This window comes from Marmota marmota, unplaced genomic scaffold, assembly GCF_001458135.2.
Source record: "Marmota marmota marmota unplaced genomic scaffold, marMar, whole genome shotgun sequence".
Taxonomy (NCBI): Eukaryota; Metazoa; Chordata; class Mammalia; order Rodentia; family Sciuridae; genus Marmota; species Marmota marmota.
Window position 1 is genome coordinate 6,344,554 of NW_026000206.1, and position 71,415 is coordinate 6,415,968.

The 71,415-nt window shown below is 53.0% G+C and overlaps 2 long non-coding RNA genes across 2 annotated transcripts; both read right to left on the reverse strand.

The window, feature by feature from the left end:
• Positions 1-21,628: 21,628 nt before the first annotated feature.
• LOC125612731 lies at positions 21,629-25,902 on the reverse strand. The gene is made up of 2 exons (XR_007343204.1): positions 25,614-25,902; positions 21,629-21,827 (listed from the first exon to the last, which is right to left on the reverse strand). It is a non-coding gene; the product is annotated as an uncharacterized LOC125612731 (long non-coding RNA).
• A 7,488-nt stretch (positions 25,903-33,390) lies between these two features.
• Positions 33,391-49,444, reverse strand: LOC125612730. Its single transcript, XR_007343203.1, has 3 exons — positions 49,282-49,444; positions 34,303-34,466; positions 33,391-34,019 (listed from the first exon to the last, which is right to left on the reverse strand). It is a non-coding gene; the product is annotated as an uncharacterized LOC125612730 (long non-coding RNA).
• Positions 49,445-71,415: the final 21,971 nt, after the last annotated feature.

Here is a 71,415-nt window from a genome sequence, read left to right on the forward strand (position 1 = left end):
GGTCACAAGGTTGGGTCCAGGAGGCACCCAGAGATTTGGGGACTCATCAGACCTGGGGGTGCTAACACTTTGGTTAACCTCCCTCCAGCCATCCCCATGTGACTCGGATTTAAATCCACCACATGAAAGGTAGAATGTCTGCGCAACCCCAGTTTTCTGACACAATCCCTATGTCATAGAGCTGAGCAGTGACGTTAACGATGCTCAAATGAGAAACATTCCCTCCTTCTTTCTGCTAAGTCCTAGCATGTGAGCTCACTCACAGATCAGCTCCGTGGCTCAACCGCGTGATCCAGCTTGGGGTTTGCAAAGTTCCATCTCTGAACACCGAGGGTTTTGTGCCCGTTGAAAAGACCATGGAGGGGGTCTGCTTCAAAAGGATTTTCAGAATAAACCATCGAAACAGCCTCTTCCCAAATGACTTTTGAATTCCTTCCTACTCATCCAATGCATCTGATTTCCCTCCAGGCACAATAGCTTCAGGGATTAAGGGACAAGCCAGAGACCAACCCTGAATGCTATCTCCTGGAGCCAGGGGCCAAGTCCAGAGGCCTGACCACATCTGGCATCCTGGCCAATCCTGGTCATACTGTAAGCCCTCCACTACCTGAGAGCCAGAGCCACCGACATGATGGCATGACAGTTCCTTACCATTATTCATCCCCTGCTTTCACGGGGCGTGGCACCCAGTGGCACTCAGCACTCAGGCCCTATGACCTTTACTTATGGCTCCTTGAACACCTGTTGCCCACCTCCATGTGACAGGGCCCTGCTTTGCTCCCACCAATGCAGGAAGCCCTCAGAGACAAGAGCCCCTGGGAGCCCCTCGGAGCTGGCTTTTATCAGAACCCCTTCCCTAGAGTGTGAGCCCGCCATGCGCACCAAGTAGCTCAGCAGCATCATCACCTCCAACCCAAGACACCATTGAGCAGGAATATCAAATATCAGGTAGTCAAAGCCGTCTTGTTATGGCCTCTGAGCTTGTCCCTGGGAGGGACTTGCTGTCCTTACTAATAGCATCTTGACCAGTTCCACAATGGCTCATTATCATGGGTCATGCTTGGGACTGTCCCTGAAATGTCCAGATATGAAACCAGTGAAAAGGACAAGGAAGGGCAAATCCTAACTGTATCCACGTCCTTGATCTTCATCTGAACTTCATCCAAGCGACGGAGAGATGAGGACCTCCTTTTGTGGCCACAACCCAAGCCACTGCACGCTCCAAGAGAGACCAGGACCCCCATCATTCCTCTTGGCCCTAAAGCGCATGACCCCAGATCACGCCAGCCATGTTTACCTGTCTCATCCCAGGAAGTCTGCCAATGCCCCTTCCCAGAACTTCCCAGGCACTTCCAACCTGGGTTCCCTGCTTCTTTAGATCCACTCCCTCTGCAGAGCTTCTACTTTCCTGAAAAGCATTTGCCAATGTCAAGATGCAGCCGCAAGAAGTCGCCTGACACAGACCCGCTGATGGGATGCTGTGATCTGCAGGATTTATCTGCCTTCAGCCCCCAGCAAGGAGCTCCCCACCCTCCACACCACCCGGCTTTAACGGCTTTAACGTTCTCCTTAGAGTTCATCAAATGAAAACCCCAGTTTTGAGGTGGAAACCCTCTTAGGAGGTTAATAGTGAGTAGACGGAGCAATAAATGTAATGATTTAATGCTTCAAGGGTGGCTAAACAGGCTGCTGTTTACCAAAGTCTTAGTAGATAATTACTAACAGATAATTACGGAAAGCTGCTGGATCACAGCTGCCCCAGCCATGGCCACAGCCCAAGCTGAGTAAATGAGTTGATTCCACAGAGAAATTCCACACGAGTCGCCTTCTGGAGAAGGCACAAATTTGCACCGTGACTCTTCTTGCTCCTTCCCTGGTGAGGCTGTTCCTGCCACCCCGAGAAGGCCTCTGGGGGTGACCTGCCTCCCTAGAGATGCACCTCAACCATCACAAGCCAGGTCTCAAACAGCCTATTGCCCTCCTTTGTCTAAAATTGGCAGACGCGGGGCTCTGGGACATGGCTCAGAGGCAAGGCTCTGGGTCCGGTGTTGATGGAGGGTGCACAGGGACTCCTGTGGCTCCACTCTGTGGTGGGGGCTGGACGTGCACCTGAATCCTGAGTTGGCAAACAGGCAGCCCTTGGGGAACGCCATACACCTGGCCAGAAAGTTAGTGCCAGCAGCTGTGAAAAGAAAGGGGCCAGGTGTGTGACTCGTCCAATCTGTGGACCTCCAGGGCCAGCCCTGCCCCCACCCTGAGAGGCCACTGCATCTCCCAACCAGTGGCCCCTCCTGCTCCACACACCCCGTCCCAGGGAGAAGTCAAACTCAGAAAGCACTGTCGAGACTTGCAGATATTACTGAAATTGTCACTGGGAGGCAGGAGAGGAGGAGGGAGCTCTACCTATCTCACAGCAGAACGTTAAGGCCCTTTTCTAACACCTCTGTGCTTCCCGGAGCCTCCCCACTGCGGCTGCCTCTCTCCCTCCCGGGCCTCGGAGCCCCATTGCCCATCTGGATCAGGGCCTCCCCTGCCTGTCCCCTGCCTGTCCCCTGCCTGGCTGGTGTTCATTGCCATCAGGGCTGTCCCCACCCCAGGACCGGGTCCCCCCTGTAGGGGAAGAGGTTCTTCACGACTGTCCAGGCCACGGCACCAACTGCATGCTGTGGTCCTCTGCTGCAGGAAGGGGAGCTCCCTACTCCCAAGGCCACCCAGGCTGTGACAGCGTCTCCAGTTTCCCCTACACTGAGCCCAAAGTGGACCCTCCCCCTCGGAGAGTGCAGCACTGTCTCCGTTTTGACCTCAGAAGCTAACGATGCTCCTTCAGACTGAATACGAGCCCTTCAGTCCCTCCTCACATGCCGGGGGCTGGAAGGCACCCTCCTGCCAAGGTGTTCCCCACTGCGCTGGCACCAGCCTGCTCTGCCCTGCTCCAGGAGGGGCCAGGGTGGGTGGTGGGACCCCACATGGCCTAGCAGCAAGAACCCTCCCCTCCCGGTTCTGCTCTGCCCACCCCTCCCCACTTCTGTCCCACCATGAAGGGAGGACACTGGCTCTCCTAGGTGGTCTAGATGCCAGCAACTGACACCTACTCGCCTCAGCTCACAAAAGTGGACGTTAACCAGGGGCATGGGAAATATGGAGGAGCCACAGAGCCAGGGCAGGAAGTGAGGTATGGGAAACAGGGACCAGGACAGGCCAGCTGCCTTTTCCAACCCCACCCTCGCCCCCCAGGGCTGTGCCTTTCTCATCTCTGCTTCTTTGGTGTTGGTCTCTCCAATCTTCCCTCCCCTGCCACCCTCTTGTGCCTCCATGGAGGTCCAGGGCCTCCATCCAACCAACCAATGTCTCTGGTCTCCATTCCAATCCTGCAGAGGGTTCTGATTGGCTCCCTCTGGGTCACTCCTCCTCTCTCATCCAATCAGCTGTGACCAAGAGGGGTGGGACCCAGAGTTCACTGGCTTCAGAGCCCTCCCCTGGGGTGGGGGTGGGTGAGCACCCCCAGGCATGTGCCATCTGTGCTGCTGCCAGACCCCCACCTCTCCCGCCCTGCTGCATACGTTCAGCCCACCCGAGGGGCTCGTCCCTTCCTCTAGAATCTTGTTATCTTCCAAGAGTGCCCCCCTCACCAGCCAAAGGGATCTTGTCATCCCAATGCTGGCTTTGGGTATAAATGCTCCTCCCCCACCCTGTGACATTTAAAGCTTGGATGCGTGTCTCTGCTGAGTCCCCACCTGAGCCCCCAACCACGGGCCTAACCCAGACAGCATGAGGTGTTGGGGCCAATCCCAGGGTCTGGTGCCTGGAATTTGACCAGCTGGACACTAGACCTCATTCCTACCTCTACTGCCCACCCCTGCCAGCCCCTCCTGCCACAGCCCGGTCCTCTGACATCCACGCCTGCCGCAGTCTGGCTGGGCACAATCAGGAGCCACTTGTCAAAAGAAACTAACTTTATTTTTAGAACCACACACGCCAAACAAAACAGCCTCTCAGGAAAAACCCTCAGAGCCTCAACTGCCACCACCGGCTTTCCACAAGCCTCTCTCTCCCACACAAGCTTCTCTCCACCTCCCACAATCCTCCTGCTCTTGAGGCCAATTGGCTGGGTCACGTGGGTGGAGCCAAAAAAGTCCCCCAATGAGCAGCTCCGTGGTCTGAAAGGGCAGGGAAACAGCCCAATGAGCATCACCGCAGAGGAGCCAATCAGCTAGATGTTGCTGGGGCCGCTGTGAGCCAATCATCAGCCGGCAGCTGGAAGTTTGCTGGGGCCCCTTCGGCTGTGGCTCTCAACACACGCCCCTGGCGCCCACCAGACTCCCAGGACAGGCTGTTCACCAGTGGCTGCCCTAGGCCCATCCACTAGCAGGTGCCCCCGTTCTACCCTCTCACAGGCCCAGAGACAGCCCACTGCCTGGTGCTCCCTCAGGAACCTTCCTGAAGGACAGGAAAGGACACATTTCCACTCGAGCCATTCTGGCCCAAAACACTGCTGAACGGAAGTCTTGGGCCAGAGCCGTCCTGCGTGACAAACTGAGAATGAGTGTCCCCTCTAGGGACCAGAGTCAACAACGCTCCGCAGGCCCCGAGGGACCCAAGGGATCCGCAGGACTGAGAAGACAGGTGTCCTTCGCGCCAGTCTCCCAGTGCTGGAGCCTCCACAGGTGTGTCCCAGCACAGCAGGCGGGCAGCCTGGTCCAGGCCCGCAAGGCGCATTCCAAGGTTTACACAAACGTTTTCAGGACTACATAATTTTTTAACTGTATTACTAATTCAGCTCCTGAGTGGAAAACTCCAGCTTGATTTTCTGACTTTGTTGTTTTCAAGAGGCCAGAGAAGACTTCCTGCCTCTGAAGTCGAAGAGCCAGTCATTGCTCAGCCCCTCCCAGGGTGCTCCAGGGCGCCCCAGGGCGACCGCAGGCTTCCCGCCCAGGAGGCAGGTGGTGGGAGCTAGGCCCTGACTACATTTTCCAGAAGTGGCTGCTTTTCAGCCACCTGTGCCAGAGGGCTGTGATGTCATGAGAGTTGTCAGAAGGTAACCAGTGGATCTTCAGAGGAAGCCACATGGGGGCCATACCACGGGACAGAGGGCTGGGCTCACTGCATGCTCCCTTCTCCCCACACAGGCTCTCCAACCTCACCGCGTCCTGGAGACACAGTATATCACAGACACCTCTGGGCCCTGGGTAGCACTCTGGGCCCCCCAGTCACAATGCAGTAGACGTGCTGAGTGACCTCACGCTGGTCACTACCACCCACCTCGCCTGCGTCATGCATGTCCCCCGGCCCATGGGAGCCTGCCCTGGCAAGCAGCACAGTGGAAGTGTCCAGCCCAGAAGCAGGCCCCTGGCAGCGTGGTTGGAAGCCAGTGGCCTCAAGCATGGCGGCCACCTCAGTGGCCTCTTTACCTTTGGGTTCACTTCTCCCCTTTTCCAGTCTCTGCTCCTTCCCACTTGCTCACCCCACTCCTGGTCAGCCCCCACTCTGCTGCCTACAGCCAGGCCTACACACTCAGAGCCCTCCTCCTGCCCACCCCAGGGCCTCACTCTGCCGCCCAGAGCTGCATCTCAGCCAAGCAAGTGGCCCTGAGCCAACAACCCCAGCCCTTCCGCTGCCAGAGCCTGTGGCTCAGCTGCCCACTGTGTTGATCTTCAGGCCATGAAGGCTCAGGGAGGCCAGAGCTGGGCCTCATCTCTGGGCCCAGAGGTCCTGTCACTGGGTCACCAATAGGCAGCATGTTCCCTGCCTCAAGGGCCTGGGAGTGCCCCAGCGGGGAATGTCGGATCCGTGTCTGCCTTTTACCCAGGGTCCCACTGGGTCCTGGGACGGCTCCCCGCAAGGCTGGGGAGGGGGAGGGATGTTCTCCCAGGGCCACATCTAAGGCCTGGAGTCAGACTGGGCCAAGCCCAAACCCAAACACTTCCCTCAACCCCTTCCAGAAGAGTCCATCGCAAAGAAAAAGCGGCCCCTCCAGTGACTCAGGAGTTTGGAGCTCACGAGTCCCTGAGCAGGAGGTGAGGGCTGCGGGGAGCCCGTCAGGGTCCTGAGCCCTGGGACCTATGGCTCTGCCAGACAATTCCTTATTCCCTCCAGACCTTGGTTTGCCCAACAGTGAAATGAGGCAAGATCTCCAGAGGCCACTCCAACCATTGTTTCCCTCACCATGACCCCAGAGCATCAGGTCTGAGAGACAGAGAACATCCCACGGAGGTCTTCTTGGGTCCAGTACCCTTGTGTGAGCCTATGCACAGGAGGCCCCTCTTAGAGACCAACTTGGCTTTTCTAAAGGCCCTGAGAAGGCCTGCAATACAGCACCCCATTTAGTGGGTGGAGCCCAGAGTTTCCCTAACTCATATGACCACAAGAAACCCCTTTTCCAGAGGACAACTGTGACTTCTAAAACATGTCCTGAGAACTGGGGATCCAGCCATTTGATCCGCTGTTATCTGGGTTCCCCTGAGGCTCTGTCTCCCTGGGATGCAGGGTGAGAAGAATCAACTATGTAAACAAAGCCCCAACAAAGAAACAGGTGCATGCAGATGTTGTGTCCAGAACAGCCCTCAGAGGAACAAAGCGGGGAAACACGGAGACCTTGAACAGCAGGCTCCTGCCCCAGCTGGCCCCAGTTTATCCAGTGGTGAAGTCAGAGGGTTGGGAAGAACTGCAGGGCCAGCCAAGCCCTGGAAATTCTTTCACAGACCACAACTCCAGGGGCTAGAGATGGACATGTGCAACCTAGCTTGTCCAAGATGGGTCTTATCTTCCTGACCCAAACCTGCTCCTCCTCAGGGGTCCCCATGTCACTTTTCCACCTCCCCAGTGGCCCCAGACAGATATAAGAGCACCATCACCCTCCCACCCACTGCCCTGGCCAACCTCCAAATCCATGAATTCCACCTGTTAAACGGCCTGTCGCCCTTGGACACCGGACACCAGGCAGGTACTGAGTGTCTGCCGTGTGCATACGTGCTGCCTTTTGTCACCGGCTCAGAGCACTACCAAAGCCTTGGTGCTTCACCTGCCACCTCTCTCCTCCCCACCCCATCAAAGCCTCGTTCCAGGTGCAGATCCCCGTGTCCTGCTAACCAAGGCCATGTCAGATTCCTCTGAGGTACACACAGTCCCATGAGATCTGGCCAGGGCCGCATCCTTCTCAGACACTCATTCTCCCCTTGATGCTGGAAACTGAGGATGATGTCTGCATGGAGCCGAGGTGAGGATCAGCAGGAGGAGACCCCTTGGTCTGGGTGAACACTGCCCACAGAGCCTCTTGTCCCCCACCTCATCCTTCCCACCACAGCACTTCATTTGCATAGGCCCCACCCACCCCACCTGCCACCAGAGAAATCCAGCCATCAGAGCTGCCCCCACCGTGAGCTCCTCCCAGGCCCTCTCTTCAAACAAGCCCCAGGACCCTGGCCCTGGTGAGACAAAAAGACCCCCTTCCTAGGGCTGGGGTCTTCCCACCCGAGGACAATACCCTACCCCTGGGGCTGGACTTCAGGCCAGGCTGCCACTAGGGGTGTTCAGGTAAGTGCTTCCCATAGCCCAGAGAGGTTCCTGAGCTTAGCATCTGTTAACATCCCAGGCATCACAGATGAATGCATGAGAGAAGAGCTCCAAGAGGCAGCCTCCCCCAGGGCCACCTCCTCTCAGGAGGAGGATGCAAGACGGTCCACTGGGCATGGGAGCGGGGCAGGGCAGGGGCAGCAGCAAGCAGGACTGGAATCCCACTGACCTCCAAGGGCCTTCCCAAGGCCTACCCTCAACCACTGTGAAAAGCACAGAAGAGCCTATTATTTCCAGAAAATGATGGTACAGACTCCTGTTCCTGCCCCTTCTGCCTCAGACAGCGTGAGGAACTATGCATAGGAACACCAGAAAACCACTCCCAGCCTTCACCATGCAAGCCACACCCCCACCATGCAGGCCACACCCCCACCATGAAGACCACATCCCACCATGAAGACCACACCCCCCACCATGCAGACCACACCCCCACCATGAAGACCACACACCCCCACCATGCAGACCACACCCCTACTATGCAGACCATGCACCTACCATGAAGACCACATCCTCACCTGAAGACCATGCCCCCACCATGCAGACCACATCCCCACCATGAAGACCACACCCTCACCATGCAGACCACTCCCCATGATGCAGACCACAGACCACTTCCAACCAGCCAGCCAGCTCCTCTTCCTTTGCTGGTGGCTCCTTTGTGGCCCACGTGGCCTGCCCATCTGTTTCTGGACCTGTAGACTATGACCACTGGCAACCCAGAGTGAGTGCAACTGCAGGTACAACCTGCATTGTCCTGAGCAAATGGCTGGGCAGATGGTAGATCACCCTTGGGGCATTAAATATGCCTACACCTCTTCCTGAGAGGGCCTGGGGTCCTGAGTGGGCACAGGAATGGGCAGACACAGCAACCACACTGATCCTTCAGGGCCTGGAAGAACAACTGTGTTTAATTCTGGGGAAGGGGCTTGTCAGGGGATTGCTATGTAAGACCCTCATCTAGAATGTGTATCTGTCAGGAACACATCCAGCTGCAGCTTTGGGCTGGGATGTAGCTCGGTGATAGAGCGCTTGCTTAGCATACTTGAGGCCCTGGATTCAATCCCAGTACCACCACCACCAAAAAGAAAGAAAACGACTGCTCATTTAGCTGCCAGTAACAGAAAACCCAACTAATAGTGGCTGAAGAAACAGGAATTTTATTTTCTCATGTTAACAAGGGTCTGAAGGGAAGTGGCCCTTGACATTTGTTTAGTGACCTGTTCACGGCCACAGACAGCGAATGCAGGTCTGTGAACCAACAGCACAAATAAAGCAAGAAGGAGAGGCAGCCAGCTGAGCTGCAGGGCAGGCGGCCTCCCGGACGTGTGGAATCAAACAAGGACTGGATTATGTCTCCTTTTTTATTTTTATGGATAACCAGTTATTCAACCATTTGTTGAGAGACTATCTTTCCTACACTGAATTATCTTTTTATCCTTGTTGAAAGTCAATTGACAATATATCTCTGGCCTGCATCTGGATTCTCTGTTCTATTGGCCTTTATATCTATTCTGCAGCAATACCATCCATTTCTTGTTGCTTTATAATAAAGCTTAAAATTAGGTAATGCAGTTCCCAAAATTTTTTAAAAATTATCTTGGTTATTCTCATATTTTTCATTTCCATATAATTTCAAAAAATAAAGAGTCCATTTGTTAATATTTGTGGAAATCTTGCTGGGTTGTTGAGATTGCATTGAATCTATAGATCAATTTGGGGAGAACCGACGTTTTGACAATATTGAATTTTTCAATCCACCAACTTGATAGTCTCCATTTATTTAGGTCATTGAAAACGTCTCACAGCGATGTCCTAGAAGGTACAAGCCGTAAGCCCTGGGTGGCTTCCACGCGGTGTCAAGTCTGCAAGTATAGAAGGCAAGCTGTGGGGCGCACCCCCCTCCACCTGCAGTCCCAAAGTGGAGCCACTACAAGGAACCCCTACTAGGCAGTACCTATGGGGCCATGGATATAGGGCCACCTCAACACCATAGAACTGTAGTCACCAGCATGCAGACCCAGCCTGGGAGAGCTGCGGGCATGAGACTCAACCTAAGAGACCTGGAGTGTGGGCTGAGCGGGAGGATGGTGACCTGAGGCCTTAGGGACCCACCCCACCCTGGGGACCACTCTCCTGCTTCGAGAGGTGATGCTTTCCCTGTGAGGTTTGGACTTACTTGGGATCATCTGCCTCTTCTTTGTCTATTTCTCCCTTTTGGACAGGATGTCAGTCCTCCCTCTCCCCTGCCCTGTATGTGGAAGTGGGTGACTTCTTGGTCTCCCCTTTTCCCAGCTGGATTCAGGATGAATCTCACCAGTTTCTGATTCACATTAGACCACTGATTTGTGGGTTGATGCTGAAACAAGACTTTGGGGACTATTGGGAGACAATGAGCATGTTTTATGTGAGAAGGACATGAATTTGGGGGGCCCAGAGATGAAATGTGATGGTTGGAATGTCTCATCCCAAACTCACATTGAAATTTAATTGTCATTGAGACAGCGAGGCGAGACCTTCAGGAGGTGAGTGGGTTGTGAGACTCCATTTCATGGATGTGTTGTGTGGGGCAGGCCACTCAGAAAACATACCAAGTCCCAGTTTTGTCCAAATTGAAGAATCTTTAGCCGGCTGGCCTGCAACTGCTGTCTACAGGACCCATAACTGTCTCTGCAAGGAACAGCCCCGAGCCTGAGTATTTTAGATATTTAAATGCAAAACCACATCTGGGTTGATGTAGCTGCAAGCAAGCTGGTACAGAAGCTGATTTGGGCAGTTAGCAAGACAATGCAATGGGTACATTGATATTTCCCACAGGACTCTCCAGGTTGGCATAGCAGCAAGCAAGCAGAAGGGAAGTGGGTCAAAATGACCCTAGCTCAGTACAAGTTAGAGAATGATTACTAACATCTAGACAATCCATCTTTGACAAGGTACATTGCCCAAGAAAAATGGAAACCAAAGAGAACAATTTTACATTGTGTAAGAACTGCTGTTTTGTGTTGCCAAGTATGCTGTGCTGGGTAATTATTAATGAGTACAGAGGTGAGGTGGGGCTCTCCCATGGGAGAAGCATTTCTTACATAATATGGAGTCTTGGGGTAAAATGGAGTCTGTTTGTGTCATTGCCCATACAGCCTGGCCCATAACAGATGGATTGAGGGGAGTGGGTTAGTTACTGTGGGAGTGGGTTAGTTACTGTGGGAGTCCTTCTTTGCTCATGTACTTGCTTCCACCCTCTGTCACCTGATGAGATCCTCTCCAGAGGCCCCTGCCATGCTCTTGGATTCCCAGCATCCAGAACCGCAAGCCAAATAAATGTCTGTTCCCTTCTTACCCAGTCTGTGGTTACAGCAGCAGAAAGCAGGCTGATACCCTTCCTCCCCTCGGGCCAGCAGGGGGCATGCCTGTGCTCTGGTTTCTCCCCAGCTCCGTGACTGCCCACCCTCCCCTCCTGCTCCACAGCCCTGTCCTGCACCAGTGCGGCAAGTTGAGTTTGCACAGTGGTGATATGCCATGACAGGGACCGCCTCCTGGACACCTCCCAGCTTACAAGGGAGAGGGGCTCAGAGCAGCCAGGGCTTTCTTCATCTTGAAAAGCTTGCAGCCGGACGATTCATCAAGGGAACTTGTTCTCTTTAATCCTCTGGTAATTGCAGAAGGAAGGTGACCTTTTCTGCCAGGCCGTGTCAGGAGCCTAGTCTCACATCCATTTCAATTCCAAAATTATTGGGGCTACAAGAAAGTACCTCGGGTTCTAAAAAAATTTCAAAATGCAGGTACATCGATCCAATCTGAAGACCAAGGCTGGGGACTTGCAAACTTGGAATCTAGATCAAAATAAATATATATTGCTTCATAATAGAAAGAAGATCCTCATCCTGCAATGTCTCCATATCTCTTGGCCTTAGAATGGACTCATGTCCCTGTCACACAGCTTCTCCCACATGTCCAAACGCAAGACAATTTGAAGGGAATAAAAACATTCACTAATGCTGAGCGTGGTGGCACACGACTGTAATTCCAGCAGCTAGGGAGGCTGAGGTAGGAGGATCACAATTTCAAAGCCAGCCTCAGCGACTTATTTTTTAAAAGGGATCAGTGGTGAAGAGCCCCTGGGTTCAATCCCCAATACCAAAAAGAAAAAAAGAAAAAAAATGTTCACTAGTATCTTCCGGTCCTCCAGTCCCTGGCTTTACCTAGATGGGAAGGGAGTGAGTTCAATTACCACAGCTGTTTTCTCAAAAGACGCTTCTGACTCAGAATCACTGTAGGGCTGGTTTGAAACTTGACAAAAGATTGAACAAAAGAGAAGCCCAGTGAAAGACAGGAAATGCCCCTGGCTCAAGGAGATGCTCAATAAATATTTGTTAAATAAAGTCAAGGAATAAATAAATGAGTGAATGAACAGAAGGCTCACCTTACAGATGTCCCCATGAACTTTCCAAGCGGGGGCAGGAATGGGCTCAGAGAGTCTGCAATACCCACCCCTGAAACAGGGTGCAGGCTCAGTGGGGCTATATAAATGTGTGTGGTTTTTATATCCTCAATCAAGCTCACAACCCAGCAAAAGTGAAGAATTACTTCCTGAAGGCCTTCAAACATGATAAATGAAGAACATAAATAATACTAATTCACTGGCCAAATTCTGGCTTCTAGGGATGGGGCAGGGTCTGACTGTCAGGACAGCCTTGCCGTGCATGAGGAAGGTCTCTGATCTCAGAGCCTCACAACAGAGCTTCATTTGCCATGTCCCCAAGTGCACAATTAACCTCCCCCAGACAGCAGACCCTAATGAAGCAAGCGGATTACGGATCCATTAGAGCCTGGCAGAGAGGGCCATTAATCCTCACAGAGCCACCAGGGAGGACCCCAGAGGGAGCCTGGGGTTTTCCTGAGGAAGGGACTGAGCCTGCAGATGGTCGTTAATTCCCTTCAGACCACTCCTGTCCCCAGCGGCCATCTCCTCCTGGAGGAGTAGGGCGGGGACAGGCAGCCACTCCTCTGTCTCCTGCTGCAGGCCAAAGCTGAGCAGGGAGCAGGACAGGAACAAGGTGCACTGCGAGGCCTCCACCCACCCTGCTCATCCCCAAGGGAGGCGGCTTGTTTCTGGGGTCCATGAACTTTTCTTAGTTCCATTTCAATTCCAAAATTATTGAGGCTACAAGTACCTTGGGTTCTAAAAAAATTTCAAAATACAGGTGCATCAATTGAATCTAAAGACCAAATTAAATTTAAATAAAGCACATGGACCATGGATACTCAAATGTCTTGGACATCTTGCCCTAGATGTCCAATAGGGCAAAGGTGCCCAGCCTCACCTCCTCCCACTTAACAAGCCCACCAGAGCCTCCGCTGAGACAGCAAGACAGGCGCCCTGGGATGCTTCCCTGGACTAGGATTGTCAGGGAACCGTCCACACGCCCTGGCTGGACTCTCCAAGGCAGAGCTGTTCAGAACGAGGGTGTGTTCTGGGGCCCTGGCGGTCAGCAGTGTCCCCTGCTGAAACTGACCTGTTGGCACCGCTGAAATTGAATCTGCGGGGCAGGGGAAGACAAACTCAGCCTGTACGGCTTTCTCAGGCTGTGTCTCAGCTGGAGGCCCGACCGTGGAAGTCCTCTTCCAAACTCACTTACCCACCACAAAGACCAAAAGCCCCAGGTCCTTGTAGCTGCTGGCTGAGGGCACCCTCAGTTCCTGGCCATGTGGCCTCCGCATAGGGCAGCCCACAACAGGAATGTCGACTCCCCTCAAAGCAAACCAGAAGAGAGCACAGCAAGATGCAAGTCAAGAGTTGTTTGCTCCCTAATTAATTCTCAGAGCAACGCCCAAAGCGTCACCTGAGCACACACCCAAGGGGGAGGGATTGCACAGACAGGAACACCTGCAGGTGGGGATTTTCAGGGACCAATTCACAGGCCGCCTGCCTACCCTCAAACTCAATAACTCCGCTTACTCCAAGATTATCTCCAAAAGAAATAATCAGGAGAGAGCAAAACCTTACAGACCACATTGCTTATGAAATTTGTGTACAATCTGAACCCAGTTGAACTGGCTGGTTCAACTGCTGCACATCCAGCCCCTAAAACAGGATTTAGGTGAATATTTAAGTATGTGAGAAAACACTCCTGACACAACATTAGGTTTAAAGAGCAGAACTCAAAATCATTGCCATAAAATTCTAATATTCAAATTGAGAAGAAATTGAAATGACCGCCTTCTTTCCAGTGTTTTGGAACCTTGCATGATTTTCATTTCCCTCTTTATACTCCCTTGTCTTAATGATTTTCTATAATAAATACACTTTGCTCTTACTATCAGGAAAGGAAGGAGAACACCTTCGAGGATTCCCATTCCCTGAATGGTGACCGTGGTTAGCCCTCCCTACATACCTACGGGGCAGAATAAAGTGAAAGATGGGGCCAAGGCCAGCCCCTTATGGGACTGGGCAGTTAAGTGTGCCCTGAGGTGAGCGGAGAAAAGAGGATCAGTCTTCAGGCCACGGATACCCTGCCTCTGTGCACAGACATCTGGTAAGAGGACATGTTTGGGGGTAACTAAGGAAAAGGCGCCTGTCTCTCTGGACAGACACGACCCCAATCCAAGATGCATGGCTTGGCCAGCGACGTGTGACACCCCAGCCCCATAGTAGCCAGCACTTCCTTCCACACACCCTGCACAGCCAGCCCATGTGCCCACTGTGCTCTCAGGGTCTGAAAGGCAGCATGGAGTCTCTTGGAGCCCCTGGGAGGCTGTGCTGTGACACTGCACTGCTGAGGGCCACAGAGCAGCTGAGCGGACCTGGGCCTGACGTGCTACAGGAACACAAAACCCTTCCTCATGGTACACACCTGCAGGGCCACTCTTGGCAAGCCGTGTGCCTGCTGCTGTGGCCTACAGAGCCCAGTGCCCCGCAGTGAGCCACAGTGAGGCCCAGTTCTGTGCTCCCAGGGAGAAGTGGGATTCCCACCACGGGCCAGCGCTGGGCAGGTCATGCAGCACTACAGCCAATCCAGTGGGGGAGAGGATTACTCTTCCGGTTGACAGATGAGGAGACTGAGACGTAGAGAAGGAAGCCAGCCAAGGAACCACTGGCCAGGAATGACTCAGACAATCAGTCTGTGAACCTGTGCCTGCACCACAGTGTCCCCTCGAGCAGGCCACTGAGGCTTGTGAAGGTCCTGCTGCATGACATCTCTTAGTCGGACAGTGGCCAAGCTGACCCAGGATTTGGTCCCTTCTGAAGGAAGGTCTGAGGGTGGGGGTACATCAACAACACGGACCTTCAAAGAACACAGTTCCCACTTTGCAGTCTCCTTATGTCCCCAATAAAGGAAGCCAAAATTGCACACAGCACCAGGTGAGGTCAGAGCCACCCAGCCCTGGGTCTGTGTGTAAGACGGACATGTTTGAGGTAACTAAGGAAAAGGCGCCCATCTCTCTGGACAGATGCCGATCAGCAATGGGCTGAACTTCTGAGAAGCAGAGGGTTTAGAGCTGCCTGGGCCCCCACCCCACCCCATCTCTTCCCTGCACAGGTCCTGACTAGCTGTGTGACACCGGGTGCTCGGGGTCACACAGCTAGTCAGGACTCAACTGATCCTGTCATCCAGCGGAGCTGACAGAGGTGGGGGCAGGGTGTGTGCACTTGTCACACTGCAGGGGCTCGGGTTCTGCCCAGCCCGCAGAGCTCAGGCAGTGGGACCCCCTCTGGCCCTCACTGACTCCCCCACTCTCTGCTTCGTTTCTCCATCTGTAAAATTGTTCAGGTTCAACTAGATGCTGCTCCACACCATGGTTCCCTTCGAGTCTGAAAGGTAGTTGGCTCGGGACCCAATTAGGATAAATCAATTTCAGACAATGCTCGTCCTCCCTGGGGCCCCATTCTGCCCCTCCGGCTCCCATTTGCAGTCACCGTCGAGGGTAACCACTTACTGAATTACCAAGAGAAGGCCATCAGATCAAAAAGAGGAAATGGCAGAAACCAATCTGAACAAAATGAATTTGAGCTCCAAACGCAATTCCATCCCCTCCCAGCGGCGGCTTTTATTACTCTTTATTCAAGCAGCCCGGTGCCGCCGGGCATGAGGACAGCAGCTGGCTTCTGCTCTCGGTAGAGAATAATGGGGTCCCAAATGCAGAGTGACCCCAGGAGGATGGCGCACCCACTATACGCCATGATGGGGACACACGTTCAAGGGCCTCCCTCCCCAACCCTGCACTCTGCTTCCCACCTTGAACGTCCTCCACCACAGGGCGTCTTTTCAAAATTCACATTTGGTAATTGTAAGGAACACTAGCCACTCCCCAAACCTGAAGCCTCACTATGGGCTCCTCAAAAAGCTCACCCCATTTCACAGTCTTGGAGGTGGACGCTGTGGTCACCCCCACCACCACTGTACAGATGGACAGAGCGAGCTTCCGCAGGGCTGAGTAACTGCTCAAGACCCAGAGCCTGCTGGGAGAGACGGGATTGAACAGACAGTGCAGCCTGTGCCCCTAACCCTGGGACCCTGTGCCTTCTGGGGAGAAGGGCGTGGCTAACTCTCTGGGTCAGTCATGGGTCTTCTAGAAGGGCCCTGTGAAAAATGAAGCTGTGTATTTTAAGAAGTGAGGTTTGACTGTGGGTGAAATATGAGATGGTGCCAGGGAACCTTTAGGACGATGGTGATACTTTATGTGGGAAGATGTCCTGGCCTTCAGAAGTGCCTGCTGGATCATGTAGCAAGGTGGAAACCTAAAGTCTGGGATTCAACGTGAAATTATTCAGGAGTCAGAAAGCAAATAGGGCCAAGGTCTTGCTAATTGTCCCATCCGTGATGGCTGCGTCTCAACTTGAATGGATTAAGGAATACCTGGAAAGCATCACTTGGGGTGTCTCTGAGGGTGTTTCCAGAGGAGGTCAGCGTGTGAGTCAGTGGACTAGGTGAGGAGACCCGTCCTGGATGTGGTCAGCACCATCCAGACTGCCGGGTCTGTAGAGGACCAGTAGGGAAGGTGGGCTGGTCTGTCTGAGAGCTGGGCCATGCCGGCCTCCTCCTTGGACGTCAGGCTTGCTGGCCTCTGGACTGCAGGGCTTACGCCAGCGGCCCCCACTCTGGGTCCTCATGCCTTTGACCTTGAACGGAGAGTTACACTGTTGGCCTTCCTGGTTCTGAGGCCTTGGGACTTGAGCTGAGGCAGGCTACTGGCTTCCCAGGTCTCCAGCCTGCAGGTGACCTGCCTGGGACTTCCCAGCTGTGACATCACATTTGCAAACTCCCCTGGTGAGCCCTTATCATAGGCCTGTGTACATATCCTGCCTGCTCTGCCTCTCCAGAGCGCTGACGCTCACGGCCGCGGGTGTGCCTGGAAACGTTCACGTTGCACATTTCAAACACACACAAGGCATCGGGGAAATGCAAATCAAAACGATAATGAGACCCTCCATGTCACACCCAGTAGGTTGGCTACTATCAAGACACAGAAAACAGCAAGAGGTGGTGAGGATGTAGGGGATTTGCAACCCTTGGGCACTGTTGGGGGAACATAAGATGTGCCACCACTGTGAAAAACAGTGTGCAGTTCCTCAAAAAGTCAAAATCCAGTGTCATCTGAACCAGCAACTCCAGGATCAGAGCAGGGTGTCAAAGTGCTGAGTCCGCTCACATCCACAGTGGCAGAATCCACAGTCGCCAGGACGGAAGCTACCAAGTGTCCATCCACAGATACCTAGGTAGACCAAATGTGTCTGTCCATACAACAGAATATTACTTGGCCTTTAAAAGGAAGCCGAATGTGACCCATGCAGCCAAACAGATGGGCGCTGAGGACATTTAGCTAAGTGAGGCAGCCAGTCCCCGAAGGCCCATGCCGTGCGACCCACTCAACTGGAGGGTCCAGAGCAGCCCGTAGCTGTGAGAAATGAATGGAGATGGAAAGTGGATTGGAGGGTGGCGGCCAGGCTGGAGGACGGGGGTGGGAGTTGTTTGATGGGAACAGAGTTTCGGTTTTGCAAGCTGGAAAAGTTCTGGGAACTTTCTGTGTTGGTTGCAAAACAATGTGACCCACTCGGCACCATGGGACCACACACTCGGGACAGCCAAGGCAGACGAGTGCCCATTGTCAGTGTTCTGCCGAGTTTTTAAAAAGGGAAACACAGCGACAAAAGTGACCCGCAGGGCAGACGGGTGAGCCCACGTGAAAGTCCTCCAAAAGCTGCTTCCAACTCAGAGAGATCACACGCAGAGCCCGGGGTTGTGCAGAGACGGAAGCTGGTGGTGGATGTCTCTAGGGAGTGAGGTTGGGGAGCGGGGAGGTGGGGAACTCACACCTTCTATTTTTATTTCCTTTTGTGCTGTTCAAACTTTTAAAACCAGAAAAGCCACCTCTACACATTACTTTGGGAGAAAAAAAAAAAAAAAGAGCTTTTGTTTTGTTTTTTATGCAGTCGCATTCCGGGGACGGGAGTCATCGCCTTCCCCAATAGGTTAGCAATGGCTGTGGGATTGATGTGCCCCTGGCCCTGGCCCTGGAGAAAGGGGCAGCTGGAGAGGGGGACAGGGGACCACATGGGTACTGGGTCTGGACAGGAAGCCATCTGAGTCTCATTGGAACCTGGAACTGCTTGTGCAAGGAAAGGGCTCTGGGTCAGGGGACAGAAGCATGGATCCCCTGGAGAAGCCCTTCTCAGCAAAACTGAGGCACAGAGAGGACTAGGACTCATTGGACAGGAGTGGCAAGCTCAAGCACAAAAGGAAATACAGCAGGTATGACCCTGAAAAGCCCAAGGGTCCTGCTGCAGGCACAGCTAAATCCAGGTGCTCACATGATGTGTGGAGTCCACTTTCACCCTGCTATCCCCTAGGTAGGCTTTATTTTCAAGCCAATTTCCTCCAACATATAGAAGAGATGATCCCTAACATTGTAGGCTTAGAGTCTACCAGCCCAGCAACCTGCACAGACCAACAATGAGTCCTACCAACAAAATTCCAAGATTGGGTTTTGCTGGTGGGGTGGATTCATTCATATTCCTCATCTAATCGCTATGATTTGAGGGAGGTGGAGGAGAAGGCATCACAATCCCTGGGGCTGCGAGCAAAGGAACAATAGTTGCACCAAAGGAAATGAAGAAGCTATTCCCAAAGAAGGGTCATGGCTGCTGCTGGTGGTCCCTCCTCAGTGGGGGTGCCCGCGTGCCACCAGCAGGGGCGGAGGGGTCGGCACTGCATGGAGACTATCTCATGCACGGCCTTTGCCACAAACCAAGCTGAGAGCAGGTGCATAGAGAAGTTGGCAGGTTGTCACCTGGGTCTGACATCACACATGTCCTGAGGCTCAAAAGGAACCAGGAAGAAATGTGGTTCATGGCCACAGGGTCTGAATTCCTTCCTGGCCCTGATTCTCTCTGGCCATGTGTCCTTAGAAGGTAAGCCTCTGTGCTCAGCCTCAGTTTCCTCCCCTGGATCAACAGAGTCTCCCTGTGGAATTGCCACAGGTGACATCAGAGCAGGCCTGTGGGGCCGGCCCACCTGGGCACACGCTGGGCCCCTTAGTGTTTCTAAGAGGCCACCTACCAGCAGCTGCTGCCCTCCCGGAAGCTCCTGTGGGTATGAGGACCATAGCATCCTCAGGAAAGCTCTCCCCCTTTCTTCAGTGGTCGACAGATTTGAGCAAAAAGGAATGAAATCGACGCTGACACCTGGGCTTTCTGCAAACGCCCCACATTCTGGACTGAGCTGTGATGAGAACCGAGGACCAAGATCAGCTGAGATCAGCACAGGCCCCCCCCACCGACCCCTGGAGTGACGGGGCTGCAGCAAGGAGTGGGAGGGAGGAGGCGCAGCACCACTGGGGGCTCTGCCAGGGGCTCCCAGGAGCAGGTCTGACTCGGGGCTTTGTTGCTGCCGAATGCCAGACTGATGGCTCCCAAAGTGGGTGCCGCAGGACCCACAGGATGTGGGACACCAGCCGGTGGGCGGTCCACTCTGAATGATTTCAACTTTGGAGAAAATGTGGCATAAAAATGTTCAGAAAGCCTCCTTTCATGCAAATTTTAAACTCATGCACACTTCCCCCATGAAAACGTTCAAAATGTGTCAAGAATTGCGTCTTGGCCCGCTGCTGTCTGCATGAGCTGGGGGGGTGCTGGTCTGCCACGGCAGCTTGGTCGCAGCCGGTGCCGAACCAGCCGGCCTGTCTGGGCTGCGGGAAATAGGTCTTGAATTATTCAAATCATGAAGGAACCCGTGGCATAAAGAGCAGATCCTGGGCAGAGCTGTCACCCCTTAATCTGGAAACAAGCAGCTCTGTCACACAGCTCTTAGCAGGTACCCGGCGCTCCAGGGAACATCCCGTGCTGTGATGGGTCAGCAGGGTCAGCCATCCATGGCTCGCAGCCACGTCCAGCCCGCACCTGTTTTTGTAAATAAAGCCTTGTGGGAAGACTGTCTTCAGTCTTGTCCTGGCCACCTTGACATAACAGCCAGGCTGGCGAGCTGCAGAGAGCGCTGGGCCTGCAGGGACCCAAGGACAAAAAGTAGGCCTCCTGTCTTATGTGAAGTCAACACGCGCCTCCACTGAAGGCCTCCTGGGGCCTAAAGAGCACGGTTGCAGGGCAGCGGGAATCTCTCTCTCCAAGAGGAATTAGGTGACGAACCTCACAGAGCCTGGCCCACCGGGTCCTGTGATCCAATCTGGACATCCCAGAACAGGGGTCAGGACTAAGGGGATGCCCCCGCAAGCTGGTGACGCCCACCCCCCAGCTTCCCCACCGTGAGCTCCAGGACACCTCAGCGTGTGTCCCTCCCTCTTTGGCCCCACCGGCCGAGGCCAGCAGGGAAACAAGCCCTGCTTGTACATGACGAGAAGCCGTGCCTCGGGGAGCAAGCCAAGCGGGGGGCTCGTCCCTCCTGCCTGGGGGTGTGCAAAACTGAACCGATCCCGTCAGCACCGTAAGCACAGCCGTCACTGCTCCTGTACAGAAGCAGACCAGGGAGCAGAGCCGACACCAGCTGTGTGCACGCAGCATGGTCCCCCTCCCAGTCCCCGTGCAGAGTTGGCCCAGGACTCGTGGGCAGTGGAAGCAGCTGCTCCCCTCTGGTGTGAGACCTCAGGCTTGTCCTGGTGCCTCACGGCCACTCCCACCACACCCTGCTGTGACCGCTGCCAGTCTCCAGCCATCCACACCCCAGCTCTGGCAGGGACAGCAGGGCAGGAACCCCCACCTGCACCAGGCACAGGGTCAGGAAGGGCCAGTCTGCCCGGGGTGCTTTTCAGCCTGACTGAGGGGGACCACAGAGGGAAGAAGAAGCACTGACAGGGGCCGGGAGGACCCCTGAGAAGGTCCCCTGGAGAGATGGCTGGGCCCCTGCTGACAGGAGACCTCCAGGGGGCAGGAGGGGCAGAGGGCAGGGAGCAGGAAAGCCCGGAACAGGGCTAAGGAATATTTTTCCCTCAACGTCTGCCTGTGGGAGAACCCAGCCCTGCAGCTCCGAGGGGCCAGGCGGCCACAAAGGCCCCAGGTGGCAGGAGGGGCTGCCAGCAGCCCAGTAACTCTGGAAGCCCTGCAAGGGGCCGCAGCAGGAGCTCACAGGAAGGGAGAGTCGTGACAACAGCACGTGTCCACACAGGTGTGCACAGTGTGCCGGCTGCGTGCAGAACACCAGGCCCGCAGTGCCCTTTCCTCCACACAACATCCCTAGGAAGTGGCTGTGACACGTAGCCCTGGTTTCCCAAGAAGCTGAAGTTCAGAGAACGGTAAGGAAGTTGCCAAAGTCCACATGGTGAGGAAGTGGCAGGGCCAGGGCTCAAATCCAGGCTCATGACTACGCTCCCACAACCTCTTCCTGGGAGGAGAGAGAAGATTCCGGCCCATGGGCCATGAGCTGTGCTCAGGCAGCTGCCGAGTCACTTCCTCCCAGGCCCCGGCCGCAGGCTGCTTTAGCCACGGGGATGTCCCACGCCAGCCTGGGGGCCCAGCAGGCTCCAGTGACAGTGCACCTCTATCCCCTCGTGGCGCACATAGTAGGCATTCAGCAAATAGCTGTGGGCTGAGCCAGCAGCACAGGACTGGAGCTCGCTCCGTGGTAACCAGCTTTTCTCTTTAATCCACATTGAAAGGCAAAACGAAGCTCTCCAAACATGTGCATGATTACAATCCATCTTGAAATCGAAATGTGCTTCCCAAATTACCCACCCTGTCTGCTTCCAAAGAACTTGGGCTCAGGGTTGATGGGAGAGCACCCGCCCAGACTGTGGGCAGCGTGGGCTTCATCCCCAGGCTGCAAAGAAAAGAAAGAAGACGTTTTAGACCCTCATAGACTTGAGCTAATACCTTTGTAATACCTCAAACCCTGACAATCTGCGTGAGAGGAGCCCCTAGGATGCTGGGAACGGCTGCAGCCAACCCCGACGCCTCTCCCAGCCCCAGGGATAGGGCCACAATCAGAGAAGTGTGTCCCTCCTCCAGGCTGGTGGAGCTGGCCTTGGGCCCTGGCCACTTGGGGCTCCCTGTGAGTCGATCATTCTTTCACAAGCCCAGGAATTGATGTGATAAATCTCGTGACTATTGATGGCCGTGCCACTTGGGTGTGAGTTATTGACCAGGGGTTAAACATCTTATTCCAGATGATCTAACTCACATGTTAAGAGAAGACAGAAGCTAAGGGCCCAAGACATCCCAGGACAAGGCAGAGGCCCTGCAGGGGGCTGCAGAGCCTGCCACCAGGTCACCCTTGTCCCTAGAGGATGGGCTCATGGGTTTTGTTTTCAGAAAGCAAAAGGTCATGTATTGCCAGGGACCTGTAGCTGCCCCCTCTGGATGGGGCCACTCAATCCAGATGTGGGGGTGGCAGAAATGCCCCCCCTCCTCAGAGGGCCAGGAGGTGGCTGTGAAGCAGGGTGGGTGATCCAGCACTGACCCTGGCCTACAGGTGTGGCAGGCCTGGGGTTGGGGTTGGGGCATGAACATCAGGCCAGGGTACCAGGCAGTTAGAGCTGTCCCTTTGTTCATCTCGCAGGGTAGAGGCATCTGTTAAATGGCTGTCACCTCCCCTTGGTGACCACCGTTGGTGGCTCTGGTCACACCTATTCCTCCAGATCTTACAGGCACCTCTAGGGCCAGAACTGTGGTCCAAATCTCTATCTCCTGTGCCCATCCCAGAACCCAGCCTGGAGAAGGTGCTCAGAGAAGGTGGCTGATGGGACCATCATTGGTTTGTGATTAGCAGGTTCTGTCCTCAGAGGCGTCTGGTGCAAAGCCAGAAAGTAAAGACTTCAGTGGGCTTAGAGGTGGGCTCTGCAGCCAGGTGTTCAGGCTCACCTACTTCAGAGCAAGGGGGCCTGGGTTCAAGTTCTATCTAACTCTACCGCTTACTGGCCATGTGATCGACAGCCACAGAACATGTATGAGCGCCACCGAGTCCTGCCTCCCCATTATGATCCATTCATATAATTTAAACAATTTAACGAAGTCATTTAACCTGAGTCTCAGCTTCCTTCTCTGTAACTGGGAACAGTAATGAAACCAAGTGACATTCAAGATCTCAGAGGGCATTAATTAAAGGCACTGTTTTCCCACACCAATACATCCTCTGCAGAGACCCCAGGCATGCCCAAAGTGCTCCCAGGATCGCTGCACCTTCTAAGTCACAGATGCACAGGAGGCCCCAGGCTGCCTTTGGAATACTTAGGAGTGCATTTCCTGGGGGACAGCTCCCATTCCCAGCAATGACAGACCTCCTGCCCCCCCCATGGGCCACAGGGGCTCGGGGCTCTGCCTTTGGGGCTTGCTCCCTCCCTGGCCCACCGTCAGGACATCATGGCTGTCCTGTGGGATTCGTCCTGCTGACCAAATCCTCTGGTGGTGCACACAGCACCAGGCACAGGACAAACATTCCCATAGAAGACAACCCTGGGGGAGTGGGCACGTGACCACCCTCTTTCTGCAGATGAGGAAACTGAGCCATAGATAGTGACATGACTCACCCGGGGCCAAGGCAGCCGCTGTCCTGACCTTTCTTTCCAAAGGACTATGCTACTGACTACTGAGGACTAAAGAGGATCGGCTTCACGGGGGCCTGAAGGTCAAGTCCACATCTGTCCAGGGTCTGTCCAGTGTGACAAGGGCAGCCCCAGAGCCTCCCTCGAGGCATCCAGAGGAGACTGGGCTGGTGTAGAAAATGGCCCAGGGTTCTGGCAGTGAGAGGCTCAGGGTCGAGAGGGAACAAGCACCCATGGAAGTCCACCACCTCAAGAGGCCAGAGCTCGCAAATGAAAACACAGACGCCAGTTAAACGTGCAGCAGCACACACACAGGTGTGATCGTAGGTGTGCCACATGGGTGTGTGGGACACGGTGATGCTGAGATAAGGTGTGCTTCACCTGCAGTGGGAGTTTCACCGAGGGCCTGCTGTGCTACCTGATGGCCCTCCCCGTCAGCCCGCCACTCCCAGCAGTCCTGTTGGAAGTTCAGGGTGGGGACTGGGGCCCCAGCTTTCCCCTGTTCCCACTCAAGGACCCAGTGACCACATACAAACCTAGAAAGAGACCAGTAGGGTTCAAAGTGGCAACTTTCTCAAAATCAATGGCATCCCCAGATCGGTCCACATTTGGCCTGGAGAATTGGCTCCCCGTCCCCTACTCTGTCTCTCCTGTCCTCAGCTGTGTGACCAGTGCAAACCCCTCAATGTCTGACTTTTTTCCTTTCCTGTGACTTTGGGCTAATGATAAACCTTCCCACTTTCTCCCAGAACTGCTGGGAGGCTCAACAGCCACAGAACATGTATGAGCGCCACCGAGTCCTGCCTCCCCATTATGATCCATTCATATAATTTAAACAATGATAAACGGGAGGTTGAATTGACCGTGTGACCCCGAGCCTAGCTTTCTGCAAGGGCGCAGAGTTAATGCAAGCGCTGTGCTCAAGAGGTGGTTTAAAAACCCAGAGAAGCCGGAGCAAATTTGATTTAGGTGCCTAATTCCATTTGAAACGACTTTGGCAATAAGTAAACTGCTTTCCTTGGTTCTTTTAAATCAGCACATTTCAGCAGCAAAGTCACATCTTGGAATCAGCAGTCCCCTCTGCCTCATAGGGCTGGCACAGGTGTGCCCATACAGAAGGGGCTCAGGGGCCTGGCCCAGCGCCAGCCAGCCGTGCCTCCACAAGCACGAGGATCTGCTGCCACCCAGGAGCAGCTGGAACAGCCTCACCTGGGCAGGCCCAGCGGCCGCTCTGCCTTGCTCGGATCGTCCGTGGTTGTGTAGATGCCCGAGGCAGCTCTCAGGGTTGCCTCGGTGAGTCTACCTGGAGTGGACTGCGGGGTGATAGTCTACCTGGGTGACTGCGGGGAGGATTTGGAAGGGAGGCCTCAGCCTCAGCTGGATTCCAGCACTGGAATCAGAATGGAGGGTCTCCACCCAAGACCTGGAGCAGGTGCCGGTGCTTCCTGGGGTCAGGGGTGCTGCTGGAGTCTGCGGCATGGGGCCGATTGCCCACTTACTATAGATGAGCTACTGAGTGGCAGGTCCCTCAGGGGCTCCATTCCTCACCTGGGGCTCCGTTCCTCACCTGGGGCTCCGTTCCTCACCTGCACAGTACAAATAACGGAGGTGGTCAGGCCTAGGGCTGCTGCAGGATGGTCTCACAGCATCTGTCCATGGGCTGCCGAGCACACAGCCCAGGGCCTCGCCACCGCGAACTCCACACAGCAAGAGCAGATGCTCTCAGCAGCCATCAGGGCCATCAGGAGCTCCGAGAAGCTGTACACACAAGCACACGCACAGACTCACTGACACGAATGCACACCCTGATACGCAAGGACTCACAAACACACACACATGACATTCATACGGAAGACACATTGACACTCACACACACAAATATATACACACTCTGACCTATAAAAACATACACACTGACACACACCTTGTCATACACCCACACACAAATACACTGATACCATGGTCTCAGATACACACGTGTACACACAGACCAGATGCACACAAACATACACACACACTGACGTGTACACACCAACACAGACACCTGACTCCATAGGCTCCCACACCTGACAAGCAAAGCAGGACTCAGACACAGTGGTTGGACATAGCCACTGAGCCAAGGTCACCAGTTCATGTAGACACTTGCCCCCTGCCAGACCTCGCTCCATCTGTCACCATGCCAAGATGAGTCCCAGGATCTGGAGAGGGCGGTTTGACCCTTCTCCACACTTAGTAATAAAACAGAGCTGAGCGGGCTGTGGTCTGGGTTTTTAGGCCTCCTCAAACTGTCCCCGGCTTTGTGGAAACCACCCCATGCAGAGCCGTCTGCTCCTGGGACGTGACCCCTTCCCAGAACCTCAGCCCCGTCTGCCCCGGGCTGGTCTTCCCCTGGAAATGTCTCAAAAGCTCCATGGCTGGCCTTCAATGGCACCTGGTCTCCAGAAGCTTGTCCAGAGGCTCCTCCGGAGGCTCCCCGCCCTGGGCTGTCTGATCCCAACAACTAGAGGCCTTTGCTGGAGAAAAGGCTGCCCTGGGTCCTCCAGGTGGGAGCACAACCCTTCCTGGGTCCACCGCCAAGCTGCCCCAGGTCCAGCTCAGCAGGCCACTCCTAGCTGGCCACTGCAGCTGCTGCCCAGCAGCTCCCTGGAAGCCAGGCCCACAGCTCCTGGGCCTCCCGGCTCTTGGTCTGTGGGCTGGGGCTGGGACTGAGCCGTGGGAGTGCAGGTTAGCAAGCCCCGGTGAGCCCGAGAAGCACCATAAGAAAGGAGTGAACCCAGGGCCTCCTGACCCTCCCCAAACACCCAACAGCAAACACAGCAGGTGGGCACCTGAGAGTCTGCATTGCATCCAGGCCCCAGTGGTACCACCTCCACATCTCAGTGGGAATTGCCGCAAGCTGCAAAGGGGTGTACCTGTGGAGGGAGCCGGAAGTGTACCCCACGATGCAATGGTCTGGAAGAGCTCCCCCCTCCCCTGCCTTCCCAGCCAGCATCCCACAGGCCCCTCCAAAGGGAGCCGGAAGCCCAGGGCATTTTCCTCACCCCTTGCCCCAACCCCTGCATCTAACTGGCACCAAGTCCCGGGGCTCATTCGTTCCAGTGACTATTCCTGTATAACACACCCTGAAACTTGGTGTCCTGAGCCTGTATTCTGATAGTCATGGGCTGTCGGTGAAGGCCAGGAATCCAGGCAGGGCTCAGCAGGGACAATTGTCCCTACTGTGTCTGGGGCCCCAGCTGGGGAGACCCGAGGACTGGGGTCTAGACTTGTTGGGAGACATCTTCACTCACCCATCCGAGTGGATGCTCAGTGGGGACCTTGCCAGGCCGTTGGATGGGACATAGGACATCACACATGGCCAAGGCCTCCTGACGTGCCCGACACCTCCTCCCAGCGAGGCAGCTCAGCCTGCGTGGCCTTCTCTAAATGGATGCCCAGAACTCCAAAGGTGAGCACCCCAGAAGAAGCAGACCAGCCTCAGAGGGTTCACACTGCTGCGTGCTGTCATTAGACATTTGGCCCCAATCCAAAGAAGGGGCCGTCAATACCGCTTGCTGATAAGAAATGTCAAAGACATGTTTGAAAACCAGCCCCCCTTGTAGCAGTGGCTCCAGAAGGGCACGGCTCCTGTCCAGCAGGACACTTAGGCCTGGTCTTCGCCAACAGGCTGAGAAGCGATCCCCTTGGAGATTTTGAAACACCCTGTGGCCCTGCCCGTCCAGGTGTCCTTCACCAAGTGGGTGGTCCCAACACAGGCAGGTCCAGGAGCTCCCTGCCAGGCCTCCCTTGGCAGCTCACCATGGAGCAGGGTGGCAGAGTCACCTGGAGGGCAGCATTGTTTCTCCTGGCCTGCACATGTCCCCTCTCCGCTCCAGCCACAGTGCACCCCAAGTCCTCCACTCTCCTTCCTGATGCGCTGCCATTCATAAGCTACTTTCTCTACCTGAATTGTCCCTTTTTTATATATATAAGCTTCATAGAAAGGACTGGGGCTATAGAGTAGCTTGCCTCACATGCACAAGGCCCTGGGTTCAATCCTCAGCACCACAAAAAAGAAAAAAAAAAAACATAGAAAATTCTTATTCAAGTTTCAAAACCCAGCCTCCATATCACATGCTCTGTGATGCCATCCCCAACCCATTTATGATCATAATATAGAGGCAAGCCCTTGTTCTCCATCTTGTCTGCACCCTGGAATCACCTGGGGAGCTTCACATATTTTGATGATGAGGTGCCACCACAAGACACTCTGTTTAATGACTGGGTGCAGCCTGGGCATGAGGATTTTGTTAACTCCCCAGAAGATTCCAATGCGCAGGTGAGGAGAACCCTGGCACAGACCAGAGTCCACAGTGTCTGCATGTGAACACCACTGGGGAACTTTCCAGGCAAGGCTTTCCCCCACGGGCCCACCTCAAGGCCATCCAATCAGAATCTGCAGGTCTGAGGCCCAGAGGATGACATCAGTATCTTATAAAATGTCCACAGCTGATTCCAGTGCGCAGCCAGGGTGGAGAAACACCAGGGTGAATCCTCACTCTCACTCAAAAACATGACAGATGGGCATGACTTGAGATCTTAATCCAGTTTTCTGTTTGTAGAAGATCTTTATCCCCAAGTGAACAGGGTCACTAATCTGTAGGTTTTACAGTACATATCACATGCTACTTTTCAATTGTAAAATGATCAAATTAATGCAAAAGATGAATAATTTAAAGATCAATTTCACACACATAATAGATCCTCAGTAAATATTCATTGAATGAATTAATAGGTCAATTGATCATTACACCTGTGGTTCTACATTGCCAAATACTTCCCCATCTCCCCCAGAGACTCTGAGTTCCCTCAGGACAGGTCTGGGGCCTCAGGGACATTTGATGAATGAAGCAATAGATCCATACGCAAAACAAAACCTCCTGAATGTTCCTGGCTCTCTCTGTATTCTCGGAGTGTGTGATGAATTTCTAGGTGAACAGAGAAATGCTAGTATGTCATTTTTGTTGAAAGGATGGCAATGTCACAGCTTAATTATGTGACTTATTAATCAGCTTTTCCAGGCCACCATGCATTTTTAGAGGCCTATGGAGAAGCTTTTCCGAAGGCTTTTCAGTTCAACAGCAACTCAGAGACTCAGTCCTGGGCCATGCATACCCTGGCACAGCAGACCAGCACTGCCCTGGGCACCACCGTCACTATGATGTGGTTTAGCTCTCCCAAGCAGCCCTCACTGGGGACATAGCCTCTGCTCTGTGCCCAGCTGAGAGTAGACTCTGGAGCTATGGCCTGAGCATCGTCCCTCTTGTGATCCCAGATAATTTGATCTCTTGAAGGCAAGAATACTCCTTCCCCAGAGCCCCCAGCCATGGAGCTGCAGCCCAGTGGTAAAGAGTTGGGGCGCTGGAATAAGAGCAGAGTTCTAGAGCCTGGTCCACTACTTACTAGCTGTGTGACCAGGGCAAATCGTTGGGACTTTCTAGTCTCCCAATTCAGACGACAAAAGCAGCAGTACCTGCCTCAAAAGTCGTTACGAGATGAAGATGAAGGGACCCCGTGGAGTCCCAACACCAGGTCTGGCACAGAAATGGGAGTCAGAATTTGACAGGTGATGGCACAGAGTTCAGCCCCGGGGCCCAGGGTGGTCTTTGGTAACCATGCCACGTGAACAGGGCACTTACCTTGGTGGGTCTGGGTACCATAAAGTGAACGCCTCCTAAGGTCATGGGGATGTGCCAGTGCCAGGAAGGACCAAGCACAGTGACGGGCTTAGGTCAAGCAGCGTAGGCTCACAACTTGTGAGCACCACCACTGATTACAATAGCCAGAGGCCAGCCTTCTCCCACCAAGGGTGTGGCAGTGGCTATGTGCTGACAACACCCCAGAGACATGGAAGCACTTCTCCTCCCCGAGCAGGGTCCACCAGAAGTCTGCATCCATGGGAAGGCGCATGATTCAGAGGGGCTGGGGCAAGAGGGAACAGGCGCATCACGGCCACTCCCACCTGACAGGCCCCAGCAGCCAGGCTCCTCCCTACCATGTGCTCTGCTGCCACCCAGGCTTCAGGGAAGAGCAGGTCCCCATGCAGGGCGATGGCCTTCCCCCACCTACAACCTGACCCAACTCAGCAACCAACACTTCCCTCCCCTTCCAACATATAGAACCATCCAAGCCTCTGTTTCCCCTTCTCCTCCCAGGCCCCAAAGCCATGTGTGGGCCCAGGTGGAACAGGGGCCAATGAGAAGGTGCCCTACTGGGGGATTCAAGACTGCTTCCCAAGTGCACACACAAGTGTTGGTACAGGTAAGATTGAGATGGGACCTTCCTTTGGCCAAGGGAGCCACTGTGCATCACCAACAATCCATGTGCACTTGGATGGCCACCTTCTCCCAGTCTACCTGTGTGGACAAGGTCAGCCTTCACCTCTGGTCAGGATCTTGGGGGTAGTGCCCGTGCAGCCACTTGGGAATTTTCTAAAGCAGTTAATTGTGAGTCCTGGTCAAGCCCAAATCCCCCCTGCCCCAGTGCCCACAGGAGTGCACAACCAGGACAGAGAATGCAAGGAGAAAGGCCGGTAGCTCCTGTCTGAGGCTGGCTGTCGCTCTGGGTGATCAGTGAAACTCTCTGTGCCCAAAATGTGACTTGAAGCAATGGATGCTGCTTCCTGACCTCGCAGGTGCAGCAGGATGCCCATGTCTGCCAGACAAAAATGTGGGGGTTCTCAAAGCCAAGGTTGAAAGGCTTTGCTGAAGCTGCCCTGGAAGGAGCACGCAGAGACCTCCCAAGGTTTTTCCTTCCAGCCCAAGTCGGAAACGGGGTCATGGACCCACCAGCACCTGTCCTCAGTGAAAGAAACTGCCCCGGGGCATGAGCAGCTCTGCGTGTCCAGGCTGTGCCAGCGCTTGGGGAGGAGGGTCCCCGAGGTCCAGTGGCACACAGGAGAAGCGCCCTGTGCCTGCCCAAGGTGGGGTGCCCCAGCCTGCCAAGGTCTGAGCTTCCACAGCAGATCCACCTTCAGGGAGATAGGGCCTGGGCCCCAACATCTGCTCCACACTCAGCCCCCCAGAAGGCAGGAGCATGAGGCTCCCAGGGGGACAGGGACATGTATAGCCACCCTCCACTCTTCAGGCTCACACAGAGCTATGCAGGAAGGAGGCTTTCTCTTATCACACCCCTGCCAGCCACATGCTCCACCCCAGGGAGCAGAGCTTCCCTGAACCTCTCAGGGTCATCAGGATAGTGGCCACTGCCCCTGATGAGAGATGACCCCCCTGACCCAATGAGCCTGTATGGACACTAGGGAGCCCCCACGTGCCCTGCATCCAGGATCTGCTGGTGGATGTACAATCTTTCTAGGGTTCTCTAGGGTGCTAAGAGCCACAGCCAAGTAATATGATGCATGGCATTTTTGGTTGAAAGGTGACACCAGCAAGCCATTGAGATGATATGATTATGTTAAGATCTGCATTCATATGGATATTGGACTCCTGCTGTCCACCTCGGCCTGCTATGGGACTCCTGGAGAGTTCCCATTGGTTGGGGAAGTGCGGTAGGAGGGAATTCTGGAGGAGGGACTTCCTGTTGGGATCCGGGAGAACGCGGCGTGGGTCGGTCGACAATCTTCCCGGGAGCGTACGGGGCATTGGCGGCAGTTTCAAAAATAAAGTTTGTTCCTGCTTGAGTGGCTCGTGATTTTGTGCCCAGCCAGACTGCGGCACTAGGGAAATCATCTGGCCCCAGTCTAAGAACTTTAATAATGGGCAGAACACTTTCTGAGATAAGATAAGCTGTGGTCTGAAGGAAACACGCGAGCATAGATGTCACCTCAGTGGTTACAACAGCGAAGAACAGAGAGCTGGTTCCACATGGCACAGCGGGGTACTGAGGAAACACCCACAGCATGGCCAGGTGGAGGGCTTCCACATGAAGGGCCCGGCCCTGAGGCATGCTCGGATTTTATAAACATTCCTAACTATGTGCTTTTAAAAAAGTACTAACATAGATCACACTAAAAGCCTAACTGCAGTGATCTCTGAGTAGTGGGACTGGGTCATTTAGGTTTTCTTCTTTACGCTTATCTGTATTTTCCAATTTTTCTCTGAGCATGTGATTCTTTCAGAGCCAGGGAAGAGGCCTGTCCTAATGCCGCAAGGGCCAGCCTCCCCTGACACTAGGGCTCCCTAGGATGTGACCCCTTATCTCCCAGCCATGAGAGGTTATAGGCCTGGGTGCCCTCCTCCCAGCAGGGCTCATCAGTATGCTTCTGCCCAGAACACTCTCCTAGGGATCGGGGGACCTCTGGCAGGGTCCCCCTGCCTGGTTCCAAATCCAGCTGACTGGCATGATGGTGACTCTTTCATGACTTCTGACCCAGATTCTCCTGCAAACCAGCCTCTCTGCCTGGCTATTTGAGAGTCACCCAGGCACAGGGTCTGGGAGAGAATCAAGCCCAGCTCCCATTGCCCAGTAGAGGCTGAGGCCACCCAGGACTGTGCCATTTCTGGGCACAGCCTGGTGACCCCAGTGGGCCTGTGCCACACAGCCTGGCTGAACAGCCCAGAAGGGAAGTCATGGAGGAAAGAAGGGGCTGGCCTCGGGTTCTAAAGAGGGGCCTAGTCCCTTGCATCTCACCCTCCATGCCCAAGGCAAGACCTGCTGGGGAGGAGAGCTGGTCGATCAAGGCAGTGGCCTAGATGGCCTTCTGGGCATTGGTGAAAGTACCAGAGGACAAGTTCTGCCAGACACCACACCCTCACCCTGCCACACATTTCTTTCAAAATTTGAGGTTCAGAGTCTGATATGGGGCCCTGGCTTGGCCATCCTGTGTCTGCTGGGAGGAATTCTGGGGAAATGACAAGCTCCCTAGGTTGAACCCCAATAGCTATCACCAGGTAAGGAGCTCCAAGAGCTGTGGGCAGCCCGCTCACTATCAAGGGCATGCTCAGCAGGGCAGGAGAACACTGCACCCCCTCGGAGGGATGCGGCCTGACCCATCCTTCCCTATGGAACCCCAGTGCCACAGCCACGGGCTGAGGGCCCAGCCTGCCTCCTCCCACTGGGGCAGGGCCTCTGACTGGAGCCAGGCACAGATCCAGGGCCCTGAGGAGGAGGCACCTTTAGGTCCCCAAATCAGGAACTGATCCCAGGTGTGGCCTGCCAGGAAGCCAGGGCTGGCAGGGACCTCAGGGCACCCAATGCTGTTATTTATTGGGTGCTATTTTGTCCTAAAGCAACATAAACCTGTCTCAGAGCCCCCACTCAACAATGTGATGCCATCGTGTTGGGTGATCCCTCTGGCATCGGACAAGAGCTCCAGGAAACTCAGGGATGGGTCTTGGGTCTCCAGGCCCCAGTGGCCCTCTCAGGAGTCTGTATTCAACCATGTGGTCCAGTAAGAGAGGGCAGTTCTGCCCAGGAAGCTGTGGCCTGGCTGTGGCCCAACAGCCACGCCCTCTGGAGACCGGAGGAGGGGTGTGGGAGTGGGGCACAGAACAGACAGAACCCTGCCCCGCCCGGCCTAGCCCACTGCTCTCCTCCACGTTGGCCCATGTCCAGCCTTAGGCACCTGCCAGACTGGGAATGAGAAGAAAGTGCCATCTTGATCACTCTCCTGGTACCTAGGTGCATGCAGAATGATCTGGAAGGGCCAGGAGGCTGCAGGGGAACAAAGACTGTCTTTATCACAACTCAAAACAATATTTCTGCATAGATCAAACATCTTATTACTCATGAAGTATTATTCTCTCTCTCTCTCTCTCTCTCTCTCTCTCCCCCCCCGCCCCGTACCAACCGAATAGCAGAAGATGAAATTATGAGTCATCTACTGGGCATCAGTTATGTACCAGGTTGAACAGAGCAAATGTAGAGTCTCCTCTTAATGTTGAGGCTATGAATTAGCAGACAAGCAGGAGGCCAAAAGTGAGTGGGAGGAGACAGACTTCCCAGGTGGACAGAATGTCTGTGGTCCTGTGATGGGCAGCTCAGCAGGTTGAGGTGAATGCGGCAGAACATGGGGACTCAAGGAGCAGCCACAGAGGAGGGGAAGAAGCCCGAAGGTAGCCAGCCAGCAGGGAGTCGGGCGAGGCTGTGTCTGAGGAGCTGGCGTTTCATTTTAAGTGTGTTGGGAGCCATTGAAGGCTTACTCCCCGATCAGGGAGGAACGTGACTACGTGAGCAATTTCAGTAGATTGTTGGGCATCTTGTTGCATGGAGAATGTGGAAGGGCATGAGAGGACGTGTGACCAGTTAAAGGACACCATTGCATTAATCCAGGAGCAGGAACTCACAATTCTTTTTTAAAAAAGAAAAATAAATAAATAAATAAGTAAAATGAATGACCCCACTTCTTACCAGGTGGAGCCTGAGACCCAAGGAGACAAAGACAGGAGATCAGTGTGCTCCCCCGAGTAAGTAGGAGAGCGGAGAAGCTGGCAACTGGAGTCTGAAGGTCCACGGTGACTGGCCACATTGCTTGCCTGTCCAGTGATTCAGAAAGATTGTTCAATCTTTCAAAGTCATGGTTTCTGTCTCTGAAAACTGTAAGGTAATTATTCCTGCCCTGCCCCACCCAGCTGTCATAAAGATGCATGAACTACAGCATGAGCATATATGGTGCTTAATTCAATAATTTTAGTTTATCACCATCACCACCACCACCACCATCACCATCATCACCAACATCACCATCATCTTCACCATCACCATCATCTTCACCATCACCATCACCACCACTATCATCATCATCATCCCCGTCATCACCATCCATCCTGCTCCTAGACTCCTTCAAATCCAGCATCCTCCCCTGGCTCCTCTCAGAAGAGCTCTGGGGTGTGGGTGGGCTGCTTATCCTCTCGGTCTCTGATCACTTTGCCAGGCTGTCTCACAAGTGTGGTCTCCTTTATTTAAAATGAATCGTGGGACCTCTGTTCAAAAAAGCAGGTGGAAAATATCATCAAAGTTACTAAAGTGCAAAGCTTTCTCCTTTCTTTTACAGCCTATCTTTCTCATCTTGTTGGGGTGTTTTTTATTTGCTATTTGATGCCATTTTAAGTAAAGAAAATTAAAATTTTTAATTACTAGCATGAATTTTACTATTCATCCTTACATTGTGCCATGCAGTTTTAAATGCAAATATAGGAACATTTAACTCATAAGTGGAATCATCAAAATTACATGGTTCATATTGTATAGTTTATATATGCAAATATATTTTTGTCCTCACCACAGCAGTGCAAACGCTACGCGGAAGCAACTCGACCATCTTCCGTTTTTAATCTCACTCCTTGAAAGAATCATCCTACCAACACTCGGCCTTCGCTTACTGATGAGTAAGGAAGAATTGAGAAGAAAAAAATGCACAGTTGACCTCTCTTCCTTTTCTTCTGTGTCATCAGTTTCGATGTAAGCAATTGGCCAACAGCGAAGCAGAGTAAGCACTCTTGTGTTTCTTCAAAGGTTTTTTTTGCTGCATTCATAACCAGTTCTGAGCGCCCACTCGCTCAGATGTGGATGTGATATATGCCCTCGTATTCTGTTGGAGTGTCGCTGAGCTCCCACATGTTGAGTCCTCCAGAATTTTGTGCTTAGGTGGCAATGAGAAGATGATATGCAAATAAGTTTACAAGAAGCAAGCCTGGTGTGCTCTGTGCGAATCTCCTGTGCTAATGTGCCTGCTCTGTGGCTCCATCCAACTTCACTGGTTTGAACATGAAATTATTAAAATTCCAAGCTGGTGGCAAAAGAGCATTAGACAAAGAATGGGTCCTTCTGACCACAGGGACTTGGTGCAGTGGCAGGTGCACGAAGCCCCCCCCACCAGTCTTTCCTGGCATGACGTGCTCCCGGGTTGCCCACCTCCCTGGCCAGCAGGAGGACCACTTGCAAGCCAGGTGACAGAAATGCTTCCAAACCGCATCTCCTGGACAATGTGAGGCTGCCATGGTCTCTGAGCCTGCGAGTGAGTGAGCAGACCGCCCAGAGCAAAGCTCGGGGAGCAGGCTTTACCCGCACAAGGTGATTGTGATTCCAGGCGAGCTTGAATGACACGAAATCCATTTTACTTGCAAAATCTGAACTGTGCTCAGTAACCCAGCAAACTCAGCACCAAAACGTGTTTCTCTGAGCAGCTGCTGGGACCATTGCTGCTGCAGCCAAGGCTGGCTGTGCTCAGCAAGTCAAAGTCCCCTCCACGCACATAATCAGAACTTCTGGGCATCACCGCCTGTGCTGGGACAACCAGCCATCCCTTTCTGCAGATCCTAGAACTGGCAGTTGACAATGGGTGTCTTTGGCAATGGCTTTTCTGCCTAGCTGTTCTTTCCCTGTCCCCATTTCCTCTGAAGCAGGCCCTCTCCTCAGGCCAGAGTTCAGCAGAGGTGTGACTTTGCCTCATAAACCCTTTCTCATCTGGAGAAGGTGTCGGAACCGTCCCACATTCTTGTTTAGGAAAGCAATTTCCCGCTCTCTTCTGGGCCAAGAAGCAGACGGCCCCCAGGCCTGGGCCATGACATTCAGCTCAGGTTGCACAACCCAGGGTGTACAGAGAGGGCAGAACGGAGAGGCCTCGCACTGAGACCCAGGGCCCAGCTTTCCACCACGGCCAGGGAACCGGCTTCAATACTGATGCTGGGGAAGCTGCCAAGCCTGGAGGAGCTTCCCAACAGCAAGCCAGTGACCACCCCAGCGGGGCAGCGCATAAACACCACCCTTCAGTTCCACTTTTGACCCTCACAGGCACCCTGCCACATGGGTGTCGTGACCCCACCAAACAGTCCTGCTCCTGTGTGGGGCTTAGAAAGGTAAGTTATGAAGAGTCATTGTCCCAGCTGCACATGGGACAAAATTGAGGCTTGGAGAGGTAAGCTCAAGGTCACTAAGGTTCACACCCATGTTGGAGTAACACCTAGATCCATGGCTGCAAATAGACAAGCTAGAGCCTACAACAGGGCTTGGGACAATGACATGGACAGCTGCCACTCACAGAGGGCATCTCATGGGCCACTGGGAGGAGTCAGAGAGGCAAGGGGCAATGTTGGTGAGGGGCTCCAGCCTGTTCACTCCATCCAGGACTCCTCAGGGCCTGAACATAGAGGAGTTTAGTCGGTGTAATGATGGATGGATGGATGGAGGGTGGGAGGGAGGGAGACTCCACACCCTTGTGTCCAAATGGAGCAGGACTTGAACTCTGCTTCCTCCTATTCTTTCTATGGAAACTAGTTGTCCCTGCTGTGTCATCAGCCTCTTGGGCAATGACACTGGTGCACAGGCTTGCACATTTACCCTCAGGCTAGAAAGATGTCTATTTCCAAGACTTGCCTCAGACTCCACACATCCTGGCCCTGCCCAGCTGTCACACACACACACACACACACACACACACCTCTGTTTCTATGATGGCCCCTCTACCAGTATCACCCCTTCCTCTTCCTTCAGCCCTCAGGTCTTGTCTACTCGTCCATCCCAGCCTGTAGCACTCAGCTTTGCATGGCTGGGACAAAAGTACCTGACAAGACTCAACAACCTACGGCTCACAGTTTCAGAGCTTCAGTCCATGGTCAACCAGCTCATTGCTTTGAACCCACTTTTCTACTCATGGTGGCCGGGAAACAGGGGGTGGGGAGTCTCAAGGCAGAGGAACCCTTTTGAGGCCCACTCCAAGTGACCCACCACCTCCAGCCCCTCCCCCTGCCTATAGTTGCCGCGCAGTTAGCCACTAAGATGGGCTGCTTGGGTTATAGCTCTCACAATCCAAACTTTCTGGACTCTCTGCATATTCCTGCGTTAACACAGTAACTTTTGGGGAACACTTCATGTCCATTCTCAGCCTGTCTTGAAACCCCAGGCCCCTTCCTCTCACGATGCTGTTCCCAGACTTTAGAACCATGAGGATCCTGGTCCCAGCTCAGTCACTGTGCCCCTAGCTCTGAGCACCAGATCCCCATGTGATGGTGACGTGCCCTCCCTGTGTTGGAGGTGGTGGGCATCTCACGAAGCAGACATGGACTCAGGATTAGTGATGGTGCCCTGGTTGGTTCCGTTTTGGCCATGATATTTCACCAATTTAAGGGAAGCTATCGCAGCCAACATTTACACGTTTTATATCATACACATGTGTTCCAAAAGAAGAATTGTAACAAAGCTGATTAAGAAACAACAACAAGAAACAAAATGTCATGCTTCTTCATGCCTTAACCCAGACCTCCAGCTTTTGAAGCTTTGAAAGAATTGCATCATTAGCCACAAAGTGTGCAGACAGAGACACTGGGAAAAAATTAAAGAAAACCCCTAAAAACTAAAGGAAAGCTCAATTTCTTAAACGATCAGACCTCAATCTGAAAACACCTTTATAGAAAGGTGTTTTATATATGTATATATATATATACTGACCTAAAAGAAGACTCCTTTGATGGAACTCCTATTTTAATTAGAAAAAATTATGTGCTGTCCCGGAAGGACACGAAACTGAGGAAGCCTGTCCCTTTGCAGCACCTTAATTTAATGCACCATTCCCCAAAATCACAAATAAAGATCTCCGTTGGATGAGTTTCATCTTGTAAAAATATTTATTGTAGAAAAGTGCTCTGAAAGTAGGCGACAAGTTCCTTGGAAAATGTCTAAGCTGTGCGTTTCCCATTTCCATGCCAGAACGTCTGTGCTGAGAAGACCCTCCCCCTGCCCTGAGCTGACCAGGTACCTCCACAACTGTATGGAGAGTACTTTCCCAATTACAAACATTATGATCCACAATGAAGAGTAGACTGAAGAGGTCAATGATTTCAAATTTACTAACCACAAATGTTTCTTTAAGGAAGATTATGGGGTAAGTGTTAGGGTCCCTCATTAGTTGGAAAGGGTAACAACCTACAGGCTGAATCCAACTCTGACACAGAACTGGAACACGACAGGGAAGGGAAACTATGTGGCTTTTAAGATATATGGCGGCAGTGTATTTGCAGCTGTGGAAGCAGGACTGTAATAATTCTTTCAGGTTTTTGCTTAATGGTCATCTTTTTAATGAACCCTTCTTTGTATTTTCAAGAAGAAAAGTCCCTGTTACTCTCTATCATTGTTCCAGTTTGTTTCTTTCCTAACATTGTTATTACAAGCTGCAATTATATATTTTCCTTTGTTTTCTTGTTTGATCTTTGTCTTTCTCCTAGAGACCACAATTGTGCCTCCTTAGTTTATCTTTGTATCTCCAGAACTTAGAAATGCTTGGAACACAGAGCTCTTATTAAATATCTGTTTGAAAAAAAAGAAGATTATAGAAAAATTTATTGTAAAAATAACAAATGATGACATCATATTGAGGAAAATTTTTTACACCGTTGACACCACATTAGAGATAGGTATGGATTGAAATACATGAGTTTTCTGTGTTCTTTTTAATATTCAGATAATCAGACTAAAGGGGTGTATTTAAATTTTACTTTATTGTACAGGACTATGTGCTACTTTTGCCTTAGAAAGAATTTTTGATGTTAAAAATGGCCTTTACAAGAACCATTTATAGAACCAATATAATAAAAATCAACTTATTAATCAAGAAAATAAATTTTTCAGAGGAGAGGGTGAGGGGCCCTGGTAGAGAAGAGTGATCATGTGATCATTCATGCTGCATGCACATATGGAAATATCACACTGAATCCCAAAATATGTACGATTAATATGTGTTAATAACAAATAAAAGATTAAATTTTAAAAAGATTTCCAAAACATATCAATTTTTAATTTATATCTTCGAGTCTCTTTATCCTCAGAAGTGCCCTGGTTTTGTTAATAAAATATGTCACCCTGGAATATTCCTTTTCTTTTGCTACAGAACAAATTACCCCAACACTTAACAGTTGAAACAACCAATATTTACTACCCCTCAGTACAGCCAAGATACCCCGTGGACCAAGAATCCAGATGTGAGGTTGGGGACAGAGTCCAGGGTGGAGCACAGGGTCCCCGGCTCAATCCCAGCACCACACACACAAAGAAGGGTCCCGACGAGGCTTCACTGGGTGCCTCTGGCCCAGGCTCTCCCAGGAGCCCACAGGAGATCCGTCCACCAGGACTGCGCGACTCGGGGCCCCACTGGGCTGGAAACCTGCCCCTACACTCACGCATGGCTGCTGGCAGGCTAGATCAGCTTCCAAGCTTGTTGGCACGGATTCCAGCTCTGTCTGTCCCCGGGGCTGCTCTAACAAATACCACAGACCAGGCATCTCGACCAGCGGGCATCCGCGGTCTCACCTCTCAGGCTGGACGTCTGAGACAGGGCACCTGAAGGGCCAGTTCTTCTGAAGCCACTCTCCTTGGCTCATGGATGGCCATCTAGTCTCTGTCCCTGCCTGTGTCCTGGGGCCCCACGTGGATTAGCAGGTGCACAATTCAGGGCACAAGGTCTCTCCACTTGGGCATCCTCACAGTGTGGCAGCTTGTGACTCAAGGTCAAAGAAACAGAGAGGGAACCAGGACGGTATTGCAATTGAAGCTTGGGCGCCATACCCCACCCTTTCTGCCGCGTTCTGTGATATGAAGAGAACCAAGAGGTCCAGACCATCCTCAAGGGGGGGGGGGAGCAGGAGCTTCCCTGTTGGCAGCTGCCGGCCACTCGCGGTCACCATGCTGCCTGTCCACGAGAGGCAGTGCTGGCTCTGGAGGGCAGCTGATCCTCCCCACAGCAGTGGGGCTGAGAGGCCTCCATGAGGAACCCAGAGCTGCTCTGCTAGCAAGGAGCTCAGGGCAGTAGAGGAGGAAGATGGTGGGGAAGAAGGTCAGCAGAGAAGGAAGTGTCCTCTTCCTTGGGGCTGGACCACAGAGTCCATCCACCCCTGCATATTCTCTCTCTCTCTCTCTCTCTCTCTCTCTCTCTCTCTCTCTCTCACACACACACACACACACACACACACACACACGCTGCTCCATCTACCACCCCGTCGTGCTGGAGCAGGGGGTGGGTTGCCAAGTGACCAAGGGGGACACCCAGAGCTGGGATGTGAGATGGGGTTTATTGAGAAATGCTGTGGGAGAGGTCAGGGGTGATGGGCTGGACAGGTGACTCTGATGCACGCAGAGCCTCTGGTCCCTCACCCCACTTTGTTCAGGGGTGGTCGCCTGAAAGAGCCCTTCCCTCCCCATGGTGCGCTGGTTCACACCAGTTGCTGCAGGGAGGAGCTCATGGGTCAGGTCACAGAGTCAGCACTGGACTAGTGTACTCTGTCCCACAGTACAACAGCACCCCAAGGAACAGGTGTCCTCCCATGTGTATAAGAAAGTAGCTTTCTGCAGGGGCACTAACTTGCCCTAATTCCAAGCATGCATACAAGAGGGTCCAGGTGCCAGTTGATCAGGGCCACCCTGGCCTGGGCCTGCTTATTCCCTGACTAGGCCGGGTTCCTGGGAACTAAAGGAGTGTTCCTCCTTTTGTTTAAAGATGAGACCTGTGCACTCACATGGGCACACTTCACAGCCCCCGGCACACTCCCCAAACCTGGTGGGTAGCCAGGTCTCCATCACAGTGACCTCACTGATGAAGCATGTAGTTGGGGGAAACTGGGTTTTGGGGATCCTTCTCCTGGTCCGTCATTCCAGTTGTTTGACATCAGCTCATGGATGCTCACTGTGCGTGAGCCACCTCCGCACTCATGCTCCTCAGACTAGAGAAACGCTGTTCCCCACCCCACAACCGCACCTGAGGGACAGCTTGCAGGGGTTTTAATGAAATAGCATTTTTAAGTCAGAGAGTGTCTTGAGTCCCTACACTTTCTTTACTCAAGCACTTGGGAGAGGGGAGAGCAGAAAAGCTTCTCTCCACACAAAGCACCTCTCCACATTTAGGGTCCTTTTGAGAAAATGGAAAACTTTTGAAAAAATGGTGCATGGCCCAGTGTCCACCCAGGCTATGAGGCTGCAGCCTGCATGGCACTCCTGAACAGGAAGGAGCGCAGGGCACAGAGCTCTCCAGGCCTGAGGTCCTGGTTGAATCAATTGCACTGGATTCCAAAAGAATGTCCAACGACCCTGCGTTCTTTCATATGAGTTAAAAGAAGAGGAAGCCATTTTCATCCACAAAATGAATGCAGAGAACCCAGCTCAGAGTCTGGAGAGAAGGAACGGTCAGTGGGCGTTGGGATTGGCTTTGGTGTGGAGCTTTCAGGTGGGAGGGGATACACTGCTTTGCAGGAAGCTGGTGTCCTTGATCATTCAATGCCCCTGCCAGGGCCCCTCAGAGGGGCACTGCCAAGGCCAGTGTGGACACAGAAGGCTGGCATTCTGAGATAGCTCCATGATCCCTTGGACAAGGGACGATTTCCATCATGCTGCAGACTGGGGCATAAGAAATCCCAGTGCAAACACAGCAATACTGGAAACACAGAGTCCTGCCCTCCACACCACCTCCAAGCCAGTCCCCAGTGGATTTTCATTTACAACAGGAAGGCGCTAAGCCTGCCATTTCCCATTAGAATTCTATTCTTTATTTTGATTCCAAATTATTCTTCATGTATCACCTTTTCCTTGAGCCATTTCCTCCCTGCAAGGAAACCTTGACACCCCAAGCAGCTCTTAGAACTAAATTAATTATAAAAGCATATTCATGTCATCTGTATAGCCATGAAATTAATTTATTCAATATATCCAAAAGGAAGCCATCAATTATGACCAGGGACTATAGCATTTTGTGTTACAGCATTTACGCTTCTTACGAATTTTAATATTTCCCCAGCAAGAATTACCATCAATATCGCCTGCTGTGGAGACTTGATTTATGAATTAAGTGTCGCTTCTGGTTGTCACTAGTGTTCAAATTCAGAATGTTTTATTCTTATCAAAAATGTATTCTGGGTATTTATCCCTGTATGAAAAATAAAGATGGCCCTTCCCTTAGGGGCGCCCTCTGCCCACCGCGAGTGGAGTATCTGCTGGGATATGGCTGTGGTCAGGATAAGTGAAGGCTTGATCTCCAGATGGCAGTGTTGGGGAGTCCTGTGGATGTTTGGGAGGTGGTGCCCGAGGGAGGTCCTTAAGTCATTGGAAGTGTGCCCTCAAAAAGGGATCGTGGGACCCCAATCACTCAGTCTCTCGTGTTTCCTGGCTCAGGATGTGACTGCTCACTCCAACATGGGTTCCCGCCATTGCCATCTGCTGCCCTCATCAGAGGTCAAACAATGGGACCAACTGAGCTTAGACTTTAACATCCAAACTGTGAGCTAAATACCACTTTTCACTTTATAAGGTCATTGCCTCAAGTATTTTGTTACAGTAACATGAAGCTAATACACACATATACAATTTCTGGGTAGTGCTTCCCAGCTTAAATTTCTAAAGATACATTATAAGCTCAGTACATGAGCAATCTGTCTACACTCTGATGCCAAAATCTGACTGTCTCTGGGCCTCAAGTGGTGCAGTGCCATAATGAGTAAAGGCTGGTCTTCACTTACACTTCTCCAAGGCCAGCAGAGGACATCCAATGCCTTGTCTGTAGCATTCTGAGTAAATCCTTTTCCCACCTGATTCCTCCTCTAAGTTACCCACAGGACCCACAAACTAACCAGGAATCCCTTCTCATGTGTTCTTCAAAACTCCCCCCAAGAGAATGTATTCAAAATGTCCCTGACAAATACCTTACAGCCAAACTATGGAAGAAATGCCTTTGGACCTATTTTTAAGAGGCAGGCATTCCATAGGACAGCAGGTGACACACAGCTCAGAACCTTACAAAAGAGGAGACCCAGAGGGTCACCAAGCTCGCAATAAGGCGCTCCGCTTCAGGAGTCATGAGGGCCATGCAAATTAAAACCAGAATGAAGTCAGAACACCCCACTAGCTGGCTAAAGGAATCAGAAAACACCCCGTGTTGGCTAGGAGGTAGAGCCCCCAGAACTTTCCAGTTGCCGCTGGCTTCATATAAACTGGTACCATTTGGAATCCTGCTCATCACATGCACTACCCTGAACACATGGATGCCCAATGATTCAGAAACTCCACTGCTAGGTAAAGACCCCAGAGAAACACGGCCATATGTTCACCCAAACACACCGACGAGAATGTTGTGACAGCTTTATTCCAAAAAGCTCCAGACTGGAAACTAAAAAGTGTCCATTGACTGGAAAATGGAACAGGATTGCCAGACAAAACAAAGGATGCCCGCCCAATTAAATTAGAATGTCAGACAAATGACCATTGTGCTTTTAGTGCACGTCTGTCCCATACAGCACATTATCCAAAATGAACTACTGCTGTGGATGGGTCTCGCAGGTATAATGGTAGGCAAAGGAGCCAGAAATGTAATGCAAATTGTGCGAGTCCCTTTACTGTGTGTGAGATTCAAAAGCACGAAACCCAGCCCTGCGGTTAAAACTCAGGACGGTGGAAGTCCCTGGAAGGGGATGTGAGGAGCATTTGGAGAACCTGGAACATTGTGCTTCCTGATCGGGGTGCTGGTGGCATTGCTCTCTTTGTGACAATTCACCAGCTGAACACTCAGGATATGGCCTTTGTAACCGTGGCAGGTGATTCCACTACAAAGCGTCCGTGGCCCACCGGAATCTCACATTAAGGGGACCGCCTGGATTTTGTCTGACAACTCTACTCCATTAACAGGGGACCAGCACCTGCAGCTGTGGCTCATCCTCCTGTTAATGAATTCTTTGCCATCAACATATGTCATAAAAATTACAAACAATGTTTCCTCGGGGTGCAGCTGATTGCCTATAAAGGGGGGAGAAATGTGAGTGGGCAAAGTTGGGATTTCAGTGGGTATGCAGAGGTCCCAGAGGGATAGGGGCCTGCAAATGTCACCTAGCAATGATTCCTGTGACCCAGAAAAAAAAAAAAACGTCTTTCAAAATCCAGAGATCGGACCCATTCCTGCACCCTTAGGATTTACATCCTGAGGTGCCCTCAAACTTGACCTGTGCGGATTGCACTAAGAGTGACTGTGGTGCATCTGCCGCCCAGCCCTCTCATCTGGAAACTGGCTGCACCCCCATCAAGGTGGAGTCCATTTCCTTTCCCTCCCCTTGAACCTGGTGGGGAGAAGACGGCTTTGGGGGTACAACGTAGCAGAGGTGATGCAAAGTGACCACAAGGCTAGGTCCTGCGAGGCAGCCGTCCCCCACCTGGTCAGGCTGTGCCGCAGTCGGTGGAGCCTGGGCCTCCACTGAAGCCCAGCTACCAGGAAGCACCTGGCCACGCGGAGAAGACCAACAGGCCTTGCTGGGACACCAGCTCACAGGTGATGCCAACTGGCAGACGTGAGGGAAGAGCCCTCCAGGGGATTCCAGCCCCCAGACATCAACACTCCACGTCATCAGTCCCAAGACTTCCCAACAAAGCCCTGGTCACCACAGAGCAGTGGCATGTAGCTCTTTCAGGCTGTGGCCAGATCCCTCACCCACATCCATGTGCAAGATAAAATGGCTACTTCAGTAAGTGGTTGGGGCAGCTCATTACAGCAACAGTAACTGAAACATGTGCTCTCCTTCTGATCTAAGTGTCCCCCAAAGCCCATGTGTTGAAGGTTTGCTTCCCAGGGTGGGGTCTTGGGAAGGGGAGAGCCTCTCGGAGGAGTTTGATAGCAGGTCTTGGGTCATTAGAGCTGTGCCCTTGAAGGGGACTGAGGACCCTGGTTCCTCGCTCTCCTTGCTTTCTGGCCATGAGGCGAGCAGTTTTGCTCGGACCCAAGCTCCCTGTGGACCTCGGACCACCCCCTCCCATTGGGCCTGGGTGCCAAGGGGGACTGACATGCTTTCCAAGGCTGCAGCCCCAAGCCAGGCTTCTAGAGGATCTTCTCTCTCTCTCTCTCTCTCTCTCTCTCACACACACACACGCTCCTCCCAACCCCACCCAGTGGATGCACCACGTCACTCACATATGAAGATGCCCCCCTCTGGGAAGTGCCACCCCCCTCATGGGCAGGCCTTGTTCACTCACCGTCCCAAACAGAAAGATGGCAAAAAGTGGCGAGCCCCACCCGCCCGTGAGACTGGGGGCCAGAGTGGAGCCAAGTTCCAGGAATAAAGGGAGACCTGGAAACCCAAGAAGCCCAGCCAAAAAGAACAGGAAATTCACACGGACACCAAGGGGCTAAGGAAGGTTGTGTTGCTGTTTGGGAGTTTTTTGGTTTGTTTGGGGCACCAGGGATGGAACCCAGGGGTGCTCAACCACTGAACCACATCCCAACACTTTTTGCTTTTTATTTTGAGACAGGGCCTTGCTAAGTCGCTGATGCTGGCTTTGAACTTGCCAGCCACCTGCCTCAGCCTCCCGAGTCGCGGGGACTAGAGGCCTGCAGCTGTTCACTTGTTGAGAAACAAGGTCTCACTAAGTTGCCCAGGCTGGTCTCGAACCCCTGGGCCCGGGGATCCTCTCCCACAGCCTCCTGAGCAGCTGGGACTGTAGGTGAAGGAAGCTTTCTAAGCACCAGTGTGATGGTCAGAGGTACAGAGGGGCTTTCAGGCCTGTCCCCTGGGGAGCATGGTGGAGGGAGAGGTTTGTCACAGTGACTAGTTCCCTGGGGAGAACGGTGGGGCCCCAACAGGCCACGGCTACAGAAAAGGAGAGGATGGAGGCCCCAGAGGACACTTCCAGGGTGGCGTCAGCAGGCCCTGGCAGCTGACTAGATGCAGCGCAGAGAGGCCTTGGGCATGCCCAGCAGGTGGGGGACGGGTGCTGACAACCCAGCCGGGGTGCAGGAGGAGGGACAGGCTTGGGAACAAGCTGGTCCAGGCTGTTCAGTCTGTCTGTGCTGCAGCCATGAAGGAAACAGCTCTCGCTGGAGGGTCAGGCCCACCCCCACCCTGCAGCAGGGGCCAGCAGGGGCCAGCAGGGACAGTGTGACATGGCTGCTGATGAACCAGGAGACCTGGTGAGAGGGCAGGGCCAGGTCTGCCTGGGAGCCCTGAGGTCCTCATGGAATTGGGGTGCACATGACATCACCTCCACCCCCTCCGGTTGGCTGTCTTGCTTGGCTTTTGTCCTCCAGGCCTAAGCCCCTGGTGTGCTGGCCTGTCACTTGCTGTTCCTCACAGTCTACCACAAAGCTCTCCAAGTCTCACCCCGTCCCTCCAGCAGTGACCCAAGCCTGTCCTCTCCTTTCCTGCCCAGCTTGGACCCGCAGGCCGTGCACAACATCTACACCCTGTCCCCGTGGAGGGTGAGCCCGGCACAGATCCATGAGAGGGATTATTTTTGAACCTGTTTACGAGGCAGATTTCTCACAAGCACAGAAAGGCGCAGCACACCCTGTAGATGTTTTAAAAGCAACACGAAAACAACAGTTCAGCACTTTCCTCGCCTCTTCGCCCTACACTTTAGACTGCAGAGTGCCTCCCTCCCCAAACCAGCGTTGGTGCCAGGCCTCGGGGACAGGTGGCATGGGTTGAGCTGCCATGGCATTCTGGGGACCCTAGAGATTCAGTGTGTCCTGAGCCAGCTGGCCGTGGTAGGCCCAGGACATTCCAAAGAGAGGGGCAGAGCCCTGGACCCCAGGAAGGGCCATTTATCCACCAGAACCCACCTGGACCCCAGGAAGGGCCATTTATCCACCTTGGGGTCAACAGACTTGGGCACTATCTCCTCTACGTCCTGCTGTCCCCTCCTGGGCTCCCTGTCTGCACAGGCTGGAAGAGGGAAGGAAGGCCTTTCACACTGCCGTCTTCCCTTCCTCACTGTCCCTCTGTCCCCAGGTCCTGAGGCTCTGCCCTCTTAGGGCTTCTCCCCTTCCACACACTCCATCCTCTTCCATATCTAGCGTTTCCTGCTCCACTGGAAGGACCTGCATAAAGCAATGCGTGTCCGTCATGCTCTCCCCAAGAGCCCCCACCGCCTGCACAGTTAGCCCACCTCTTCAGCCTTGCAAGTTCTGGCCCCACTACCCCAGGTCCTCACACCCCTCTCCTGGGCCTCAGCTCTCGTCTCTGCTCAGGGGGGCTCCCTCTCCTCTCCTTAGCAGCTCTGACGCGTCCTCCGCCTGGCCACACTCTAATTCTCCCCTGATCCCTGAGGAAACAGCCCTCAGGTCCCCGTCCTTTCCTGCTACTCTGAGGCGTCACCCACTTGAGCCCAGCTCTCACGCCTTTGCCTTTTTCCTCCTACCCTGTTCCCCCAAGGAAGGAGGGGCCACTGGTCTTCATCTCTGAAGCCCCCTGGACAGTCAAGGCCATGCTACCTGTGACCACAGATCCACCCAGAATCTCAGTAGCAGCTTCCGTCTCAGGGCATGCGCAGCATCTGCTCCTGGTGGGGAAGCCTTCCCCGAACTCTCCGGCACCCGGCTCCAGCGATCCTGCCCCACGTGGCCTTTGGCGTGCTCTCTGAGGGACAGCACACCCATGTTTTAACCATGTTGCCTATGACGTGTGTCTTTCCATTCACATCTATTAGCAAGAACTCGCCACACAGCCTCTCCCTGGGCAGTGGGAGATGCGGCCACTGGGTGGGGACCCACTGCCCATAATAGGGCTGCCCTGCACAAGGGGACCTTCGCCCATGCCCAGGAGCAGGAGCAAATGAGGCCCCTAAGGGTGTTGACCTGAATGCACCCAGGGGTGGAGGAAAGGGGGGAAGAAGAGGACAGAGGGGAAGGATCCCCTTAACATTTACTGAGCACCTAATACCTGCCAGGTGCAGAGCAAGGCACCACACTAGAACCACATGGTGTGAGAGAGGGGACCCTGACTTGAAGCCAGACAGGCCAGGTTCGATTTCAGTCTCCAGGTGTAGGTGAGTCCACGGCCTTTCCCACGGCCTTGTCTGACTTCTCCACAAAATGAAAGCATGCCTACCCCCAGGACCCAGCACACAGGAAGTACTCGAGGGCAGGGAAGTACTGTTTTGGAGCTTAAGTATCCCTATGATAGGGAAACTGAATCACAAGTTGCCTGGGCCACTTGCCCAGTTAATAGGTCGCCTGGTCAGAATACACCCCCAATCTACCCTCTCACCAAGAGTGCACACAGCTCCCCAGGGCACCCCGAGTCATCCTCCAGCTGGGACCTTGTTGACGCGCAAAGAGCTGGGTCCCCTCCTGAACTTGTGGCTCCCTCCTTCGTCTGATCTCTCGCCTGCAAAGTCCTACAGTATGGGCCTGATGCTGCCACCTCCACCCACACGCTCTTGCAGGAGATCTGCTAGCAGTTCATAAAAACCCACCATCTTCTTCTGCCCAGCCTTCTAGCGTACACCCTTCATTGCCTGCCCCAAGTGCCCCACCTTCCCCTGTGACCCTATCCGAGATTTGGGGGCCATTGGTCCCTTCTGCATACACCATCTTTCAGAGCCAAAACTGCAGACAAAAAGTCTCCCAGCTGCCCCCTTCAAATCCTTCCTTCAGGTTGATGCCACAGATGAGCCACAAGGGGCACAGAGACACCCCCCCATACTACAAAGAAAGCAAATCAAAGCCCATGTCACCAAGAGCCAGCCTCACATCTACCCTGCAGGATTCCAGGGGTCCCTCCATGTACTTCCATGGAGGGAGAGGCATGGTGGGCTCCTCAGACACAGGGATGCAGACCTGACCCAGCAGCAAGCTCAGAGCAGCAGGTCCAGAGGCAGCAAGTAGGTCCCAGCCCTGCAGCTGGCAGCTTCCTAAGTACTGCCCATGATCAAAAGAGAAGTATCGGTCCCCTCCCCTGCACCAGGCCCACTGCAGGCCTTAAGCTTCAAGGATCTGCGGAGGAGATGAAAATGCAGAAGGCACATGTCCCTGCCTGGAAGAGGACCTGCCACCCAAAACCTGCTTACCTCCCTGGCAGCTGGCCTCGTTGGTGTGCCGGTTAGTGGACAGCTTCTGGCACAGCTGAGCTCGCAGGTTGCGGGGTGTGCAGAGAAGGTCTCGCCCACTGCTCCCCTTCCTGGGTACACCTTGCCTGTGTTTGATCCTCGGCCAGCAAGGCTGGGCCTGGGCAGGAACCATGGGCAGGAGGCCAGGCCAGACTGGGTGCCTGTAGCGGCACACCTCCTGCCAGGCCCTGCAGCTGGTTAATGTTTGATACTGTGTCGTCTTTCATCTGCAGAAACGCGCCCAGTGGGGCTGAGGCGAGTTCAATCACCCGAGCACAGGAGGGAGATGCACCTCAGTGCTCTTCATCTGCACCCGGGCTGCTGGCAGGTGCAGTCCTGCCAAGGAACAGGCGCCCCCCAGCCGCCCCATGGAACGCCCAGCTTAGCTCTCCCAGCCCTAGCCTCAGTCCCTCCACCATGCTGTATGAGGGGGGACATCTGTCGTCTTCAGGTTCCCAGGTGTCGTCTTCACGTCCCAGCACCTGGCCCCGCCGGGCCTCCTGGCTGCACACGTTTGCTAGATGTACCACCTTTTTCCAGGCTTCCTGAGGCCGGGTCCTGTCCTGCAGCTGCAGATGCTCCGGCCACAGGTCCCCACAGCACCCTGGGGCTTCAGTGCCAGAGTCGGCCCCCTCAGGAGTCAGGCTGACACCCCAGGCCTACAGCAGAGCCACCCCAGGCCTTCCACCAGGAGAGGGATTAGCAGTCCATGTCCAGGCAGAGACAGGGATCAAACTTCACTCAGCTGCCGAGCCAAGACCTGGAGCACAACACGACCTGGGCTCCTCTCTCTGCCCCCAGGCCTGGGCTGTTCCCTCTACTGCAGACATCCCTCCCCACCCCTTCAGGAGGCTCCTTCCTCGTGGCCTTTCAGGTCCTGCCTGCCTGTCACCACCTGCAGGCAGTCTTCTCTGACCACCCTCCAATCAGGGATAAACGCCCCCACCCGCTCCCTGGAAGCCCCCTGCTGCCACCATCTCTCTGTAAGGAAGAGCTTGTCTGCCCCCACTGCAGGCTGGGAGTTCCACAGGGACGTGCAAAGACCTTGCCTGCTTGCCACGGGCCCTGACGCAGCACTTCATAGGTAACTGCTGCCCAAGTAAAAAACAAAAGAATAAAGGATGCTGGTGGATGGGTGAATGGGTGCTGGGCTGGCTGGTCCTTCCCAAGGACCTGTGAATCCAGAAAGCTCTGTCCTCTCCCACAGCTGCCCTGGATAGCATGTGGGGCCACTCCTGAGCTCCAGGCCACCCACTCCTCAGAACCAGACCTTCCAGAGCTGGCTGGCCCTGGCTCAGGCGGGCCCTGGGTGCCTGGTGACCCAGGAAGGCCAGTCCTACCACCTCCACAGGTACAGGGACGAGCCAACAACTTCCCACACTACTCTGCTGCGCACATGTGACTCCCATCCCCATGACCCCTGCAACAGTGCTTGCAGACCCTGTCAAGACCCTGGCTCCACCTTTATGGTGGGTACTGATGGAGCATGGGGTCCCCTGCCCCAACCTTCTGCTGCACCTCAGGTCAGGGCCTAGGGCCTCTATGTAAAGAATCAGCCACTCACACCTGGGCCCACAGCTCAGACCTCAGGGCCCAAGCTTCCCTCCTAGACCATTCTACACTCCATCCAGTGAATAGGCATCCACACGCTCCCCATCCTGTGTGAAAACCTCCACGTTCCCCACCTGGTGTGAAGACCTCCATGTTCCCCCACCTGGTGTGAAGACCTCCATGTTCCCTACCTAATGTGAAGAGCTCCATGTTCCCCCACCTGGTGTGAAAACCTCCATGTTCCCCCACCTGGTGTGAAGACCTCCATGTTCCCTACCTAATGTGAAGACCTCCATGTTCCCCCACCTGATATGAAAACCTCCATGTTCCCCCACCTGGTGTGAAGACCTCCATGTTCCCCCACCTGGTGTGAAGACCTCCATGTTCCCTCACCTGGTGTGAAGACCTCCATGTTCCCCCACCTGATGCCCAAATAAAAAACAAAAGAATAAAAGATACTGATGGATGGGTGAATGGGTGCTGGGCTGGCCAGTCCTTCCCAAGCACCTGGTATGAAAACCTCCATGCTCCCCAACTGGTATGAACTACATGTTTTCCCATCTGGCATGAAGACTTCCATGACCCTCCCCACCTGGTGTGAAGACCTCCATGTTCCCCACCTAGTGTGAAGACCTCCATGTTCCCTACCTAATGTGAAGACCTACCTGTTCCCCCATCTGGTGTGACAACCTCCCTGTTTTCTCATCTGGTGTGAAGACTTCCATGTCCCTCCCCACGTGGTGTGATGACCTCCAGGTTTCTCCATCTGGTGTGAAGACCTCCATGTTTCCCCATCTGATGTGAATCATTCACGCTCTCCCACCTGGTGTGAAGACCTTCATGCTCTCCCGTAAAGTATAAAGACTTCCATACACTCCCCTTCTGGTGCCCTCCCAACACTCCACACTGTTCAAGCTGTTTCCCTGGCCAAGAAGACCTTCCAATGCCTTTCTGACTGCTGATGTCTACAGACCCTTCAAGGGCCTGCCCTGACCTTCTCCTTCCTGAACCCTCTGATCATCCACCCAGAGTAACTCCTCCTTTGTCCTGACTCTTCACTCCCCGAGATCTTCCCATGAGGGCATCTTCTCCCCTCCTTGCTTCCTATGGAACAGGCAAGATCTCCAGGGAGCCCCCACCTGGTTCCCTACCTGCAACCCTCAGCCTCACCCAGCCAGTGCCATCACAGTTGGCTCTGCCTCACTCTCTGACCTGGACCTTGCTGCCCAGGCCTGGCACCCCTGTCCACCTCCCACTGCTGGTGCCAGGTTCACCTCTGCTCAGCTCAACAGATGGGTGACTCAGCAGCTGTTCTCTGTTTCTGGATTTCAGTTTGGCCCTGGATCCACCCCTCTGATCAGTCTGTACCCTGCAGATCCTCCACTCCCAGCCCAGTTTCTGCCTTCAGACCCTCCACCCTATTCCAAGCCCTAGACTCCTGCTTATTAGGGAGGACAGAAAGTGGACCTCCCAGAGGGACACATGCCCTCTGGTCAATATTATTTGTTCAGAATTCCTTAACCTTCCCCACCCTACCACGGGATTCCTGTGGACAGAGGTGTTTTATCCCTCTCTGTGGCCAAGTATTACACTGTATGGGCATATAGTCACACAGTGATGAACAGAGATAGGTTCTGAGAAACATGTCACTAGCCACACAGCATAGAGCATAGTTGCACAAACTCAGATGACCCTGATGATGTCGTCAAGTGACACAATCTTAAGGGACCAACTACATATGTGTGGTCTGTCGACTGAAACGTCCCTCTGTAGCACATGACCAAACCACATTTCCTCTCTTCATCCATTGATAGGTACTTGGGCCATTTCTTCTTTGAGCACTGTGAGCACTCCTGTGCGTGTCTGTACGTGCCCAGGTGCTCCACTTTCCTGGACACACGCCTGGCATGGAAGGCTATGTTAGGGAACCCCATGCTTAACTATGGAAGGAACTGCCACTCGGGGGCTTTCTCTCCCTCCTGCTGTCCTTGACTCAGGGATGGTTTTGAGCCCAGAATTGCTAGTGGCCACACCACCCACACAGAGACTGAGACAGAGGCAAACCAAGGCGATAAAGGGGGAAGGGAGAACTAAGCCCTGAAGACACTTGGACCAACTAACCCCTGGGGGTACCAGGGTGGAAGTCAACACTGCCTTCTCCATGCATTCCCTCTTGGCTCATTCACTCACCACCGAAACTAGCCTGAGCTGGTTTTCCAGTGCTTGACATCCAGAGTCTTTACTGAGCCTGCGCCAGCCTTCAACTGTGTTGCCTTGGCTCAGTGCAGATCTCCTGGCAGCTCTGGACTTCCTCACCCTGGTTTGGATCCCAAGGAATCCACAGTGGGTATCCAGCCCCTGCTCACAGACTAGGCTTAGATGAGGGGGTGACCAGGAACCACTGTGCAGGTGGGAGGTAGTCCGCAGCCTGCCTGGCCTCTGCTAGACCAGGTCACTTGCAGTAGTGCTCGTGTCTCAGGGAGTGATGTGTGGCTCTCTCTGTCCACGTCACATATTTGACTTTGACCTCTCCTCTGCCCAGTGGGTCTTAGCTCACTTCCCATACATGGATGCAGGCCTTGTCTTGCTTGTCTGCATTTCCCAGGCCCGGGGAGCCTAGCCCAGGCCGGCCAGCAAGGCTGTCTGTGGCCTGCAGTTCCCTCAGTGAGCTCCATGACTTTGCCCAGAAGGAATTCACAGATGAGTTTCCAAACCTAACTCAGGTCTGCTCCACAATTACTGGAAAGGATTCAACTTGAGACGGAGCAGTGGCCAGAATCCAGGGTTGCCATGGCAGTGTTTCCATCTCTCAGGCAGAGCCAGCCTCAGCCAGGAGAAACACCGGCACAGCCTTGCCAAGCAGCTGTCTGTCCCTCACCAGGACTTGCTTGGTCACAGGAATGCAGGAACCGCCCCTGCCTGGATTTAGGCTGGAAATTCCCGAGCTCTGTCCCCCACATAAACCTTCTGGGCCCTGCTGACAGGCAGGCACAAGTGCTTCTGCAGAAGGCACAGCAGGACAGCCCTGGAAGGGAGTGTTGGGAAGCACCATCTCGTGCCTCCCCAGCCCACCTGGGGAGCGGGGCACAGGCACCTCCCTGCACTTAGACACACAGGGCCCATCGCTCCACCATCGAGGGCAAAGGAAGGATCCCGCAAGGCTGGAACTTGCAGCGTACCTCGTGCCCCCAGAATGGAATTGTTGGCGAAGGTTCCCAGGGTTAATTAAAAGTATTGATGAGATGCAGCGGCAGGAGTGCCAGTTTCCTCCCATGTCCTAGACGATTCCTGGAGGTGAGAAGTGGAAGGAAGCCACGCTGGCAGCGCCCCACAGAAAATCCACACAGAGGACTCGTGACCTAGGGTCTGTACAGAGTGAGCTCCTCGTGGACAGGAATGAATCCCACCCATTTCCTGCCCCTGTGCCTTACTTAGCTCACAGGTGGACACAAATGACTCCTTCCATGATCTTTGGGGAGTGTAGGATCCTTTGCTAAGGAAGGGAATATGCCCCCCAAAAGCCTCCTCCGATGAGACTCTCCAACACAATTGGCAGTCCAGAGGGTAAGGGCCAGTAATCCTGCATCCCCAAATCTCCTCCTCACCCAGCTGAGCCCCACCCGGTGGGCAGAGGGACCCCACCCACTCCTCACCTCGGTCCCATCCTGCCCAACCCCTCTGCCCAGACCCCCCACTAGAGTCCCACTTCTCCTTCCTCACCCCTGGCCTAGCTGGTCCCTCAGTCCCCCTGAGCTAACCCCGTACATGTGACTAGGAGGGGAAGGAGCAGGGAGAGTTGGGGTCCTGAGGGATGGAGGCAGGCCACCCAGGTCCAGTCTCAGGGGGGTGTTCCCACCCGGCCCTGCCAGAGGGGCTGCTCTTGACTCTGGAATGTCCACAGGCCTCATCTCTTGGCTCTGTCCTCCCACAGGCTTCCTCCCGTCACAGCACCTAACCCTCGGCCATTCAGGGCACCAGGGCCCCAGAGGTAAGGAGGCAAGCAGAAGGACCTCATCCCAGCCCGGGCTCAAAGGAAGGAGAAATGAAAAAAACACATCAGCACTTTACACTTTACCTTTCTGTCTTCTAGAATCTTCTCTGCCACCTGCCCATACAGCCTCATCCTGTTTCTTGTTTGGAATGCTCATCCCCAGAACCTGGGTTCTTTCAGGGCCTGCTCATGTCTGAGGCTCCATTCTGCTGATAGAAAATAGACACCATCTCTGTGTCTATCCAGGGGCAGGGAGCCACTGTCCCCAGGTTCACTGCACAGACCTGCTTTCTTCCTTCCCTGGAGCCCACTGGGCCTTCCCACCAGCAATCTTGCAACAGGCCCAGACATCAATTGGTTCCAGTGCTTCCAAGAAGCCACGAAAGTTTGCCTGTGAAGACTTGAGCTTCAGGAGCTACAGCAGACTAGGTATCCTAACACTGTTCTGCACTGTGTTGAATAATGTCCCCCCAAAACTCATGACCACCTGGAGCCCATGAACATGGCTTTATTTGGAAACAGTCTTTTCAGGTGTAATGAAGTTAAGATGAGACATGCTGCGTAGGGTGGGCCCTAAATCCCATCACCCATGTCATTATGAGGAGAGGGAGATCTGGGTACAGACACAAAAGAGAAGCTGAGGTTGGAGGCCTGCACCCGTGAGCCAAGGAAGGCTAAGGTGGCCAGCAGACACTGGGAGCTAGAAGAGGCAGGAACAGGCCTCCCTACCGCCTCTGAGAGAGCACAGTCCTGCCAGTGCCTTGGTTCCACACTTTCAGCCTTTAGATATGGAGAAGAGAAATTCCTCTGGCTTCAAGCCACCCAGTGTATGGCTCCCTCTACCAAATCTCTTGAAATGCTGGTTAAATAAAGCAGCACCCTACTCAGATGAGCCCACAGTGAATCACAAGCCAGATATAAAAGGGGATTGGAAACCAGAACAGTGATGATGTCGTCACAACAACCTGGGGGACAGGGCTGAAGTTTTAAGAACCACACAGGGACAGAGGTGAGGCCCTGGGTCCCACACTGAGGCCCACACACACCTCCACTTACATCCAGGACTCTCGAAAGAACTCATCCTCAGTGAAAGACCAGATGGAAAAAAGAATCTGCCCACTGACAAAGGGAGATGACAGAGAAACTTTCCTCTTCCCCTGTAATCTGGCCTGCTCTCAGACATGATTGGGATTAAAACGTATATTACATGTACTTGCAGAAATCTTTAAGACAAGAAATTAAGCAAAAGTCATTCCCAGATATGCCTGGGAAGGGGGGGAAGCGAAAACAAATACCCCCAGTGAGCATATCACCGCCCCCAAGACCCACAGGAGCCCACGACCTGGAATTAGGAGCTACATGAGAAAATGCATGGCATGCAAGAATCAAGACAGAGGAGACCCAGAGCTAGACACCAAAGTCAGGAGGGCTGTGAGACACCAGGAGATAAGCATGTTTAAAATGTTCAGAAAAATAACACACAAAAGTTATTACATGAAGAATAAGATAACTCTTTGAGGGGGCAGTCTCTGGGGATTGAACTCATGGGCACTTGACCACTGAGCCACATTCCCAGCCCTAAAAGAGACCAGGCAGACCCGAATTTGAAAAGGAATCAAATAAAACTTATAGAGAAGTGGGGGTGGGGGGGCGATAGATGGAGCTAAAGAGATAATTAATGACCTGAAGAGAAACATAAAGAAAGTACCCAGGATATACAAAGAAAGAAAAGTTAAGAATAGGAAGACATGTTGAACAAGCTTTCAGTTACAGTTCCAGAAAACAAAGAATAGAGACAATGGAGAAGAAGTGATATTGGAGAAAAGAACTTTCCAGAATTGATTTGAGACATGAATGCTCATATTCACAAAACTTAACAAATCCCTAGAAGAATAAATGCAAAGATTGCCATGTCAAGACAGATATCAGAATTCTAAGAAAAGAAAAAAATCTTACAAATATTTAGGAAAAAAATGCTGCTTACTACAGTTAGACTGGCAATGGACTTCTCAATGACAACAGCAGATACAAGGAAGCCCGTGGAATGTTATTTTTAAAGATCAGAGACCAAATGTGTCTTCGCTAGAAGAGTACGCCTAACTAAGACACAGCTCAGAAACAAGGGCAAAATGAAGATAGTTTCTAAGCAGAGAAACACACATTTATCCATGAGAGAATAAGGGTGGTGGCAGAGACTCCCCAAATCCCTTGAAATGTAGAGACTGGACAGAACGTGGGAAACAGATGTCCTAGGATGACCCAGGTGTCTGAGAAAAAGGAAACAAAAAAGCCAGACCCCTGTTATCCAGGCTGTGTGCCAGCAGGTAACCGCTGTCTGCAGAGTAAGAGGAACCCAGAGATCTTCAAGTTCACAAGTTGAAGAGATGGAGGTTCAGGGAGACAGAGGATTTGTAAGGAAGCTACTCAACAGGAAGAAGCATTAGAGGGAAAGAAAAGTCAGGATCTGGAAAGGGTCCACAGGAGCCTGGACTACACAGGCACTAATGTGTGAAATAGGTGACACCGAGCAAGGCCAACAAGAACAGCTTCTGCAGAAAGAGGACTTGCTGGTGAACTGCGGGGTGAGCAATTCCAAAGGCTTACCTGGGGCTGGGCTGATCAAGCTCCTGTCAGAGCAAAGAGATGCTCAAGGCATGGGGCAGTCCATGGAGGATGCCGAAGGCTGGGCCTTCAAAACAGGGCCTAAAGCAGCCTTTGAATAGAAGATATTTGGTACTTGCCTAAATACCATAAAAACACACTCAAACAGTCAATTAGTTAACTGCAGGTCTGGGAAAGATCAACACTGGTTAGAGGAGTATAGCAAATCCAGGACTCCATATAAAATCTACAGTCCATTATCTAATCAAAAAAGTATTACATACACAAAGAATCAGGTGAATGTGCTCCTAGACTAAAACAAAAAATCATTTGATGGGCCCAGAAAAAAAGAGAGAGGATAGAGCAGAAAAAAAGACATTAAAACAGCCATTAGAAAGGTCTCAAATCAGTAAATTAAACTCCCATCTTCTGAAACTAGGAAAAGAATTTCAGAATAAACTGAAAGCCAGCAAAGGGGAAATCCTAGAGATAGCATAAATCAGCAAAAATGAAAGCATAAAAGCAAGAAAGAAAAATCAATGAGGCCCAAAGATGGCTCCTTGAGAAGATCAATAAAATTGATAAACCTCCTGCAAGACTGACGAATTAGAATAGAGAGAGGACCCCAATTGCCCCATCGGGAATGAGGAAGGGACACCATTGCAAAGTCCACAGGCATCAGAAGAACAATAAAGGAAAGCCACTCCTGAGAGGAGAGCCGCTCCACCCTCCAAGAGGAAATAGTGTCCTGAATAGGCCTATCACTGCCAGAGAGATTGAATGTGTCATTTAAGAAAAATCCTTCGGGAAAAGAATTTTCCAAGCACAGATGGTTTCACTGGCAAATTCTACAAAACATTAAAAAAGAAAAAAAACCTCGATTCTGCAAAATCACTTCCAGGAAATAGAAGCGGAGAGAACATTTCCCAATTCACATTCGGATGCCGGCTTTGTCCTGCTACCAAAACCAGACGACGGCAGTTCAAGAAAGAAAAATGCAACATGAACATAAATGCAAAAGTTCTCAACAAAATATCATCCAGTCAAATCAAGCAATATACAAACCAGTTACACAGCATGACTGCCACCGCTTTCAGAATGTTCCCCCGAAGGCCCCTGTGTTCAGGCTTAGTGCTAGCTTGGTGCTGCCGGAGGTCAAGGAAGCTTTAAGAGGTTGGAATTAATGGGAGGTTTTAGGCTACTGGGGCATGCCCTGGGGGGGGGGGGCTTATGGCACCCCGTCTCTCTTTTTTCATGTCCTGGCCATGAGGTGAACAGCTTTGCTCCAACACACACTCCCACCATGATAATGTGCCACGTTAGGCCCAAAGCAACAGAGCAAAATGGTCACGGACTGAAACCTCCAAAACTGAAACCAAAATGAGCCTTTTCTCTTCATAAGTTTATGATAGTAATGGAAAACTGACTAATGCAATGACAAAAGTGCCATTTATCCTGAGAATGCAAGCCTGCTTCAATATTTAGAAGCAAGTCAGTGTGATCCACCATATTAACAATTTAGACAAGAAAAATTAGGTGATTGTATCCCTTATGGGTTGATCTGCTTCCCCCTCAATTCATATGTCAAGTAACTCAATGTGACAATATTTGGAGACAGGGACTTAAAAGATATAATTAAATTAAATAAGGAAATGAATTTTGCTATCATACATGAATTTTTTAAAAATTTAAATTTAAATTTAAAAAATTAAATGAGGTCATTCTGATGGACTTTAATAAAAAATAATTAATGTCCTATTTAAAGGAAAAAGAGATTTGGCCACTGTCTTAGTCAGTTTGAGCTGACAAATGACTATAGCCTGGGTGGCTTAACAACAAACACTCATTTCTCAGTTTTGTAGACTGGAAGCCCAAGACCAGGGGGCCAGCATGCCGGACCCCAGTGAGGGCCCTCTTGCAGGCTGCAGAGAGCCAACTTCTCCCTGTGTCCTCACATGGTGAGAAGCAGGCCAGCTGCCTCCCTGCCCTCTTCTCACGAAGTCTCACGAGGACTCACCTCCTTGCCTCATCACCTCCTAAAGTCCCTAGGTCCACATAGCCTCAGGTTGTAGATGAGAATGTTACCATGAATCTGGGGGCAAATGCACTGGGCTCAAGAGACACAGGCACAGGGAGGACACGGCCATCTGCCGGTCATGCAGGAGGGCCTCGGAGGGAGCCTTCAGCACCTAGTCTCAGACTTCCAGCCTCCAGAACCATGAGAAAATGAGCTTCTGCTGTCTAAGCACTTGGTCTGTGGTTCTTTGTTGCAGCAGCTTTAACAAATTAACACAATATCTACTAATGCAGAAAAAGCATGTGAAAAAACTCAACATTTATTTTTAAAAAAAGCTTGGCTAACAAGAAATACAAGGGAAATTCCTTAATTCCCCAAAGAACAAATACAGGAAAGTGCTGAGCATGCATCCCAGGACAGTCCCAACTTCTCTTCTCCAGGACACTGGGGATGTGGTCAGATGCAGGGTGGCCTGTCCCTCTAGTCTGCCAAGCCACACCCCAGTATTAGTCAAAGCCTAAGTTTGGTCTAAGGGACAAGTACAAAAATCCTACATCTAGGATCATATTTAATGGTGAAATACTGAGCATTTCCCCCCAAATCAAGAGCAGGCAGAGAGGTACCCTCTCCTCCTTGCTGCTCTGCACCATCGAGAGGCCAGCTCACTGGTGCCTCTTCACATACGGGCACTGATCCCACCATGAGGACCCCAGTGCCCGGACTCACCTCACCCTAGTGGCCTCCCAAAGGCCTGTCTCCCAGCACTGTCACCCTGGGGGGTCAGGGCTTCAACACAAGAAGTTGAGAGGACACAATCCAGTCCACTGTGTGTGCCTGCCTTCCCACACCTGGCTGAGAGCTGCAGCTAAGCCGGGCGTCCATCTGGGCTGTTGGCACAGACCTCCTGCCTGCTGTAACCCAGGGCAGGGGACACACACCCTTCCTCATTGGAGGGAACCCGAGTCACCTGAGGCTCACCAGCCTTGCAAGGGGGGTGAGAAGTAGGAAGCTGACTTGGCCATGGGTCAGCGGCTTCCCTCCTGCTGAGCTGCCCAGAGCACGCCTGCTGCACGGGCAGAGTTGGCTGAGGGTCCCCGACAGCACCAGGCAGCACGTGGAGGGCTCCCGGCACTGTGGGCATGCTGGGCACCCACCGTGTCCTCTACCCATCCCCCCGATGGCTCCGGAGCCCTCGCTTGGCTTCATGGCTTTACAACAGGCTGCTGCAGGGCGTGAGCCAGACAGGCCCTTCTGACTTCCGGGGCCCTCCCAGGCTCCCCCAGATGTCACTGTGATGTCACAGGTGCCCTCATGTACACCAGCACTTTCCAGCACAAAGTTTGGCAGCGGCCTCTCCCTGGGCCCGGGGCCCCCTGCCACACACCTCACCTCTGGTGCCAGGCAGCAGCCACCCATGGATGATGTAAACAGTGACCGTGACAGCCGTCATTCAAATGCCATCAGGGCCAGCACTGTATACATAGCTTTGCTTCTTGCTGGGGGCCAATTGTACGCTCTAGGGCATAACTTAGCACCCCGTCCTTGATCAGGAAACTGAGGCTCAGAGACAGGAAGTAACTCGTCGATCACTAAACCAAGACCTGATCTCGGTCTGAGTCCAGACCCTAAGGAGCCTGTTTTGCTGCCCCACCTTCACTTTGAAGCTGTCCCCCTCCTGACAGGGCACTGCCGACGTTGTTTCCCGTTTCCCCATCAAGGGTCTGTGCTCCATGGTGACTGTGGCAGCTCGGGGGGCAGCTGGTCTCGTCTCATCTCTGCAGCTTCTACCCAGCTCTGCCGTGATGTGCCGCGACCTGCCGCTTCCCATGGCTTGACCAAGTGTTTCTGTATCAAATCGTTTACTTTCAAAACTTGTGCTCCTCTAAGGCTCTCTCGCAAATACCCTCCTGGGGCCCATCGGCTTCCAGAGAGAAGCTAGCTGTAGACCTCAGCTGCTCTCCTGAGGGTCCATGACACTAGTGCTGCCCATGGCCACTGGGTCACAGGCTGCTCACAGCCCTGGGGAACGTGTGTGCAGGCCACTGTGACCAGGGCCTGGCTTTTCACTGCTGCCACTGCTGAGCATGGTCTGAGGCCACCCCAGAGCAACACCCTAACCCCACTTCCTTCCCAGTATGGATGATCCAGCTCCCTCCTGCGGTCACTGTGGCCAGCTGGCTGGAGACGGAGCCACAGCCACAGGAAGAGAGCCCCCACCTGCAGCCCAGGGACTTCGTGACCAAGGAAGGTCCATGAGACATGGTCCATGCACAGCAAGGTCCAGAGAGGGACTGTCCTGCCTCCCACCACTGTGCCCCAGGTAATAAGCCCCGCAGAAGGGGCCACACAGGGGTGGCAGGGAGCGCATGCTGGAGACCTCTGCAAGTCACTGGAAGTCTTCGAACCCCAGTGTCCTCGCTCTTCCAGTAAGCATAGACTAGAACGTGCCCTCTGCATGGCTGTGCACAGGGCCCCTTAGACACAGCTGTCACCTTCGAGATGAGATACCAAGCAGGGTTCTCTGACTCCCGCGCCCAGCCTGGCTCCCGTGGGTAAGCACTACTTCCTGCTCACTCCAGGTCTTGGCGGGGGGTCAGCAAGACTGGTGCTGAGTCCAATGCTCCCGAAAAGCTCGCCAACCCTCAGGATGCCATCCCGAAGCCCAGGCTCAGTGGCCCTGAGCCGATCTCAGTGGCAGGTCCAAACAGCCCGCGTGCATCAGCATGGGGCGGGGTGTCCTCCCTGCCGCAGCTGCCCCGCACCAGCAGGTGGCCAGCTCTAAGAGCTCCTGCACTTGGTCTTGCTTCATCTCCCGAGGGCAGGAAGAGGGTGGGACACTGCTATAAAACCCATGTGATGGCGGAGGAAACTGGGGCAGCCTCCTGGCAACCCCGGGTGTACTCAGAATCCCAGGTGTGGCTCCGAGAAGGTGGGGAAGCCAGCAGGCTGGCCAGCAGCAGTCAGAAAGCAGCGGGCAGAACTGGGAGGGGAGGCTGCAGGCCCAAGGCCCTCCCCCAGGGCGCTGGGGTCACACCGGAGGGCCGCACAGGGACTCCACACCCTCAGTCTTCCACTGTGCACCCCCACCCAGAGTGGGGCCCTCCCACAAGTCAGGGAGCAAAGTCCAGAGCATCTGTGAGGATGCCAAGTCCTCCTGAGCTGTGACATGGGGACTGCAGCAGGGGGACCACCTGGGTGCCTCCTGGAGAGCTGCCAGAAACAGCTCCTCCCGCCAGGGTCAGGGAGCTGGCTGGCCTCTCCTGCTGGTGCCAGGCCCATGGCAGTCCCAGGGGCAGAGCAGGCAGCTAGGACAGGGGCCAGAGGGCAGGGCTTACCTGGCCAGTCAGTGACCAAAGGGGAGCAGGACAGGCCAGCCTGGCCAGCGGGGGCTCCTGTTTGACCCACAGGCCTCCCCAGACCTCAGGCTGACTCAGTGGAGTCACAGTGTCACACTTCACACTGCCCCCATGCCACAGCATCGCAGAGTCACGGTTTGACCATGTGATGGCATCACACATCAGCCCACCAGTGTTACTGCATCAGAGCACCACTGTCACACCATCACCATGTCACCCTGTCACCACATCACCATCCCTGTGTATCACCATGTCACACGTCACCACACCAGAGTAAAACCATGTCACATCACTGCCACACAGTCACCACGTCAGACTGTCAACACACCGTTTGAGCCTCTCAGGGGTTTTGTAGGCCAGTTACTTGCTGCTGAGAAAATATTCTCAGGAAAATCCATCTATGTCCAATGACCCGCTCCAAACCCTGCTGCCCCCTCCATTCCCTGGCTGTGGGTGCCTCAGCGCCTGTGTGAGTGGGTGCCTCAGCGCCTGTGTGAGAGGCTCAAGTAAATCCCTAGAGGGTTCAACTTTGAATGGTCTCAGAAACAGGGGTAGGTCTACTTCTTGTATCAGCCTCTGGGTCTGGGCTGCTGCTCAGACAGAGCCCCAGCCCAGAGCACGAGGGTCTGCGGTCACCTCCTGGCCCTGCCCCCTTAGATGATGATCCCTGGGGGCAAGACAAGTATGTCCAGAGTCACCTTGGTTCCCAGCAGTCATTGCCAGTTCCCTTGACCCAGAGCCAGGACCCTGCCATGAGAAGGGGCCACTGCTGTCTGCACAAGCGCTTCCCTGAGGACCTGGCTGCCAGCTCCCTCCCTAACTGCCCCTCTCCAAACCACTCAGCCCAGACACCAGACATCAGAAGAGACCAGAGAAGGGCCTGGGCCTGAGTTCCAAGACCCAGCCAGGCAGAGCCAACAGACAGGCAGACGGAATCCAAACTGGAGCCCAACTAGGAGGAGAAAGAAGACTCTCTTTTATTTAAAAAAAAAAAAAAAAAGCACATTTTTATTGGTGCAGATTAATTATACAGAACGGCGGGCTTCGTTGGGGCCTAGCCACACACACTTAGAAACATAATTTGATGGATTTCACTCCCAAGCATCTTCCCCGCCCTCTCCTCCTCCCTCCCCGGCCCCTTTCCTCTACCCTAACAGGCTCCCTTCGAGGGTCACAGATTTTTTTTTTTCTTTCTGATTTTCCCTCTTGTTTCCACATAACACTTCTCTAAGTCTGACTTATTTCACTCAAAATTTTGGTCTCTACTGTCATCCATTTTCCTGCAAATGACATAATTTCATTCTCCTTTATGGCTGAATAAAACCCCATTGTGTCTATGCACCACATTTTCTTTATCCGTTAGTCGGTCGATGGACACCTAGGCTGGTTCCATAACTTGGCTATTGTGAACTGTGCTGCCATAAACATGGCCATGCCTGCGTCTCCGTGGTACGCTGACTCTGATCCTTTGGGTTGAATGCCAAGGAGTGGCGTAGCTGGACATATGGTAGTTCTATTTCCAGCTTTCTGAGGAGGCTCCATACTGATTTCCAAAGCGGTCAGGCTAATTTACACCACCAACAACAGTGTATAGGGTCTTCCCTACGCCCCACCCCCCCACCAGCATTTACTGTTATCTGTATTCCTGATGATTGCCATCCTAACTGAAGCGCAGTGGAATCTCAGCATAATTTTGATTTGCATTTCCCTAATGGCTAAAGATGTTGAACATTTTTCATATGATTTTTTGGCATTTTGGAGGTTTGTTTTGTTTCTTTAGTTTTTCAATACTAGGGTTTGAACCAAGGAGCACTCTACCAGTAGCTACATCTCCAGAGCCCCTTTTCTTTCTTTCTTTTTGGTTGTTTTTATTTGTTCGGGGTTTTTTGTTGTTGTTGTTGTTGGTTTATTGACAGGTTCTCTCCAAGCTGCCGTCTGGCTTCAAATTTGCGATCTTTCTGCCTCAGCCTCCCAAGTCACTGGGATTATAGGTGTGTGCCACCACACCCAGCAATCATGGTAGTGCACATCTGGCCAAAAACATTTTTTAATGTTGAATTTTTTTAAGTTCTTTCTGTATTCTGGCATTGATCTTTTGTTGGAAGAGGATCTGGCAAAGATTTTTCTCCCATTCTGTAGGTAGTTTCTTAACTCTGTTAGTTGTTTTCTTTAATTTGATGCTATCCCGCGTATTGACTCTTGCTCCTATTTCCTCACTGAAGGAGTCCTATTCAGGAAGTCTTCACCTGCATCTCTATGTTGAACGGTTCCCCCTACTTTTTCTCCTAACAATTGCAAAGTTTCAGGTCTTATACTCAGGCCTTTGATCCATTTAGAGGTGACTTTTATGCAAGGGGAGACATGGGATCTAGTTTCATTCTTCTACATACAGATATCCATTTTCCCAGCACCATTTGTTAAAAACGCCATCTTTTCTCCAGAGTGTTTTTGGCACCTTTGTCAAGGATCAGGGGACGGTGGGTTTGTCTCTGTGTCTTCTGTTCTGTTCCATGGGACTACACGTCTGTTTTTATGCCACTGTTTTAAGGTAGGGGAGCTTAAAATAACGTCTGAACACACGAAGAGCCCACTGCAGCTTGTTCCCCACTGGGTAGCCCTGCCCTCCCGCTAGGTCACTGACAGTGTCCTTGTCTCCGTGGTGGCGAGGCAGACACATACAACATGCAGGGCATCCAAAGGCCGAGCCCGCACTATCCCACTAAGCTGCCTCCCACCTGCCCTTCTGCAGGGGTCTGACCATGACTCCTGCCTCCTCCTGTCCACCATCCAGAAACTGACCTCTCATCAGCTAACCCCGGCCTCGGCCACTCACTTCTTTCACTGGCCACTGGCTCTCCCTTTGGAGCCGGTGAGAGGTGCGGATCTGTGCTGGAGGCCTCTCAGAGCACCTCAGGGCCTCCTGGGTTGGGGAGAAGAGCCCCCGTGTGACTGTCCTCCAGGTTAGGTAGCAGGGACCAGGAAATGGCTGAGGACCAGCACTGCCGAGGTCTTTGGTGAGAATTTCCTTTTCTTCTCCAGCAACTTCTGGGGAAGAGCTTATCTATCTTAGCCCCATTTTCCGGGTAAGAAGGGAGCACTCACAGCTTAACCAACCCCAGCCTCCCAGCCTCTCTGGAAATGGAGTGAGGACACCCCCTTCTCCAGCAAGCTCAGCCAGGCCACTGGAAGTCAGATGAGGCCCAGCTCACTGGCCCACAGGAAAGTGGGTCCTTCAGCACTGGCCCCTCTGTGCCACCCTGTCTGAACACTAGAGAAATGCCAAATAAAATGAGGCCTTACCTTCCCTCAGCAGAGAGGCCATTATCTTCACAGCGTGAGGCCCAGGCTCCCAGGAACGTCCCCAGGGCTGCTCAGTACCCCCCCCCCAGAAGGGAATCTGCCAGAATGAGGCTCCAGCTCCAAGCAGAGGCCTCGGCCTGCCAGACCAGGGGGCGGTGGGGAGGCCTCTCCAAATGCCCCTCCCTGAGACGGTGCAGAGCCAGGGTCCTGGTTCTGTAGGAGCTGGGACTTGCAGGCACCAATCTTCTGAGAAAGAAATAAAGCCAGGTCCCTTCCTGCTCTGACCTAGAGAAGGTCACTGCTGGGCCCCTTAGAGATGAGTCTCTGGGGAGAAATGCAAGCTGAATGCAGAGGGAACGCCATGGCCCCTGTAGGGGCTCTTCTTCAGATGGGTGGTGGGCCTGGGAATAGCTCTCCGAAAAGATGCTATGCCAGGACCTGCAGAGGAGAGGGGCTGCCAGGTATCTAGCAGAGCAGGGCCCTTCCCAGGGCAGAGCCAGAGCACCAATGCCATGGTGGAGGTGAGTTCCTACCCATCCCGTGCGTAGGGCCCAGCGCTCCACGAGTAATGTCTTCTCTGCAACTCCATGAGGGAGGTACTGTAACTACACTTTATAGAAACTGAGGGAAACTGAGGCACAAAGGCACAGGACTGACTCACCCTACAGCCAGGGGAGTAAGGACCTAGTTCTACAGGTGGCTCCTTGACCACATCTCCCCCTAGGGGCACTCCTGGCCTGAGAATGGCCCTGCTTGTCTTTATCTCATCACAAAAGCCAGCCTGGGCAGCTCGGAGTAGGGCCTGAGCTCCAGACTCTGAAGACAGAATCCAATTGCTCCCAAAGATTATTTCTGAGATAACCTTATGGACTTGGGAGAAACTTGGACCTTGTCCACTCATCGTAACATGGAGCAGTCCCCTGGCTTGGAAAGGGAACACTTGGATCATGGCATAACAGCAGTGTGGAGATGGGCTGAGCAGCAACCAGCACGGCTCAGCAGAGCAGCCTCGGGAAGTGCTCAGCACCTCTTCTACAGTCTGCTTTTTCAGGGGGCAGCTCCCGGCTCCCACAGACACATGGGGTCTTCATTTGTCTGTTATACACATTTCCTTGGAGTTCAACTCAGGCAGCACCCAGGCCACAAGAGACACCACGGCAGCCACTTGCAACCAGGCCTTGGTCAGATGTCCCCGGACTTTAAAGACCCCAGGTAATGACAGGGAACACCTGGGCTGAAACCACCAGCCTCAGCAAGAAGAGGCCAGGCGCCCTGGGCCTGCCATCCGGTACCCAGCAGCCATTAGCACAGCCATGGGCAGCCCGGCTGTTCCTCCCCCCAGCTCCTCCTGCTCCCCCTGAACCCTCTCCTGAGGCTGCCCTCACGAGCCATGCTGCAGGGGCCCCCCTCTGTCCCTCTACCCCCACCTCAGAGCCAGAGACCAGGTTCACCTGCAGCTCCATTCTGGACGTGGCCAATGGCTGTGGCTCTCTGGGGAGCCACTGAAGAATTCCAGAACATGGGCCCTGCAGACCCCACTTCCAACAAACACAGAGGCTTTCTGCACCTGAGTCTCCCCACCCCGCCCTGAATGCAAGATGGGAGGGAGGTAGCACTGGCCAACCTCAGGTACAGCAGCCAGGGACAGCCTGAGAGCCACCTGAAGGAAGACAAAGCCCTTTTCCCATGAGCACATGGGTGGCACAGCCTCAGGGAAGTGCTGGGAACAAGAGAGCAAATCTAACCCGACTCCAGAAGCATGGCATCCTTTCTTGCTCCAGGGACCCCGCCCAAACAAAGGTTCCCAACTCCTCTCTAGCTGTGTTCACTAAACTAAGCAAGGACTTGAGCCAGCGCTGAGCCCAGAGATGGAAGGCCAGACACACCCCAGCATCGCGGCGCAGGCCACTAAGGGTACCTGGGCACAGGTCTCCCTAACCACAAGCACTGCAGGCCCAGAGCATTAGAAATGGGGTCCCTCAGACAGTGCTCACCCAATGGCTGGCAGGGGCTGGCACACAAAGCCTGCAGAAACCTTGCCTCTCACATGGGATGCCTTGGACCTGAGGTTCCCAGACCCCACAGTGGGATGGGACCCTGCCGACCTGAAGGTCACTTCCTCTGGTTCGTCTCACCCGCCCACCCAGGTGCCTCCAGGGTCACCTCCCACACACACCACCTCCCTCCATCTGACTCTGGATGGAGAGGGCAACCCAAGACAGAGGGCACAGGCTCTGGCAGGGAAAGAAGGGGTCTCCAGACGCCTTCCACAGCAACGGGAGAAGCAATGCACCGACAGCACTTAATCCTCACAGCGGGGCAGGTGTTATTATGCCCATCTCTCCAATGCAGGACCTGGGGCTCAGATATGCCCAGGTGCCCAACCAGGGACAGGTGAAGCAGGGATCCACCCCAGTCTCCTGCTGCAGAGCACAGGTCCCAGCTCGCGGGCCACACCAGTGCTTCAGGCAGAGCTGGAGGAGGTGGCAGCTTCTCAGAGTGAACATTTTCCACTATTCCATGAAGGCCACCAGAAGCTGATCTATCAGGTCCATGAGAGTGACAGGATGGTGGCCGATGGGTAGGACCAGGTTGTGTGCTCATGGTCCCCCTGGCCTCAGGCGGTTCCCATGTGCTCAGCCCCCAGGGGCCCGGATGAACCGTCCCTCCTGCACACTGAAGAGCCTCATCTCCCACGTCCCCCTTATCTCAAAAGCTCGAGGCTCAGCTTGCGGTTGGAAAGCTCCGCTGGTGAGAGGCGTGCTGGATTTTCTCCGGGGAGGGGCCGGGGCTGCGAGTCAGAAGCACAGACTCCGGCGGTGGATGAATCATCTCAATGCTTTTTATTAATTTTTTTACAGCGATGTTTTTATGGTTTTCTCAAAACACAGAAGAGTAAGGCTCATCTCTCCTGTCATTGGCAATGTCTGGAATAAAGCTCAAGAGACTAACGGAGCCACGGAGATAACCCCAGCGATTAGGGAGGCCAGGTCCAACCCGGCATCTGTCACACTGAGACCTGGCGGAGGAGGTCAGAGCACCCATCAGCACTGAGCCACTATTTGGGTTTTGCTTATCTGTTGTGGTGCTGGAGCCCAAACCCCAGGCTTCCCAGGGCTGGGCAAGCGTCACCCCTGAGCCACACCCCAGCCTGGGCAATCGTGAGGTCTTCTACAGTCCTTACGTGTTCAATAAATACTTAAGTGAATGGATTCATTAATTAAGCAATACAACTAAAACCTTCCATTGGACCAAGGAAATTAAAATAATTCACCTACTATGGTTCATGGTGAGATGGAATCTGATTTAGTCGTGGACTTAATGTTCAGGAGAAAAGGTAACGACAGTGGTCAGGCACGCCCCTTCTGTTTTTAAGGGAAAATAATGAAGCAGTAGAGTAGGATCCAACCTTCATTTTCAAAATATACACACACAAATGCAGAGAATTACAGCCGTGAGGTGGTGCTAGGCGTGATGCTAGGGAGTCATCGCTGAATGAGAGGCCACACCGGGTTCTTCACCGCCCCTTCTTGTATTTCCCAGTTTTCAATAATGTACGTGTGTTACTCCAAAGAAAACCAGTGAGCTCAATTCAAGGGGCCAAGAAGCATCAACAGAGCTATCTCATGACAACAAGAAAGGCACAAAGAAAAACAGAGGATAGCTGGGCGTGGAGGCACACTGCAGTCCCCGCTACTCAGAGGTTGAGGTGGGAGGATCACAGGAGCCCAGGAGTTCAAGACCAGCCTGGGCCACACAATGAGATCCAAGGAAGGAAGGAATGGAGGAAAAGAAAGAGAAAGAAAGAAGAGAGAAAGGAAAAGAAAAAGAAAGGCATAAGAAGAAATGGACAAAGGCAGAATTCAATAAAAAGAGAAATAATTGACCCAAACACAGTACAAATCCATTCATACACCACTTAAGGACAGAGCCCTCTCTGTGAAGTGTGTGCTTGTGGGGGCACCACAGAGCTTGCTTACTTGGACCAGTGCCACCAGGCAGGGTACTGTTACAGGAGCACTTAGCACACGCAGCCTGAAGTGACCAAAATATTCGCATGTCACCTGTGATTATGATAAACTATAAAATAAAACCAAGGGACAACTCAGATATAACAAATAGTTTTACATTAAATATTTAAGGAATATTATTTGTAACTACAAGCCAACACTTAAAAACAGATTTAAATGCATACATTTCTGGAAAAAAAAATAATGAAGTGCCAAAATCGGTATAAGAGGAAATAGAAAAGTTAAATAGACCAATCGCCAGAAAAGAAAGTTAAGAAGAAGAAGAACCAGCAAATGAGGAGCTGGAGTGGGAGTCCTGTCCGTTGCCAGATGCATATTCAATAGACAAAAAGCAGCCCTGCTCCTTCATTCCAGCAGAATCTACTGAAAAAGGCAATCAAAAATATAGTAGCATTTATCATAAGCAGCAAAACATTTATGTGCTTATCTAGGAACGAGCCCACCAAAGCAAGCATGAGATTTTATGGAGAACATTTCAAATCTACTGACGCCACCAAGAATTGGGAGGTGTGGTGCAGAGGAAGGCACATGCCTGGCAGGCACAAGGCCCTAGGTTGTGTACCCAGCATCAAAAAAAAAAAAAGATCTCGGCCCTCTTCTTGGGCAGCGCATTCGACACTATCTGGGCTGATATTCCTCAAGCCGATGTACAGATTAGAAGTAAACTAAATCCAATCAAAAGCACGGCAACATATTTTCAAGAACTACAAACTGATTTGAAAATTCCTATGAAAAATAAAGATTCATGAATGGCTAAAACAATCTCTTCATTAAAAAGAGATCAAAAAGAGTAGTGCCGACAAGGGAACAGAGGAGAGGATCAAAGAAATGGAATGGAAATCCCAGAATCAGGTCAAAACGATGGAAAGGGCAGCAAAAACCACAGGGAAAGATGAATGATCAGGTGAACTACGCTAAGGATACCAGCTCCCCGGCGGGGCTTTGGCTCCGCCTTGCCCAGGCCACAGGGCCCATGGAGCCCATCTGGCCCCAGCAGGCCTCCCCTGGCCCACCCACAGCTGTGCTGCCTAGGTAGTCTGGTGCAGCCGTGCGTCCTGCAACTTCAGCATATATTTGTGACATTTTCTGGTATTTAATGCATATTAAGTGCTTACTTAATTCAAACATTTCCTGCATGCAAGTTCCAAATGAAAAGCAAATTCTTGAAATCCCTACCAAACTAAGCAGATAATCAGACCGACAAAGGAAAGGTACGCTGGAAGCATTCAGCTTCTAAAACCTACAGGT